The 72,089-nt window shown below is 37.3% G+C and overlaps 3 protein-coding genes and 1 non-coding gene across 12 annotated transcripts; 3 read left to right on the top strand and 1 right to left on the bottom strand.

Annotated features, from left to right (window-relative positions):
* Positions 1–1,004: 1,004 nt before the first annotated feature.
* On the bottom strand, positions 1,005–1,159 carry LOC149080191 (5.8S ribosomal RNA). The gene has a single exon (XR_016193621.1). It is a non-coding gene; the product is annotated as a 5.8S ribosomal RNA (ribosomal RNA).
* Positions 1,160–6,799: 5,640 nt separating this feature from the next.
* Positions 6,800–12,292, top strand: LOC149080190 (uncharacterized). The gene is made up of 7 exons (XM_089239234.1): positions 6,800–6,923; positions 8,296–9,633; positions 9,731–9,825; positions 9,905–9,996; positions 10,889–11,160; positions 11,834–11,982; positions 12,060–12,292. The coding sequence occupies exons 1-7, from the start codon at positions 6,845–6,847 to the stop codon at positions 12,240–12,242; spliced, it is 2,208 nt and encodes a 735-aa protein (XP_089095360.1). The 5' UTR covers positions 6,800–6,844; the 3' UTR covers positions 12,243–12,292.
* A 14,428-nt stretch (positions 12,293–26,720) lies between these two features.
* On the top strand, positions 26,721–40,328 carry LOC149080189 (uncharacterized). 4 transcript variants are annotated; one of them, XM_089239230.1, is made up of 5 exons: positions 26,721–26,924; positions 32,661–32,720; positions 36,452–36,693; positions 37,687–37,923; positions 40,183–40,328. In XM_089239230.1, the coding sequence occupies exons 1-5, from the start codon at positions 26,903–26,905 to the stop codon at positions 40,294–40,296; spliced, it is 675 nt and encodes a 224-aa protein (XP_089095356.1). In that variant the 5' UTR covers positions 26,721–26,902; the 3' UTR covers positions 40,297–40,328. The 4 variants fall into 4 exon arrangements, with proteins under 4 accessions (XP_089095356.1, XP_089095357.1, XP_089095359.1 ...); XM_089239231.1 differs by having other exon boundaries at positions 26,777–26,924; positions 32,664–32,720; XM_089239233.1 differs by lacking the exon at positions 36,452–36,693 and having other exon boundaries at positions 26,777–26,924; positions 32,664–32,725.
* A 10,988-nt stretch (positions 40,329–51,316) lies between these two features.
* Positions 51,317–71,691, top strand: LOC149080188 (uncharacterized). Of its 6 annotated transcripts, none has more exons than XR_016193544.1 (3): positions 51,317–51,404; positions 55,460–55,701; positions 69,981–71,691. XR_016193544.1 is itself a non-coding variant. In XM_089239227.1 (3 exons), exons 1-3 carry the CDS (start codon positions 51,416–51,418, stop codon positions 70,409–70,411), a joined length of 729 nt encoding a protein of 242 aa, XP_089095353.1. In that variant the 5' UTR covers positions 51,320–51,415; the 3' UTR covers positions 70,412–71,691. The 6 variants fall into 6 exon arrangements, 2 of the variants coding, with proteins under 2 accessions (XP_089095353.1, XP_089095354.1); XR_016193542.1 differs by having other exon boundaries at positions 51,320–51,720; XM_089239227.1 differs by having other exon boundaries at positions 51,320–51,471.
* Positions 71,692–72,089: the final 398 nt, after the last annotated feature.

Below are 72,089 nucleotides of genomic sequence, written 5' to 3'. Positions count from 1 at the left end.
GCAGGTTTCGGTTTATCGGAGAGTGATGCGATTGGCTGAGAACTAGCGGAGGGCTGGAAGAACATTCTAGAAGGTCCCGCCCCTCGAAACAGTAGTTCCAACACCTCCATACGGTGGCGCCGCTAACTTGGAACTGTAAAATAGAATTTTGTAGAACATTCTTTTTCTCGAAGTTTCCACCAGGGTTATAAATAGTGTGGCGCTGACAAGATGGCAGGCTCAAGGAGATTTTAGAAAGAATAAGAGAGAGAGACTGGATGAAAACTCAGTTGTGATTGAACTTTGCGAGAAAGTTGTTAGCTCTCTGACGGGGCAATGGAATCTCTGACAGCAGCAATGGAGATGAGGATATCTTCCTTTACTCCAGCGATGGATTTGTTCATCTCTTCGACGATGTCCGATTTCATCTGGCCCATAACTTTCATCAATTGGTTCAGCTGTTCTCGCATCTCGTCCATGTGCATTCTTCTTGTCTTCATGGAAGTCTTAAATTATCCCACTTCTGACACCAAATTGTTCCGGATAATTTTCCACAAGACTTCGAGGTTGCAAAAACAAGAAGCGATTCAACGGACAAACACAGATTTATTTACAGAACAGCTATTTATACACGTATTTACAACCTAATCAGAAAGCTAACAACTTTCTCGCAAAGTTTAAACACAACTGACTGTTCATCGAATCTCTCTCTATTCAGGAATCTCCTTGAGTCTGCCATCTTGTGAGCGGCACGCTATTTATAACCCGGATTCTTCAAGAAATAGAATGTTCTACAAAATTATATTTTACAGTTTCCTAGTCGGTGGCGTCACCGTATGGATTGTCTGGAGGGGGTGTTGAACCATTCTTTGGAGGGGCGGGACTTTCTAGAATGTTCTTCCCACCTTCCGCTAGTTCTCAGCCATTCGCATCTTTTTCCGATGGACCGAAACCGGTATCAATTCTCATTGCCAACGGAAGATTGCGATAAAGAATTGCGCCATCTATGCGTTCGTAACATTATCCGACCCTCAGACAGGCGAGGCCCCGTGCAGCAACCCGAGGCCGCTATGCACGTTCGAAAAGTCAATGCTCAATGTGTCCTGCAATTCACACTAAGTAACACAAATGGCTGCGTTCTTCATCGATTCGCGAGCCGAGTGATCCACTGCTCAGAGTCGTTAAACTGAAACGCGACCACCTCGCGGGGCGGAGGTCGCTGCAAGGAGGAGATGCCCCATGAAGTGTCTACAATATCTCGCAGCTGAGCGGCGGAGACCATGGAATGTACGTGGAAGGTGACATTGACGGATTTCCTTGCCGGATGGTCATCGACACCGGAACAATTTGGTGTCAGAAGTGTGATAATTCAAGATTTGCATGAAGAAGACAAGGATGGACATGGACGAGATGCGAGAACAGCTGAATCAACTGATGTCTGTTATGGGCCAGATGAAATTGGGCATTGTGAACGAGATAAACTCCTCCATCGCCGAAGTCAAAAATGATGTCAATACCTCCATCGTCGCCGTTAATGACAAGATAGAGGTCACGGGCGCAGCCGTTAAAGAGGATGTCACCAACTCTATTGCTGGAGTAAAGGAAGATGTCGCCGCCGTGAAGAATGACATCGCCAGCGCTATTGCCGGAGTGAAGGGGGATATCGCTGTCGTTGAAAGTAGAGGGGACAGTATGGCCGAGGAGATGAACTCTATCACAGAACAAGTGATTGCGATCGATGAGAAGCTCTCAAAGAGAATACAAGACCTGGAAAAGAAAATTCAGGAGCCTACTTTCTCCGCGGACGCTCACCAGGTCCCGCTAGCCATAACTGAAGTCAATCGGCCTCGACATATGACGGAAGGACATCGTGGTCGATCTACAGGACCCAATTTGAGTTGATCGCCTCAGCGAACGGATGGGACTGTGTACTCAAGGCCGTCCACCTAGCCGCCGCACTCCGAGGTGAAGCCGCCGAGGTGCTTCAGACACTCGCCGCCGAGAACCGATCCAGCTACGAGGCCCTAACAAACGTGTTTGAGCTGAGATTTGGAGAAAACTACTTCAAGGACTTCCACCGGCTGCAACTTAAGACCCCGCAGCAGAAGGCTGGGGAAACGTTGCAAGAACTGGCTATGGACATCGAAAGACTTTCGCAGTTGGCGTATTACAGAGATGGATTGACTCTGTAATGCTTCGTCGACTCCGTCAAGGACCCCGACATCCAGCAGGCTTTGCGTCTGGGGGAATACAAAGACGTGAAAAGTGTCCTCGTCTACGCCATGAAGCAGCCCATCAAGCTTCCAGACGCGAGCGACGAATGGTCCGCGGTGCTGTTGCGGAGGACGCTACGGCAGTCATCATCAGGGAATTGAAAGAATTCCTGAAAAGTGCCATTGATGACCGTGAAAAACGGAAAGACAAGCTCTTGGTGTGCTGGAGGTGCAACGAGGCTGGCCACCTGCGAAGATCCTGCCCCATGACAGTTCCCAAGAGAGGGGACACCTCCCGGAGCTCCGAGCCGTTAAACTGAAACGCGGCTCCCTCGCGGGGCGGAGGTCGCTGCAAGGAAGAGATGTCCCATCAAGTGTCTACCATATCTCGCAGCTGAGCGGCGGGGACCATGGAATGTACGTGGAAGGTGACATTGACGGATTTCCTTGCCGGATGGTCATCGACACCGGAACAATATATTCACTAGAAAATCAACATAAAGGACCCACTAAAAATCTAGTCCTAGGGGCCCCGATCTAGGATGTGGAGCCATAAATTGCACATTTCAATTTGAAAATTGAATAAAATATCAAATATAAAAAAAGTTGAAATGATGTGTTATTGCGTGTAGATTTCAATTCAAAAGTACAGCGTCAGCTTTTCAGTTTTTGTTCAATTTTCTCTACTATATTGGCAATTTTGATCTGCAAAAACCTAAAATCGAAAATATTAATAATTTTAAAAGTAAAATTATGGGCAGAAACCACAAGAAATTTCAGTATTTGCGGAGTTCAGTCTGCAATTGTAACATTGAATTCAATGACGATCATCTTGTGTTTGTCCCTCAGCCCCCATTGATAATTGTGATTATATATGATGCCTATTGGAAAAAAAAAGCCCCATTTTCTCATCTAAAATTGGATTAGCGAAGCCAATTGATACAAGTCATTTCCGAATTTTATTGCTCAATAGTTGTTATTTGATTTCTTTGGCATGACAGTCATTTTATGCACACGAAGCATTCGTGTCATTTTATGGCCAGAATCTACAGTTCAACCGGACTGTCTTAAGAGCATTGTAGGCCACCCCGTCAAAGTGATTTTTCTGAGGACCCACCTGGCTAAAAATACCAGCGTACCAATTTACATAGTACTTACTGTCGAAAATTATAACCAGATCTCATTATCATAAGCCCCCCCCCCCCCTCTATACTTGAGCGCCCGTGCCGGGGTTGCATGCGTTACGACGGCACCGCAGTTAAAGCCGATTCCTAATGGCAATGCATCTTTACTATTTAACGGGATTAAAATCCAAGTTGGTTGAACCAGAGGATGGTGACTAGCCATACGACCGCCAGGCGATGAATAGTAATAACTTGATCACTCCTAGAAGTTACTACTGAATGCACTGTAACATAATAACAATTTTGGGTCACATCAGTTATGAGTCGAAATGCTAAAGTACGACAAGAACTCGAATAACACTCAATTAAACAATCGCTGTTAAACGAAACTGTACGAAATAGATCTACGTGACATGTTTGTTTTCGTGGATATCAGATGCTGAATTGGATGAACGCAGGGCCTATTTTTCGCATGGGCAAACAGGGCACGTGCCCAGGGTCCACAATTTTTTAGGGCCCCGAAATTATCAGCATTTTTTATTTTAAGCATGGTCATGGCCCCCCCCCCACAAGGGCGGGGCTGACAAGTCTCTAGCCCTAGGGGCCGGAACAATTCTCATTACTTTTTGTTTTTCACTCTATAAATTTATAAATTAATTATAGAAGGGCCCATGCAAAGTCTGACCGGGGGGGGGGGGAGGCGTAAAAGATCCCAGCCTGGGAGTCGTGCTCCAGGATGTGGGGCCCATGGGCACGACCCATATGTCCTCTTCCCCCTGCGTATGCCTCCGCCTGAAAGGATACTATATACAAAGGGCCCGAACTTATGAGGAACAGGCTCGGGATGAAAGAAGGATTTGTGCAATTTTAAGGATTTAGATACACCGAAAATAGTATAGATTATTTCACTCCAAATGATTTATAACAACGTTTGCAGACGTGGACAAAGTTTTACGAAAAAAATGAATGACAACAAAGTAAATTACAATTTTTTTAAATGTACGAATATAAAAGGAAAATTTATAAAAAATACACTAATAAAAAGAAATGCGAATGTATCGAAATAAATAAAAATAATTTTGATTAAGCATAAGTCCTTATCAATCAATAAGGCAAGTGTGCGTAAACACAATACAAACGTGGTTACATCATTTTAATTTAAAATATCCATCTTAATCATGAAATTTATTTCGAACTGAAATAGGAGTAGAATTGAAAGCCGGGTATAGTATATACAGGGATCGGAATTTCCATCGAAATTTCGTGATAAACCAAATTGTTCTGCGGAAAAATTAATGATGTTTTTGAATTTTTATGTATGCACTCGTATATAAATTTTTTTAGCAAACTAAAATGGAATTATGTTAAAAATATATTGATGAAAAGACACGGGGGTGGGAGAGCATGTAGAATCGACCTTTTGAGGGGGCATACCGGGTTTGGGGGAGGCCACAAGTATTCCTTCTAAAGAAATTTTCGATTGCTAAAATTCAAAAAGAATTTTAAATTGACACAAATTAACAGATAGTACAGTCAAACTCGGTTGTAACGACACTTCAGCTATAACGTTAAAAATTGGCAGTCTGGCGGTCATAGGGAACAATGTTAATGAACCTTGTTTATAATGTCGATGACAAGCAACTATTTCGGATACAACGACAAATTTTTCGTCTTTGAATTCGTTCCAATGACGTTTTCCGAAGAAATATCTGAGAATATAGCTGATCACACTCAGGGAATGTTCTCTCGTCTGCTGTTCTATTTATACCTAACCTTGAAAAAAAAGACGTATTACATGTTTGGTGCTCCGACTTACTCATTGACACACACACACACACACACGAGGGGCCGTTCAAGTATTACGTCGTCATCGATGGGGGGGGGGTCTCCGATTTGCTGACTTTTGATGACAAGGGGGGAGCGGGGGATTTGGATAATGCTTACGTCAGCAACCACCCTTTATGAAAATATAAGTTAGAATTCAGAGGGGCAGAGCTGATGACTAAATTTTGCTGACAGGGGGGGGGGGGTCAAAAATGGCTAAAAATTTGCTTGCGTAATACTTGAACGGCCCCCGACCAATATACAAAACATTCCCGACTTTTTCTTGTAAAAATGCCCCGTTTTTTCAACGAAGATTACTTTAATTCCTAATCTTTACTAGAATCGGGGATGAAGATAATTCGCACATATAAACTGTGTCATAATGCTAATGACTATGAATATAAATTTCACATATTTGCCATGTTTCATTTTTTCCCGTGAAATTCATTTTAGCAAACTTACTGGAATTTTTTTTTGCCAAGCAGTGGCGTCAGAGCCGAGAGTGCTGTGAGTGTTCGAGCACCCACTCTTATAGAATGAGTCCGAGCACCCACAGAATTTATTCAGGAACCAAAATTTCCTACATGAAACTAGAGACAGGCACCCACAGGCAGGGCCGTCTTAAGAGCATCTTGGGACCCCGGGATAAGTGATTTTCCTGAGGCTCCATACCTGAAGAGACGAGTTCGATTTCGTAAATTTTAACCAGATCTAATTTGCATGAGGCCTCCCTCTGCACTCGAGGCCCCAGGGCAGGGCCGTGCTCGGGCTGGCCCATGCGTTGAGTCGGCACTGCCCACACGTTCGAAACACTTCCGACGCCCCTGTCGCCAGGGGTTACTTGTGAGCAATATTTGGCAATGCCGACAAATGGCAAACAACATGTTTGGCGAGAATTGGTGTTGTCACGTATTAATTATATCAATTTCTCGTATTTTTCTCAATCAAATATGGTCATCCTAATTATGACGAAATAAAAACTACATCCATAGTATTTGATTGCATCTGATTATATTTTTCGTCAAAAGAGTCTTCAAAATGTAAACTTCTGTTGTAGCGACAGCTCGGTTATAAAGATAAAAAATTGGTGGAATCTTCGATGTGCATAGAGCCCTGAATAATAAGACCAAGACCAAGAATCTTCGATGTCGTTATAACAGAGTTTGACTGTATATGAATGTATTTTGTTTCAATATTTTAATTTGTCTACAAAAATATTTTTAATTTGTGATCTTTTGGGGGGAACACGGGCCCCCATGCTCCTTCCTGCCTCTGAATAAAGAGCTTATTGTGCTGAAATCGACTGACTTTCCCTTTTTCTTATCGGGAATGGATCACTGTTTTTAACATATTAGATGCATAATTAGCGATTAGGAAACAACTACAGAGAAAGAATTAATTTTTATTACTGATGAAACATAATTCAAAATCCCCCCTTCCTATAACAGCTAAGAAATTATACAGAAAGAAACATGAATGCAACAGTTATTATATATGATATCAACGATTACGTTTTTGTAGTATATTGTTATATCGATAGAAATTCGAATTAGAGGATTCAAAAAAAATTTGCATGCAGCAATGGTGTATGCGCATGGGCAGTACAACCATCACATTTCTTTAAAACCCGTTGGGGGAAGTGGAAGTCACGGAGCTATAAGCTGTTGTGTCATATGAGTTTGAGGCCAGTGATAAGTTATCGCTATGTATTTGGGCGTTCTGTGGATTTTTGTGCATTTCTATGTATGTTGGTGCGCTGTATCGGGGCAAGGAGTAGATCATGGTAAGGTTTATACTATTATTTTAACTCTAATGCAAACATTAGTAAAATTTTATTTCGTAATGTAATCTGAGAGTAGGTACACTATACAGGCAATATCTACTACACTAACAAGAAAATTGTATAAGCAATTGAGGCTCATCCGCCTTGTTCTATAATCTCGGAAAATGTACTTATTTCTGTGTTCCCCAGTTCGTTTGATCTGATTTGTAGAGGAATACCGGATCAATTATCGAAGATTCCTTAACATGATCCGATCCACTGTTGGGGGCGAGCCCCTCCGAAAGCTTTAAGGGGGTTGGTGCACGCAAATTTTTCAAGTAATACTCGTTCCAATTTTAATTTTCAAATACTATGAAGTTTTCTGCGTGCAATGTTTTTGTTGTATTTATACTAAAAATATTTTAATAGCTATTGGCAGGCATTACATGTACTGTTATTCATTGATGTTCCTTTATCAAAACCAGGGGTGGGGAGTCATCACTTGTTCAATTGTTTTTAAACTGTTTCTGAAAACTATGGTGTATCGTACTGTACCCAAGGATATTTTTTATGGAAGTTAATTAAGGGTAAGTTTTTAATAAAATTGCTTAAGTTGAATGGGGGGGGGGGCGTTTCCCCTTTGAACTTTAACTTCAATCAACAATTGAAATCCTAAATGCGCTTGTTAAATTGTATAAGAAAATATCCATAGTATGTAAGGAAGAAAATAATGCCTCTCTAAAGTGAATAGAAATTTCCGGTGTTTCTTGACCGATTCTTTTCCCTTGAAGCTGTTTGGGGGAAGAGTTTAAAATTGTAAGCGTTATCTAAAGCTTATATTGTATGTTTCGTATTTTATCTTCGCAATCGGCTCCGATAATCAGTAATTCAGACTATTTGTGTAGTCGTGTCGATTAAAATTTCATTTGTGTAATAAGGCGATGAACCTTCCTACCTCACTTGAAGTAATCCCCATATATTTGTACGGTTGCATTCTGTAGTCACGCTGCTATAAATTATTTTCGATGTTTGTACGCAGGAACAAGAATACCAATCCCAGATTATAGCGCTAGATATCGAGATACTTAGGGAACTCCTTGAAGAGAATATTTAAGTATTGAAAACCGTTTGCATTATTTTCTTAAATGCTTTGGGGGGGGGGGAAGGGGGTTGCCATATTAAATGTTAACTTTTCATGGTATTTGTGATCCAAATTCTATATCGCAATAGCTGTTTCCCAGCTATTGATAGCAGATATCTCGCGACAGTGAAACGTAAGTGACATGCTCGATTAAGGGATAATTTTAATCTTGAACGAGTTTTGAAGTTTCCAATAATTTTCTAGATATATAATTGTGTGTGAGTTTCCTCATTTAGTTTTTTTTCCCTTCAGAACCTGTGCTTGCCATATGTCCCGGTACATGCGTTGCTCTAGAGATTGAATGTAATACTACGTTAGATGGCACCCATTGCGGTCTCGACGCAAAATGCTGCTTGGATAGCATGGAAGGAGTTACCGAAATGGGTTTTGATTTTTCTACCATCCCCTCAAGCGAATGGAAAGATTCTATGAATGGAGATGGTATAGTGGACGATACGAGTAACTTGGAATTGCAAGAGTTTGCTGATCCTGCTGTAAACATGGGAGATTTCTTTCTGGATTCTGCTCCTACTTTTTCTGCGGTAGATCAACTCGTCAGTTGCCCAGGCGCTTGTATTCCAAAAAAGCACGTAGGTTTGTGTCAGTTCATAATTACCATAGACGATTTATGCTCTCCTGATAAAAGTTGCTGCGCAACGAAAGAAGCTGCAAAAAAAATTCAGAGAGATTACCAAATAAGCGATAACTTGATTAAGCAAAATTTCAACAGCTTGAGCCAGTGTCCTGGGAAATGCGTACATCCCTCTTTAACAGTATTTTGTGACAAAGTCTTGTCTTCGTACTACTGTCCAGGTGAGTCAAAGTGTTGTAATAAGCAACTTGCTGATGCAGAGCCAATTCAATGTACGGGACACTGTTTGCCTAAACAGTCCACGTATTTCTGCCATCCTCCTCTTAAACTAGTTCCAGAAGCGATCAATTGCAAAGAATCTACAGTGTGCTGCATGGAAGTAAAAGAGGTGGAAGTCTCCGATTCTTCTGTAACTGAAGACTCCGTATTGAGTGAACTCGCGGCAGATGGAACCGGTCAACTGTATGTCGTGGATGAAGATGGAGAGTACAAAGCATTGTCAATGATCACTTCAGAAGAAAGCCTAAGCTCGGATTTTGCATACGTAACAGATGTTGATACAGAGTTAGGACTAGTTTCCGTATTCAGAGATTCGTATGGAAACTTGTATCAGCTGTCAAATACTGGAGAACAGGAAATTCCGACTGAAGTCGAACTTACTGAAAGTCCCGAACCTAATGAAGTTTCCGAAGAATCCATTGTTTCTATGCCAGATGATAGTGACGATATGGAAGAAAACATGCAGGACGTGGCGTTGGTAGAGGAAGGCGAGAAAATATTCCCACGTGATCCGATCCCTCCGGGAGAACGAACCATGATTAGACCTCAATGTCCTGGTACCTGCATATCTTCCTTCTTGAAGTTCACCTGTACTAGAAGTTCTGCTCCATACGATGGGTTTTCATGTCCAGGAAAGCTTGTGTGCTGCGCAAACCTTATAGACATAGAAGAGCACGAAGAATATCTGAAGTCTCTTTCTCCGTATTTTAGAGCTGCAGGTAATTTTTCTAAATGAGCAATACACGTTACGCACTATTAATAGTTATTAACTAGTTTAATAATTTTATTAACTAGGTTTTAACTTTTTATTTGCAGCGTCTGTGAGCCATCAACATCCAGAATGTGGCATAACTGGTTATAACGGGTCTCCATCTGAAAAACGCATACCTATTGAAAAATGGTGTTGGCAAGTAAGAATATTTTTTTTTTTCTTTTTTAAATTGGCTTGTATTAGTTGTGTGCCGCTTCACCTCATTTTTATTTCTGCAGGCAGCAGTTATCAATGAGCAAAATCAATACGTTTGTGGTGCCTCAATTATAGATAATTCTTGGATATTGACTCCTGCACACTGTGTAACTGGGTAAGTTTTTACTGATTATACGTAGTTTTTACTTTTATAATTCAGCCTGCTTTGAACTGCTATACAGATCTGGTAGCCGGACCAGTAGGTTTAACTTAACCTATCCTTAGTGCGCCCTGTAATGTTTAAACAGCGTGCTTGCCCCGGCTGAACAAGCATCTCGTTGCGGCCCTGTAGCAGTCATTCGTGGGGTTTATTAGTGTATAGAGTAGGCTTAGAAATAATTCAAAGTAGATTAATCTTTCGGGGTGTAGTCGGTATTTGAATGCTTCTAACCATCTTTTGAAAGAGCAAGCGACCGTTATTGATGCAATAGAACCTTCCCGTATTGTACCACTTAACGAAGGCGTAAAAGGGTATCGTTGGCTATTCTAACGACTCTTAAAATTTGTTTCGACTGCCTCGTCAGCTCTTAATGATTAGCCTTCGATATAAGGAAGGCCACCTTAGAGGCGCGCGACAGATGCGGCTGCACAAAGCCAACACTTTCTATAGCAGAAAGCCTGAAGCTTTGATTTCACTGAGGTCCTGAATATCGCCTGTAGCCATTCGATATAGCAATCAGACGTATGCGAAGTTTTGACCTTTTCGCAGTATATCCAACGGCTATAGGTGAATGCGGAAGCTTTGTTATAGGTGTTGACCAGGCCCGCGGGGTATTTGTTCACTTTTAGAAAACCAATAACTGATGCATTTGGGGTCAAAGTAACTGCGCCATCGACTATGTGAATAATCAGCTGTACAAACTAGTGAATAGTTCACCCCTGTTCTTTAGTAATTTTATCCAGTGAATTTTAGCACTAGCTCGGTGCTTGCATCTAAATGCATAATTATTTCGGCTACACATTTGAGATGCGTGGGACCGGACTAAACATTATTTATAACTTTTCAGAGCTCTGCGTCAGGACCAATCTGTATACATACGAGCGGGAGTATCCGATTTGACTAGTGCCGCTGACAACGCTCGGAGTCAAACACGTAAAGCTCAGTCAATCTACGTTCATCCTAGCCACAACAGTATGTCGTTGGATAACGATATTGCACTGATAAAGCTCTCTATTCCCTTCGAGTTAAACCGAAACGTGTGCGTGGTTTGTTTGCCAGTGGCTGAAGCTATGGACGAGAAAATGTGCACGGTCACTGGTTACGGATTTCTTACTAGAGGTAATTTTCAATATTTTCTTGAACGGCTCATGTACCCAACGGGGAACATTTTGAATTTCTTGTACTTTCATGTATAAACTGACGTAAACTAGCTTGTGCCATGAACTTAAAGATGGCCTTGTTTTCGCTCACACGAGGAGAATCTACGGGGCCGTAGCCATGGGCGGAGATACGCAGCGTCAAAGGTGGAGTCGACTGATCAATGTATATAAATCTTCCACCCCAGCAATAATGACCAGACTGCCAAGTCTATGGCCGTATCGTGCCTTTTCAAGACACTTGAGCATAACCCTTTCAAGGCCTACCTGGGGGGGGGGGGGAGAGACGACAGCCCCTTATTTCGCAGATTATTGAAAGTAGGATATCTAGAATAGTACTCTTGGGCAAAGCACTCTTGGTGCCCGGAGTGGGCCTATCAAAAACGAGATCTGGGTAAGATTTTCGAGAATTTGCTTGGTAGGGCCTGGGAAGTCATTTGGTCTCGATCCCATGATCTTGACTCATGGGACCTCAATAGTTACGGGCCTGATCTCTACCTTCTGTCCATAGAACGAACAGGAAGTACTTTTTAATTAACTGCAAAATTTTCCATTTTTCTTTGGCCCGAGTAAAGTAATTATACTTTTCAGCTAAAACCCCAACTCTTCTAATTTTTACTTTTTAACTTCCCCAGCTGGTACTTTATCTTTGAGGATACACGAGGCTCGAGTTCCAGTGATAGATGATATTGACTGCATAGCTAATGTTACTGATGCTTTGGCTTCGGTCTTCATCTTGCCAGCTAGTAGCTTTTGTGCAGGTGGAAACACGGAGTCTTGTCAGGTATGGTTCCCTCTTGTTCAAATTTGCCTCTCAATTCTTAATAGAACTCTTCGTAAATATTTGTTTTATTCCTACAGGGTGATGCAGGAGGCCCACTAGTCTGTGATAACGATGGAGTCTACGAGCTGTCTGGTATGGTTTCTTGGAGTTTGGGATGTAAACACGATTATGTTCCTAGTATATATGTTAAAATATCTGCCTTCATGGACTGGATAAATCAAATCATTAGTGCTAGTACATTCTTGAAAGCTTTAAGATGATTTCTTTCCCCCCCGGTTTTTTCTTTGAAATAAAAGCTCCAATTCAGTAAATTGTTTTGTCTCTTGTATGCTTATTCTTATTTCTGGGACTAGTTTGACACGTTTCGGTCGGTACTTTATCAAAAGTAAAACCTGTGGATTAATATGCAAAAGATGCGGCCCTGCCCTTAGGATTGCAAGAGTCTGAAGGGTAGGGCCGCCGCTAGAAACTAAAACTCCGTCACCCGGAAGCCAGTGTTCCTATAATTTTGAAAGTAAATGGTAAACCCAGGGCACCAGATCTCTACCTATTAGGAATATTACGTTGTCATGCCAGCTTGCGGTGCACTGTAGGATAAATTTACGTCGCCATCCCTAAAGGTTTGTTTCCATCGCGTTACGGAAACTGCCGCTCGCACGTAGGTTTTCGGTGAGGAGAGCCAAATTGGTAAAATGCAATTCATTGCGTTTTTAAACGATCTTTCAGAAACAATGTTAAATCAAACAGCACATAGATTTACTGTATCAACACAGCATAATTCAATCTTTCTATAACGAGATTTTCCTTTCAAACCTTGCTCGGGAATGCCTTTATTCTAATGTTTAACTTTATTGTGTGATAAGGATAATTTTGTAAATCTCTATCGCGATATATTTTAGACATTTTGAAATCGTTACAATGATTCTTTACATCTTTCAAAATCTGGAAAAGTTTAACATTAAACAAATCAAGAATATTGTATTGAAAGAATTTTTTGTAACCATTTTTATCACTTAATTAAAATTAAGTTGTGTGTATTGCTGCGTTGTCAGGAACTATGAATCCGTGGCCAGCGCATCCGTTGAAGGCAGGAATCCAGGTTGGCAGTAAAGCTAGTGATCCCTCTTTTTAAAGGGGCAGTGCAGTAGATCCCGAAAGCTCGAGTTTCCGGATAATCGGGCCGAATTTACTCCACTTCCCTCTAAGAAATTTTTCTAACAGTACGTATTGGACAGCAATTTCGGTTTGAAAGGAACTATGCAACGAGTGTGAATTATATTAAAATACTGGACACTCCCTTGAACGGATGTAGACCATTTTAACTTTTGGTGGGAAGGTCTGAGTTTGTCCCTAATAATGAACAATGGCACTGCCCTATAATTGCTTAGATAACTTAACTGCCCTTCCAATTATTTTATCTGTGTCTGACCCTCTATATAATCTAGAAACCTTGGTCTCGGCGTCATTTTTTTTTTTGAAACGTTCTCACGATGTACTGGTTTTTAAAGCATTTGTTTTTGGATAATCGAGGCTCTAAGCCCAAACAAACCGTAGATTGTAAAGGGGCGATGTAATTGTCTATTTCGTAAAGAAAATTGGGAATGCTTCAAATTTCACCTATTTTTAATGTTACAATTAGCAACTGGAGCTGCCAGTTTCATGTGAAGTGAAAGGCCGATTAATTAAAAGTGGGTAGGTGTGCACACGCTCTTGGCTTTCTTTTGAGAAAAATCCCTAGCTTTAAGGAACATTTTATAATTTTCTGTTCACTCTTGAACTTAGCGAAAAAAAATTAATTCTGTGTGGGTATATTTATACACGGGGCGTAGCCAGAAATTTCGTTCGGGGGGGGGGGAGACCAGTGACAGAACAATGGATTTGGCCATCTTTTCCCTTTTTCGGTCATTTTCTCACATTTCGGGGGGGGGGGGGGGAAACCAGACCCCCAAGTCCCCCCTGGCTACGCCCTTGTTTATACAATTTAACGAGATTTTTACAAGAGATTTTAATTTTTCGAATCTTAACTTCATGTAACATCAAAATTTTATATCTTGTGCCACAAAAATTTCTTTACATTTTAATAAAATCATCCGATTTAAGCATGCGACGCCGCAGTGCTTGAAGACAATATTTCAAGAGGTTCAATGTGACACAAGTGGCGTTTGAAAAAATGTTCATCTGACAAAACAAATTGAGAAAAAAGCATATAATGCTGTATCAGCTTTTTATATTAAAATATTGTAAAAATACTTCTAGTGCAGGTAGAACACAAAAACTCGAACGCAGACAATTTTATATTTAAAAATTGAACACTTCGAAAATGTTTGTCAAATTTGCGTACACCTACTCCTTTAAAAGCAAAGTAATATATAAAGTGCAGAGAAAAACCTATTTCCCCCTAAAAAAAAAAATCCCCCCCTAAAAAAAATACTAGTCCAGTGAGATTAGTAAAATTGAAATCTCGCGGTTTTTTTTTCGTAAAAATTTTTCCTCAATGTATACTATAGTGGCAGGTTAGGATGGGTGGCATACATATTTCAGTAATACCTGTTTAAGAATGAGACTGGAACGAAGGATGGTGAAATTTCTATAGCCGACAGGCAGCAAAACCATAAATACAGTGGTGGAAGACGCTCGAGCACTTAAATATTTTGTAGCACGGGGTCCGAGCACCCTTAGCATTAATCCTGAAATCGAAATATCTCTTACATAAAGGCAACGAAAGTTTGAGTTCAATTTTTTTTTAAATATAAAATTGTGTGCGTTCGAGTTTTTGTTCTACCTGCACTAGAAGTATTTTTACAATATTTTAATATAAACGGCTGAAAAGCATCGTATACGGTTTTTCCTCATAAAATTTTTTTTATGGTTTGAACTGTGTACGAAATTTTGATTTCTGAATTTATCCTGGGGTGATCGACGTGCACACCCCCCCCCCCCCCCAATTATGGAGCAAGATCTCTAGACTGGGATCTTGGCATGCTCCCCTCTATAATAAGTTTATGGCATGAAAAGGGAAAAAAAAAAAAATTGTCCTGTCAGCTCCCCCTCTGAAGGGTGGGCCTGGGACGATTCTCAATTTTTTGGGAGGCATATTTCAGTAGTAGGCCTACGTGTTTATTTTTTCACTCTAAGTTAACTTAAGAGGGCCCGTTAGCTATCTAACCTGGGGTTCCAGCCTTTGGATCATACTCCAGGATGTGGAGACGGGGTGCCGCCCTTTCAAGCCGAGCCCTCGCACGTTTGAAATGTCGAGAAATATTAAGTCTGTCAGAGTGGCGTCAGAACTGAAGGTGCTTGAGCACCGAATTGATCCAGAAAATTTTTTTTCCCACGTAAAGCTTAAGACGAGCACCCACAGGTCTGAAACATTTTCAAAATGTCACAGATCTATCATAATGAACGACAAAATAAACAGTTAAAAAAAGAAAATATGAAAATTGCACTTTTTATTGGAGCTTCATACTGTTTTAATTAATCGCATTCCCATAGATATTAATGGGATACATCGAATTTTTGAAATAAATTGAAGGTACTGAACTAAAAACTTATGACAACAGTGAAGTATGATCTTTCCCCTTTCAAAAAGAAATTAAAAATATAACCTTATAAAGGATAAACTTTTATCGTGCTCCATTATTGGATCATGTAGATTACCTGAAGACGCATTAAACAGTCATGGTGCTTAAATTTATTTAGTTATTTATATTTTAAAGTATTTGGTCCAACAAAACAAGTATAGGGAAAAGCGTGGTTTTTGTTTGGGCTTTGTTAGGCCATAGGGTTGTCACAACTTCAATTTTTCCTGTCATGTCATTGCCAGTAGTTTTTAACTTCCTTGACTTTCTGTGGAGTACACAGAAGTGTAATACAGTAAACACCCTTTCACACACACAGTATAATCTGCGCACTAAGTACACGACAAAAAGTCCAAGTAAATTTTATTAATCAACAAATACATTTTTTTTATTCTTTACTGCATTTTCTGCTTGGAGTATCAACGCCGATTTAAATGGGATGGCAACAGTGTAAATTTGGTGACACTTCCTTTTTATGTCGTGTGAAACAAGCAAACTAATTGTCTAATTAATGATGCAAATAAAAGATTACGTGTTCTTGATTTTGTCTTGATATCAAAACGATAGATAAATGTTGAAAATATGAGAATTTATAGTTTTTGCCAGTCGTTTTTAAAATTAATAGAATATCATTGTTTAAACGTAATGATTTAGAAAATTTCCCTATGCGAGTTTCATGTATGTGCATGGCCTACCTCTTTCTCAGCCATTCGATGAAAATAAAAAGAATCCGGATGAATTAAAAAATATATATATATATAGCTTATAAAAATTAAGGAAAACGCTCACAAAAAAAATATAATAGGAACGGGGGCGACCCCCCCCCCCCCCCGTTCCCCCGTCTCGCCACGTTCGCTGTTCGGGAACAACTCCCTAGCTCCGTGCGTCTGGTGATTGGTGGTGAAATATAATACATATAATGAATCAAATTTAATCTGTGCAACGGTTTAAAAAAATTAAATGTAATAAAAAAATTTTAAAATTATATTTATAAGTAAGTACATCTATTATTAAACGTCATCCGGAAATATGTTGGTGCCAACCAACAGTCACCAGAAAAACGCGCGCCAATCACGTGCATGCGCGTTCTGACGATGTTCAACATGTTCAACACTGCAGCGAGCCGCTTCTGAAAAGTGTTGCATTGCATTTTAATTTTTTTCAAAAAATTCTTTTGTTTGATGAACTCTCAAAATTCCCCACAAATGCCAAAACATTTCTCACGTAGACAAATTTTAGCCAATTTTTTCCACGAATATAGGAAATTGTCCGACATCACTATTGTGAACTTTGTCTGCTGCGTAATTTTACATGCAATCCTAACATGCGTCTCGCATGATTACTGTGAACATACGTCCAGTATTTCCCGGGAAAGTCCCAGTTTTTTTTGTTTTTCTGCAAAAATTTCCTGGTTTTCCCCGTTTTTTACACGAAGCTTACTAAATCTTCATTCGTTATTGAAGTCAAAGATTGAAATTATTTTTCAACTCAATTATATTCCGATAATTACAACTAAAAATTAAAATACTGATTTCACATATTTGTCATGAACGCTTTATTTCGTGGAATTCATTTTAATATACTGCAATTTGCAGTAATACTTCATTTTCCGCCATAGGTGATTCTTCCATGCTTTCAGCAATATTTTGCAATAGTTGGCGATATCCCGTATTTTCCCATATTTGGAATGCCAATATCTCGTATTTCTTTCGAGAAATATGGTCAGCTTACGTATGACACGAGTGTGTGGCAAGGAGAGCAGCATTACCGGTTTTCTATGTATTCTTTTCGGAAAATCCACCCGAATGATCTTGTGACCGTCTCTCGTTGAAATACAAAGTAAAATTACTGTTTTTGATTAATTTTTTTGCATAGTTCTAATTCACAAAACTTTATCATTTTTTCTGAGTAGATGCCGCAAATACTGCTGATTATCAAAAAATACTTTTTTCAAAATTCTTTTGAAGTTATTTTATTTTTGACAGATTTTTTTTCGATTTCCACATGGGGAAGTGAAGTGTTTGCCTAAAGTCGGGTTTTCCTAGGAGCAGGTTTCCACAGCGAGCGCAGTGTGAAAACGCTGATTGGTCAAAAAACCTGAATTTCAGCTTTTTAACCAATCAGCGTTTTCATGCTGCACACGGCGCAAAAGTTCTACTCCTAGGAAAATCCGGCTTAAGGCCAGGGCCGCGATATATGCTTGGTCAGCCGGGCAAGCACGAATTCTGGCGTCCTTGTAATACCGAAGTAAAGGTTAGAGGATAAAATATGCGCGGACCCACCTATTCCCTCCTAGTTGCGGCCCTGCTCGGGAGGAGAGGGGGGGGGCAACATTTAAACAATATGCGTTCACTGATTTACTAAACGTCTTCGATCCAGGTTACGGATACCCCCCACGATGTCTGATTCGGGGCCCGACATAGATGTTCAAACTTTTCGGTTTGCGGGCCGTAAGACAATCAAAACACAGGGATAAAATTAATTTGAAAATGTTCAATTGATGCTGGAATAATTTGTGCATAGTTACTACTGCACTACAATTAATAGTTCATTATTATATAATCCGATATCGTTTATATATATATATATACGTTTTAACCAGGCGTGCACTTTTTTCAGTCTGCGAGCTGGATATGAGAGATGGAAACAGCTTGCGAGCCATAAACTGATGCAATTATTGTGTTGTAAGCACTGGGAACTTTCTTAACATTTTTCAGCGAACCGGATGGACTCTCTTGGAGCCCACTCTTGGCCCCCTCTTGGAAGCTGAAAGTTTCTGGTTGCCCCGTATGTACGGAACTCTAGCCCTTATACAGGAGTGGAGAGTGGTGCGTTGCATTATGTTTATTGATTGGGGTGAGGGGCTTAAACACCCTCAACCCCAAGTTCCAGAGCTTATGGCCCGGGGGCCGGAAGTTGTGCACCCTTTGTTTAACCAAACGTCTTAAAACGTATTTGTAAATAATTTTTTTTTTCGAAATCGCACAGCGAACTGAATAAAATTATCGAATGGGTCAGATTGGCTTGCGGGCTGAAGTTTGTGCACCTATGCATTAAATTACAGTGAAACCTGTATATAACGATGCTCTGCGGACTAAGAAAGAATATTGTTGTTTGAAAAACTCGGCTTACTTACGGGCGCGGTAGCCAGGTCGATAAGATACTGGGGGTGAAAGTACCAAAGGATATTTTGAGGTGTCGCGAGTTCGATACCCGGTTCATTCTTGTCAGAAACTTTCCTGACAAGAGTGCAACAGATACGGCGATATGACCACAAAAAAAGATTGCTACCGCAGGGAGTCCCACACCGAGGGGTTAGCGCACCAACCTCCAGATGAGTTGCAGATTCCGAACAGCATAAAAAAAAGACTGCCGTTCGAAATTGGCAATAAATTGTAGGTCTAATTAGCCCTCCTGTGCAGAAAATGACCGTGGTGCGACAAAAATGATCAAATGAACATACTTACTATCGCAGATCATGAGCTCGGGCTATGTCGACATGGGTTAAGATGACCTTCATGGACAGTTCTGCTGGATTCTGAATGAATAGTCACATTTTTCCCAAACATATTTCACGTAAAAACTTTATTTCATCACAGCTCTCTCTGTGGCCCTCGTCACCACTTTTTATGACGTCCCTTTCACCTGATTTTCTCCCGTGGGTCCCCTTAACATACCCTAGGTAGAATACCCTAGGATAGCAAAGGACCAGGGCGGATATAGAGCTCGCTCTTGGGAAGGTTTTTTTTGCATTTCGGGTGACCATGCATCCCGTATTTTCTGGGACACTCCCCATTTTTTCTCCGTCCTGACTTTTCCCATTTTTGAGCCGAAGTTTTATTGAATTTGTTATTTAATCAAACACGTTGATACAGGTAATTTTCAACGGATTGATTGAATACAATATTATCATATAGAAGTTACGAAAATTTCATGAATTATCGCATTGAGGGCAATATTGCACATTTCGCTTGGGAAGGGGAGTTGTCAACCCCTCATAATAGAAACATCTCGTAGAAGAGGAAAGCTGCTTCCATTGACTTGACATTGCATATAAGATTTGAGAAAAACTAATCAAAAATCAAATAAATTTCTTAAAAATAAAAAAAATATTTTAACAATAAGCGGCTTTTGTGGAATCCGATCAGAAAAGTTTTGAACATGAACAATATGCGAAATAATTCATTAAAAACCAACAATTTTACATTATGCTCCCGTTCGAGTGGGTCACGTGCTGAATCGGGTGACGTCAAAACGAGTTTCATTCTGAAGCGCGCTTGCTAATGGCTAACCTTACACAAGGTGGGCAAAAAGTCCGTAGAAACTTTAAAAATGAATAAAAACCGGAAAAAAAAATCGAAATAAAAAGCGGTTTGCAGGCTTAGCATTGCTAGGTCATGGGAATTTTTTTAAGACGGGGGAAAAAAAACAATTCAAAAACCGCCGATAAGTGGCGCTGACGTACATAAGTCTAAGAAAAGATACGCAAATAACGAAATGAATGCCTCCAAATCGTTTATTACAGCAGTATGTGTTCCACATGACCACCACGACCACAGGGGATAACACATTGCAGGCGAGTCACAAATCCAGCAACGGCAGAGTGCAGCAGGTCCGGATGTATACATGACACCTCTCAGTGGATCGCATCTTTCAATTCCGACAGATTGGATAGACCGGATCAAATACATCCGGGATTTCAAATACCCCATAACCAGAAGTCTGCCGGTGTCAAATCTGAAGACCGAAAAGGCCATGAGAACCTGTGACGCCTGCTAATGATTTTGTCTTCCCCGAACGTCTGTATCAAAAATGCCTTGACCGGAGTAGCAGTGTGACTAGTTGTTTCATCTTGCATAAACGTGACGGTAGAAAGCGCAGCTCCCCAGCGCGACCCAACCCGCAAGGGTAAAAGGCTTATATCCCTGGAGGGACAGAGCCTGGGCCGTGAACTGTATGTCGGTAGAAAGCGCATTTCTTTCACGCAAACATGGCACGACCTTCTCACGCAAAAGCGTTAAATAACGCTGCGCATTCACTGTTGCCGTTTTCCACACATTTACTGGGCACTGCGTTTCAAAGAAGGGTCCTATGATAACACTGTAACTTTTGGGGAATGCAATTGTTTCTGCGTGTACTAATGGGGATTAGACGTCGCCCAGATAAGACAGTTATGGGTATTAACGTCGCCATGAAGCGAAAAATGAGCTCCATCTGTCCACAAGATGTTAAAGACCCAGTTGGGATTGTGTTCAATTTTGGAGAAAGCCCACCTCGCAAATGCTTCCCTCTGTACGGTATCTGCTGGTAAAAGTTCATGGCACGACTGCAATCTGTATGGGTACAGATCAAGGATTCCATGAAGAATATTGCGTATCGAGGATGGTGGTAAGCCCAAGCGTCTGGCAGCTTCACGAGCACTGCTGGTCCCTGCAACTGATTCTGACGCTAACGCTTCCATTTCGGCTGCAACATGCGGCGAACGTGCGTTCCTTAAACATGGTCGTCCGGCTCTCACGCGATCCTCCAACGTTCCAATTTCCTCAAACCGCTAAACAAGCTTTATGAGGCCTGTTGCTGTTAAAGGCCCTTTTCCTGTCCTCACATCTTCTGAACTCTGAATTTACGCAAGGCAATAGTCACTGATTCCTGGTTCACTTAAAACAACTTCACTAACAAAGCTTTATCCTTCGCACTCAGCATCCTTGTTCACGTACACGGTTTATGACGGTGAACTGATTGTGGATTAGGAGCGCAAGTTCTTGTAACCGTCTCATTTGCATATTTCCACCGAAGTAGCTCGTACCAACTCCACCTATCGGCTGTTTTGAGTTTTTTCCTGTCTTAAAAAAAATTATTCCCTTGACCTAAAGCGATGCTAACCCTGCAAACTGTTTTTTATTTCGGTTTTTTTCCAGTTTTTATTCATTTTTAAAGTTTCTACGGACTTTTTGCCCCCCCCCCCCTGTATATTCTAGAAACCTTGGTGTGTGGACCCCGGCGGTGTATTGAAAATTTTACCCAATAAAAAATTGCAAAACTTATTCTGGGAAACTTGAAAAATTCAAAATGTAGGTGTCTCGAGTGCATGACTTCTGGAATTTGTAATTAAAAAAACCCCCAGATTTTTATCCAGAGAAGAAAGAGAGAGAGAGAGAGAGAAAAGAGAGTTATTCGGAAATCCTCAATCGAAATATTTCTTTTATTAAAAAAAATTGTTCGATATAGAAATAGCGTATTTGCCTATTTGAAAGATGCAAATACAACCTCCCCCCCTCCCCTTCTGGAGTACGTTCAGTTTGAATTATGTATTTGATTACGTGATTGTTTGCTTTGTGGAAGTATCGTTTGTGATGCTTTCCCCTTTAATTAGTTTATGACTGTAATGGAGTAGAAGAGTTTGGTCGAAGGAAGCGGCACGTGTGTTTTTTGGGAAAGCGTGGAACTTTCAAGATTTTGATTTTTTTTTCTCATTTTCCTCGTCTTTCTTACACGTGTGTGTGTGCAGTGTCGCTTAACTAGTGTTAAGAAATTTTTTTTTTTTTAGTTTCTGCTCTTGGATATAAATTATTATAATTTTCAAGACTTGTGAATTCTCGTGGTTTTGGCACCAGGAATTCAAGGTGAAGCGAATAAAGGGTGATGGGAGGGGGGGGGAGCGCCCGAAAAAAAGGGCCTTGCCTCGCTCCGAGGCCTCGTACATCAGAAGCTCCTTTGAACTCGATGTCGTTCAAGAAACCAAAACTCTAATGTCGCCCACCCAGTCATCGGATGATTCCAAGGACTCAGTTACTCCCAAGACGAACACGCCTCCCTCGGGCCCTCAAGGTAAGGTGTCTAACTCTTTTCATAACTGGAGAGCATCGACGGATGACTCAATGATTTTAGACTTCATGTCAGCAAATAACATACCGTGTGTCCTTACTATGAAGTTGTCGGGCATCTCGACCATTCCGAGATCGAGGCCTGTTGAATTGAAACAAGAGTTCGTTAGAAAGGTCGTACATCATAAAAACGTTTCAGAGATTCGCTTCACTCGTTCTGGAGATCTGCTCGTGTCTACGGCTGACCTACATACCGCCCCAAAGAGAATTTTTTTTTTACTATCGCACTCGCATGTAACATCCCAGGGAAAAAGGCCAGAAAGCCCAGCCGGCCACATTGGAAAAGAGGCAGATTGGCCCACCGGCGCCCCATGTAAATTGCGCCCCCCATTTGGTGCTGTGGCACCAACTTTGGAATTTATATGTTATAAATTTTATATAAAATAATAAATATAATAAAATAATAATATGTATATAAATTCTAAATTTATATACATAAGTGGCGCACGATTTTGGATTGTTTCTACTGTCTGTGTGCACATGGTTTTTTTTAAATATATCTGTAGTATTTTTTGATGTGGCACACGTGCATTTCTCTGCACATGACTTTTGACAAATTGCATCTTTGACCGTCGCATCCGCAAGTGAAAAGAAGGACAGGATACCAGACAGAGTTCGGAGGTGCAGGAAATAACAAGGAGAATAAGATTGTATGTCCACAAATCAAGTAACTTCATACGTAGTCAAGAATAACGCGCCGATTGAGGCCTTGTCGCGAGGCGTTCCATGTTTTCCTTGATGAGGAGCGATGTTCCCGTCTTGTAACATATTGTTCTCTCATATCCACAATAGAGGTTCTTGGAGGTGGGGATGGTAGGGGTGGTCGGGTGGAGGGTCTCCCTTCGCGGGGTGTGGGGGAGGATGTTGGGGCGCTGCGGACCGCACCGGCGATTCCTTGTCGGGACGGAGCGGGAGTCGCACTCGCGGTGCTGCCCTGACTTTGTCGAGCGGTGATATGCCCGGAGATTGGGGGGTGGTGGTCCGAACCGGGTGTGCTTTCCCGGCCGGCTTGCTGGCTTGAGTTTTCTCCAGCACGCCCACGATCTCACGATCAATGAGCTTATATCGCAAAAGCGACAGAGTGTGGGCGTGCTCGGTTCTAAACGAAACTAAAATAAAACCGCCAAAGAGATTTTATACAGATCAATAGCATGTTGGACATTCCTGTCAATCCCACTCTGCTTACAAACTCGATCACGTCCAAATTTCTCCTTAGTTATATTCCAAGAGATATTGATGTCAAGCTAATCGCGGAAGAACTCGGTACTAATAATTTACATATACTATTGCTATTCGGAAGTTCATTAAGGGTGGTAGAACACGGTTCTGGTAACAAGTCTTGGGACGAGTATCCCAAGTAAAGTCAAATTATGGTTTATGATATATTACCCGGTCAGTTTATAGACCGCCCCAGTAATAGTGAGAGATGGAGCCTTTTCCATAAAACGAGATTCTGTAGGGTTCCTGTCAGATTTGTAAAGTGTGTGGTGAAAAGCATGAACCGGGAAGCTGTTCTAATATTCTCTCGTGCATAAACTGTAAATTGCCCCACGAAGCGACAGATCGTCGCTGTCCAGTTTATATTTTTGAAAGTGAAGTGCTTAAATATAAATCGGAACATCATGTCCCTGTGAACATAGCGCGTGCGAGATGTAAATCGAATGCTACGTGTTTTGCAGGTCGTGCTAGTATCTCCACATCGTCGGATATAAGTGCCCTCAAAATGGAGATTAAATCTCTGGTACATGCTGAGATTAATGCTAGCAAGGCGATTGCCCTCAGACTTGAGAATTAGTCTTCAGGAATCGATCAAGGACTCTCTAAACGCAATGAACCCTGAATTTATTAACTCAGTAAATGTTGCGCTTCAATCGACGAGTACATCAACAGCATTTAGTGAAAAATCTGATGCGGAAAAACTTTTACATGAAAATAGTTACATCTCTGCCAACACCTTCTAGAGCAAGCTTTAGAAGGTATTGTCTCTGCGGACTCTGAAATGGATTCCTCCATTATCTCACCTTTTGTAATGGACACGACTTTTACCTCGCCCGCTGAAAGGGCCAAGCTACGACATAGGACTGTAAAATCAAAAGAAAGGGGCTATATGTAAAAACCATCTTCCGAAAACCCTGATCGGATTTGTTCCGGATCAAACAAAAAAAATAAATAAAATTAAAAAAAATAAGCGAAAAAGAAAATTCTCTCTTCCCCCGCCTTCTAATACGATTAAAGAACCGAATTTTTTTTGTGATCAAATCGAGTTTGGTTTGAAGTTTTTTCCTGCCTTTCTGGTTGTTATTTTTTTCCGTCTTTTTATTTTCCTTTCCTTCTTCAAAGAGAAGTGGCATTGAAAACTGATTTTTTTCCCTCTCTGAGTGAAAGTATACTGAGGTACTGGTTTTTTTCCTTTCCAAAAAAAAAAAAAATTACAATAGTAGATAATAACAATTTTAAAATTCCTCAGTGGAATATTAAAGGCGTCAAGTCAAAAATCAACTTTCATAAAAAAATGTTTCATAAACTATGATATGTTATGTTTACAGGAAACTTTTCTTAAACCAGAAGATCACATTTTTCTCGCTGGTTTTCAGATTTTTAGAACGGATAGACCCTCTCCTGAGGGTGGTCTAATGACAGCAGTCAGGTCAGCTCTCTCTTCATCTTTAATTTGGAGTTTTTCTGATCCCTCTTTTGAAATCATGATTGTTCAAATTTTCGTAACTGATTTCTCTGTTTATTGTCAAATTTTATCGTCCTCCAGGCAACTTCAACATCACTCCGATAGATAATATCTTCTCGTATGTCTCAGGAAATTTTATCATAATAGGAGACTCCGATAGTCATCCGAATTGGTACATCACCTGCAGGTGATGTGTTATTTAATTGGTATCTCTTAATCGTAATCTGTGTCATGTGCCTCCGTTTTGTCCTACCTTTTACAGTAAGGATTTTCAATTCTATATTGATTTGTGTTTCTACAGTCCTGACTTATATAGATATATAACTTGATCATGTGACTCTTTATTCAACAGTGACCATTTACCGATTAATATTTCAATGGTTCTTAATAGACAAGCCATATCTCAAGAACACCGATGTATTAAATGGTCAATGGTCATGGCAGCTATCTCATCCATCCCTTTTTAAAATAATTTTGGGGATATTTACAACCATGTTCTTTCCATTGTCAACTCATCAAGCTACTCTGTTCGCCTAAGAAAACAGTCTTGGCTTTAATTGGATAAAGAGGGGCGTATGGCTCTTATCCAAAGAAAAACGTGCTTTCTGAGCATTTCGTCGTGCGCATTTTGCATGTGCATGCACGCATTTTGTGTACATTAATTTTGGTTTCAAGCCATTCGGGTAGCAGCATTAATGAGACAATAGATAAACATATTCGTGCTGTGGCTTCCTCTGTGGTCGATTTACTGCCTTCTAGTCTTTATATCGAAGACAGTCGTTCTCTCTACTCCCACTATTTCAAAGAAAATATTCGGAATGCGCTTTTTCCCCCATTCCAGAATTTCGACCCTTCTATAACTGCTGCAAGAACTTCTCTCTTTTTTCGAATAGAAAGTTGGAATGTATCTTTTACAAACTCCTTTGTAACAGAGCCCCCTTGAATGATTACCTCTATCGTATCAAAAAAGTTGCTAACCCTCTTTGTCTACAATGCAATGTACCTGAAACATCCTCTCATTTTTTATTCTCGTGCACCAGATTCTCTCATGCTCGTTTTTCAACCCTCAATACTCTTTTCCCTCCAGTTAGTTGTTGGTCTGAATTTTGTTCAGGCAAACCTGAGATTATTATCAGTTGTTTTGAGAAGTTTGTTATCCGAAATCAGCGTTTCTCTCGTGAGTTTTTCGTTTTGCCATTGTTCCTTTTTCATTCCTTTTCGTCGTAGCTTTTTCACTGATGGTCGGTAGATTCAGTTTCGTTTTTACACACACTCATGCAAGGACTTCATGTCATTATATCATGTAAACAGGGCCGCAACTAGATGTTTGGCCACCCGGGGCAAGTGCACATTTTGGCGCCCCCTTGTAATGTTGAAGGAGAGGTTTGAGAATAAAATTTGCGCCCTCTCTGGTCCAGCTCCCCCCCTCCTAGTTGTGGCCCTGCATGTAAAAGTGACTTGGCATTGTCTCTTAAGCCTGAAGGCTTTTTCATCTCTCATAACATCTCTATCTGCGTCTGGTGTCTTATTGTGGTTTTTTTTGGCTTTCTCAGGAAGAGGAGATAGGAGAATTTTGGATATCTATGTTTTCCTTGCATATGTTCGCTTTCTGCAACTATTTTTTTCTTTCTTAAACAGGGGATGGCCCTCAGGCGTAAAGCCCTGTATAATTGAAGAAAAAGAAGGATGTATGCATAAAATTCCTCTCAGTAATAGATCGTATTTGATTGTTTTACTGCATTTTATTGTGTTTGAATTTCCATTTTCAGTCAAAGATGGACGTAGAAGAAGACCCAGGTGAGTTTTCTTTGAGAATGTTCTGTAATTTTTCTTTGATATTCGGAAAGTTCGGCAAATGTAAAATCTGCATACCCTTCTCCACATGGTCCCTAGTTTGGGACCTTTGGCAGACCCCCTCTATACTTCATTTATAGCGTGAAAAAACAAAAAATTACGAGTTTCGTCCCTGGCTCCAGGGCTGGAGCCGTGCCAGCCCCACCCTTGGGAGGGGGGGGGATGCTTTCCCTTCATTTACTTTAACCCGTTAACATCCGCAACTTGATGCGCTTTGAATTCCATTTCGATATCGTGATATATCTATGAAATTGCGCCAATTAAGAATATTTCAAGAGATTTTATATACGTCAATAGTAAGTATGACACTGGACGAAGCAAGTGTCCTCAATTGAGGATAGCAAAATATATGTTTGAAAAAAGTTGAAGTGAAACAGAATTGAATGGTGTTATTCACATTAAACTGCCATCTAAATAATCAATTACAAAAGAATCACGGTACAGGTGTATACAGCACCTGTTCCAGAATCTCTTGCATGAAAATAACATTATAATGTAGGTAATATAGGGGTGGGGGGGGGGGAAGTAACCACAAGATAATAAAATACCCACACTTCAAGGGTTCATTTCTAAACCAGAAGTGGCTTTTCAAGAATTTTTTTCAATGCCGGCCTCTGAGTAGGAATGTCATCTACACATGTTAAAATATACAAATATCTAGCTGCAAAGTTAAAATGTTATATAAAGCCAAATCCTCATTGTCCTGGAGTGCAGGATGCTGGGTAGAAACAGGCTAACCTTTGGTCATGTTACATGACAAGGTCCTGTTATGTGGAAAATCCAAGGATATAAAATTTGTATGTCCCATTTTTACGGGACATGAAATTCTCTCTATCTCTGTGAAATATTGTTTGACTGAGAATATGTTTGTCACTCTTTTTAGTTCTCCATTGTTTTTGAATCATAATTGGATTATCACAATGCAGATTGTGTATATGTAAATTGGTATTAAAATTCATCTTACCTACACCATGTTGGACATAGATACTGGAACCTGAGGATTCAGGGTGCTTGGGTCCCCTTCCCAATAAACTTTGTAATAGGGCGTAACTCTCCCTCCAATTCATGGATATGCAATGTAAATTACATTATGCATGTCCCCCATGCAGGATGATCCTAAATCTTGGACACTGGACGTTCAGCAAGTATGCCCAAAGATAAAAACGAAATTAAAATGCATTGAATAGAAAGTTGTGGTGTAATTATTATTTCTAGAGTGCCTACCATACTAAACATAGATTTAGCAGCCTACGAGACCATCATTCATAAGAAAAGGATTGGTTAAAAGTAGGAGAGAATTTATTTTTGATTGACAAATTGAATAGAATTTCTTTGATTCTTTGAAAAGTATTCTGTGCCACTCCCGACACCATGGTGTGGCAATTATGGCACGTGCTGTTGGTTGGCCACGCCTGTCCCAGAACAAGCTGGGCCGTGGTTAGAATATAATATCTGACCTGCTTGGAGGCAACTTGGGTTCTTGTATTCTGGGAATTTTGACAGCAAATAGATCAAAGGATGTAAAAATGCTCTGAAGGAAAAAAACCAAGAGATATGTTTCAGAGAGAAAAAATTTCTCCAGGAAAAATAACATTCCTGAAACATGAAAAGGAAGACGAAAGAGCAAATTTTCTAAAACATAAGGATGCTTGAAATTACATCAAAAAAGAGGAATCTGGTAGCCCTATCTGATAGGCTCTCAGTTCTACATCTGGGCAGTGGGCATAGTCATATAATTCAGGCACAGCCAAGGGGGTCTTGGGGGAGGGTGCTCATGGTAATGTGATATGATGTACTATGATTTTCATGAGTTAGACATAGGTACATAGATACTTTTAGCCTGGCAGGGACCACAGAACCTTATGTAGCCCAAGGGCTCATGTTAAGATGACCCTGCAGCCCAAGGATGATGCCACTATCCATACGAAGGTTTTTAACAGCTGGCGAAGATTAAATTTAAGAAAGGGAGAAAATTCAACTGCCCTTGCGGGGAATTGAACCCACCTCCTTCCATTTTCCAGGTGAGCGCACTAAACTACAAAGGCTATGAATATCTCAATCTTTCCTTAGGGCTTGTGTTTCTGTTAAAAAAATTTTTATGGATAGCAGAGCATCGGATAAGTCACCGTCTGGTGGCAGCATCAGTATTTGTGAGCTTTGGCCTTAATTAGATCCAACCATCCATGTATGGTCCCGTTCAGTGTATAGAGCTATAAGGAAAGATTGATTGAAAGATTGAACTTTGCCTTTATAGTCTAGGGTGCTGCCCCGGAAAGTGAGAGGACGTGAGTTTGATTCCCCGCTAGGCAGTTGAATTTTCTCTTTTTAAAATTTAATATTCGCATGAGCCAGCTGTTAAAAACCTTCATAGCAATATAGGGGCTTCATATTTTTTGTCGTGAAAAGCATAACTCTGGTAGACATCGTGCCGTAGTGCATGCCTAGGCACCCATAGATAAGGGGTGTTTCCATGAGCTAAAATTCTAACCAAGGTGCCTATAGATAGAATATGCTTTACGATGAAGAGTTAGAAAAACTGTGGTATATAAGAGAAAATTCTTCTACCTTTTTCTCTTCTCTCATTAATAGCAGAAATCTTGTCAGGGTTTATTTATGTTTCTCTTGCAAAAAAAAATTACTTTTTTACTTTTCTAACTCAGGTGTTCATTCTTTTAGTCAATGAATGCAGAAAAAACTATTTAATATTTTTCTGGGTTTTTTTTTGTGGGATCCAAAGTCATTTAAGAGAATAGGCACCAATGTAGGAAAATTTTTGATTAGGGGAGCCATCACTCCCTCCTGGCTACGCCCCTGTCTACCATACAAGCCCTGTTCACATGGGAAATAGAAAAAGCTGGTTTTAAACCTGCTTCAAGAATTTCCACTAATGACTGCTCTCCATTTCTTTCCTTGTGAAGGAAAAAAGTCAAGCGGGTACCAATGCCACCACAATATTTGCACATGTGAACGGGGCTACAATGTTATTTTGACATAAGTGTATGCAGGGCCATAGACAGAAATTTTTTTCACATGGGTACTGAACTGGTATTTCAAGGAGGGACTAGATTGATATGACATTTACTTAATCACGTGACTTCATTTACAGTGGATTCCGCTTATAATGTTTTTAAAAAATCATCATAAAAAATGTAAGTGGGGAACAGGGTTGGGCATTTTGCCGGCAAGCAAAAACTGGTAAAAAAACCAGGGCAAAAATTGTTTTATGGAGTAAAAAATTTGCCTCAATGGGTATTATAGGTAACTGAGGCTTGAAATCGTTAAAACAATCAACTTTAGACTGTTGCACTGTGAAGTAATCTGGTGGGAAAATACATTTATACAAATAGATACCTTCAAAGCTTGTTATAATGCCCTCCCATCATCCAGGAAGATCGAGGGCATTATAACAGCATACAACATACAATTCTTTTGTATCTTTTTTTTTTAATGATTACTAGACATAAATAAATACAGGAGGAGAGAAAGTATCAATTTGTTTTATGCTTGGTAAAACCTATTGTCAGTACGCTTTTCACACTAGTTTTTTTCCAGCTATGGCAAAAACTTACAACCCTAAAAATGATTGATTATTAAACCAAAATTTGCATTCAAAACTATGTCATTTACATAATAAATTGAAAAATAAATGTATAACAATACTTTGCATGCATAGACAGAAGAGGGAAGAATCTGTTTTTTGCCTTTTTAAACTTTCCTAAAAACTTTTTTAAAAAATTAAAATTTCGAAAGAAAATACCTTTATATGTGTTATTATAATCAATTTATGTTAATGTCAATGCTATTTGAAGGGTAAGAACTCAAAATTTCTCTTGAAATTCATTGCAACCCATCCTTTAAGTCATAGGCTATATGATAAACACTTGACCCGCAGACCAAATGTGGCCCTGAAGGTTATCTGATGTGGCTTGTCCCCTCAAACCTAATTTTGTAAAAATGAACTGAGCAGCACATTTACAAATCTCTTAAATGACCCGTGGCACAATTCCAGAGCATTTAAGTAGCCCATGCCACATTTTCAGATCACTGAAGTAGGCCTCAAAGTTCACTTTCATATTCAAGATCACTTAAGTAATACGTGGCACAGTTCCAGAACACTTAAACGGTTCATGGCATCCCTTTAGTGACATGTGGCAGTTTCACAGCACTTAAGTGGTCCCCAGTGCAGTTCTACATCACTCAAGTTACCCGCGGAACATTTCCAGATTACTTAAGTGATCTGTGGCATAATTATGGATCACTTGAGTGGTACGTGGCACAGTTCCAGAGCACTTAAGCGGCCCAGACACATTTACAGAGCACTTGAAGGATTCGTGAAACATTTAGAGATCATTAAAGTGGCTCTGTAGGGGACTTATCAATAGGGAGAATGTTAGTTCAGGTGTGCCCAATAACTATCGAAAGGTTTTTTCGTTTTTGGCGCACCGAATAAGATGCCATTTGACCTTTATTTTCGTCAGAATTGTGTAGAAAAAAGTTAGTTAAATCAAGCGATTCATTGAATCTAGGTTTGTTATATCAGGGTCTGACTGCAATAAACATCTGTTCAATCCAAAGGTTTAAATTGAAATGAAGCATGTTGGCCTAAATATAAAATTGGCTAGCTCTCATCTTTGTGCAGATATTTTCTGGAAATGAAATTTATAGTATGTATTTGATGTCATTAGCCAACAGATCTTGAAAAGCTTATTTATATGATTCTTTCATACAAGGCCAGAGCGTGAGGGAGGGACCAATGGGTCCATATCTTCCCTCCTGAAATGTTAGAAAATGGCTGATTTTTATGTAATAAAAATCTTGTCGTTAAATCTATTCTATCATTTTGGTTCCCCAAAATACTGGTTAATCCCCTTTCCAAAATTTCTTGTTCTGCTTTCACGATTACTGAACAAATAAAGCAATTTTACCTTATATTTTTTGCATTCGAGTACTTGAGTGTTTTTTTTTTTTTTGACAGTAAGGAAGTGTGATGATCGATTTTTCCAACTCTTGATTATTTTCCAACACATTTCCTGTGTTGGGTCTGAATTTGATACATTGTTTAGTTTGGCTCATGTATATTTAATTTTGAGCACACACAGTTACCACAAGATTTATAATGTATTCTCTATTGCCTGTCATGTGAGAACATCATAACCATGAATTCAAATAGTTTTAGTTTGATTTTATTTTAGTTGTCAGTATAGGAGCAAACGGTAGTTAAATTATCCTTTGTGTTGTCATCTGGACTTCAAGGGTAGGCCACAGTTTGGGTTTCTGATATTGTTGAAAATAGTCTTTACTTTTAAAACACACCAAATGACACCAATGCCTACCATTTGATTCTATGTTGACAGACAGATTAAAAGTGATATTACAGCGATTTAAATCCATTGTTATTAATTTGGTATTTTTTTTAAAAAAATTAACTTTGATAATCCATCATCCAAGGAATCCCATATGATAGACAATACGGAATATTTTACATCAATGTGGTAATTGCTGTAAAGGAAGACATAGGCAAAACTAGACATTCACCTAAATTTATTTTATGTATCAATAACTTAATAATTGTAAAAAAAACTGCTATTAATTTTTCTTACTGGTGTTTGTAACTATTAATTTCTTAGCTTTTCTTATGCTGTAAGTACTGACTTAAATTTTCTTCTTGCTTTGGTTTAGCAGAGTGTTCTGATGATGCAAATTGCAGCATGTGTGAAAGTACATCTACTTTTATTGAAAGTAAGGTGATTTATTTTTATATTCATTTTATGAATGAAATTTTTTCCCTTTATAGATTTTAGATTATAGATCTTAAAATTCAAGTCACGTTGTTGCACTTTATGACAGGAATTGTAATTTTGCATTATGAGTCTTGTGATTTTTTTTTTTGTAATGGGTAAACCAGTTTATGTAACTTTTTTTATTCTATGATTAACCCTTCAAGCCGGTTTAAAAATCTAAATATTGACTCCTTATTCGCAGCATTTAAATTTTAAATACAGCGTTTTAAATAACTTTTTTCAGCTCTACTGAAAATAATTTATCTTTTTTCAATTTTAATTCCAAAATTTGTAAAAAAAGTGGTTATAGTAAAATGTCTACTCTATTCAATAAAAATTTTACTGTGATTAATTTTAAAAAATGATCAAAAATAAATTTACCATCTGACATGCCACATACTGAGATCTGTGCAGAGGGTTGGATTCCTTTACAAGTCTACCTACAATGCCTTCACTCCTTGCTATGGGCACCATGATGGTGTTACATTGGGAAAAGTCCAGATTTGATCTTAATATAGTGGAACCTCCCATTAACTGACACTTTTGAATTTTGTCAACAGGCTTCATTGTATTTTACTATTAACCCATTTACGCCTATCGTCCTAAATGTAGAACTGTTCATTATATGATTATAAAGTTCTGAGTTTAAGGCAGTAACAAGATGGCACTACCAGGGCTTCCTTGAACAAATGTTCTTGGCCATGGACGGACCAATTTGTGCTTTGTTTGAGTAGCACATGCCATTTGGACCATTATATCTTTGGATTGCCGGAAAAATATTGAAACTTACGATGGTGTCTACTTTCAGGTAAGATATTTTCTTTACAATAATAGTTGATATGAATGTTTTTGGTAATAATTGTTCTTAATACATAGAGAAGTAATGTGCAAATGTCAAATAGCTTGCATGTGTGTCATAGCGTTCACAATATTGTATACAAATATGGTGACCTAGATTTAGGATGCTAGGCATATAAGGTAGCTTTTGTTTATCTTTTTATCATGACTCAATTCAAATCTTGACAGGTGTATGCATCGGTTATAATTACTCTAAACAACTTATATGTGTATTTATTTTTATATATACTTGTATATTTATTTTATTTCTTTTTTTTTTTTTTTTTTTTTGCAGAGAAGTACCTCCAAGCAAATTTTTTGGGTCAAGTAAGATGTCAAAACGCCCATGTGATTCACTAACTGGTATTGAAGAATAGTGTTATGAAGTTGAAGCTGGCCTAAGTCATGCTGATATATACATTGAACCACCTGACACTGCAGCTGGACATATTACAGACGAGGATTCTGGTGATAAAGATGTCAGTGGCACCCTGAGTAATCTGCTAAGAAGCCTGCTTTGTGCACAAGCTGTACCAGATTTAGATTCCAGTGATGAGTCCTGCTGCGGCAGTAAAGAAGGCTCGAACTAACAAAAGTAACAGAAAATGGTGTGATCGTGACCTTGTCTCTGTGTTTGGTGAATGGAACAGATGAATCTCCTGGTTCAGATGAACTTCAATTGAAGAAATGAAATTCACTATTGGGATATTGCTTGTTAGCGGATACATTCAAGTTCCACGTAGGATGTACTGGGAAAACACTTCAGATTCACACTGTTGGTCCCATTGCAGGTGCTATGTGAAGGAACTGGTTTGATTGCATTTGTTCTAACATGCACTTTGCTGATAATAACTTGATAATAACTTAACTATTTATGGCATGCTCCTACAGAGGAATTTTGCAGCGTAGATGAATCCATGTGCAAATATTATGGACACCATGGGTGCGAGCAATGTCTCGGAGGCAAACCAATAAGATTTGGTTTTAAAATATGGTCTGGAGGTACAACTTTCGGATATTTCTTATGGTTTGAACCATATCAAGGGAAAAATAGCAAGAGGAATGATGCTGTTTTAGGAATGGGTGGAGGGAAATTTGCCAACATCATACGTCAGCGACACCCCCTAAATTATCACATTTGTTTTGACAACCTTTTCACGAGTCCCAAACTGATGGAGAAACTAAAAGCTATGGGTATAAAAGGCACAGGTACCATTACAGAAAATCGAATAGAGAAGTGTCCTATGGTGAGACAAAATGATTTGAAAAAAAAAAGCCAGAGGCGAATGTGACTACAAAGTGGATGAAACAGCCAAAATCATCCTTTGCAGTTGGAATGACAATGTTGTGACAATGTGTTCTAATGCTGTGGGTGTGGCCCCAATGTTGACTACTAGTAGATTTTCATCAGCAAAGAAAAGCTGTATCACTGTGCCAAGAATGGTGAAAGTTTGTAATGACTATATGAGTAGAGTTGATCGATTTGATTATAGAATGTGAACAAATATAGGGTGTTCGAGGAAAGAAATGGTACTTTTTTTTGTTTGGTTACATACTTTTTGGACCAGGCCATAAATAATGCCTGGCAACTACACATAATTTGTGCAGGATATAATCAGCTGGATTTGCTCAATTTTAGAAGAAGGGTTGCACACAATTCTATCTAGAATTCTGTGGAAAACATCGAGAACCAGGTCAACGCGGGAGGCAACCACATGGAATACCTCAAGCAAGATTTGATGCCCCAAAGCAGAATGTGCCAAAATCTGCGAAGTATGTCGCAAAACAGTTTGGAAGAATTTCAAGAGAAAGTGCAAAAAAACACTGTTACATGTATGGGGATTTTTACCGCATTTCTAGTCATCCGAGGGCTCATCGCAGAACAGTGCTAAACATTCTGCTTTGGGGATTTGATGGAATGAACCATTGAGTGATTCCTCAAGAGAAACAAACAAGATGTGTCATTCGAAAACAACTCGTGAAAAATGTGATGTTGCATATAAAATGCTTTATTAGGTTTTTCATAGCTTGGTGGCTTAAATGCCTAGTGGCATATGCCTATATATAGGTCGCTCAGTACTCGGAATCTGCTTTTCAAAAATTTTATGGAATTTTTTTTTTGTATTACTTTAGGTCAATAAAACACAAAATATTCACTTTTTGTTCAAAATTTTTAATTTTCATTACCTTCTTCGTAAATGGGCCAATGGACACTTCCCCATAAGCAGATGAAAATTTGTCCCAAGAGTGTCCATTATCGAGCGATTCCACTGTAGTGTCATGGTGGTAGTCTGCTGATGCTCATTTTCTGTAGTTCTTCAACTTTAATTCAAAAATCAGTTCATTCACAACACAAAAACTTAGCATTAAACATATGGGCCTACTAATTGCAAAAGAAATGACTAATTTCTCACTTTTAATTTAGAAGTTAAATGATAGAACTTATATGAACACAAAAGCACTAGGCAGATTGCGGCCCATCATTATAGTCCAGGTTACTTTCCAGCATCTCGTTCTAGGTGCTGCTGGAGCGCCCTTCGATTGATCTTTATTTAAATGTGGTAAATCTTTGAAATGAAGATCAATCTAAGGGCGTTATTTGGTTCTAAGATGTATATTCAGTCACTTGACACATGTTAAAATTTCAAAATAAAGATTACATGCTCAGAACATGTTCTATATCTGTGTTTTCTATATAGTACTTCATTTCTTCATGGTGGTGCAATTTTTCTGCCAGGTATTGTTCAATAAAATTTTAATTGTAGTAAGCAATCTAAACCAGGAATTTAATTCATATATATAAATTGTATCAACTGATTTAATGATATAATGCTGACTATACTGTGTATTTAGGTCACGAACAGTTCAAAGGGAAAAAACACTGGACTTGTCGTAGCAAAAGAAATGGGAGAAAAAGAATCAATATGATGTGCATTGTCAAAGAAATATGTCAATCTAAATTAACTTGTCTTCAGTGGATGCAAAACATGGATTTTATACCCAAAGTTATGTTTTGTCCAAACTGTGAAAAGAAAATGACTTTAGAAGCTAACGAATGTTGCCAAGATGGTTATTTATGGATTTGCCATGAGCAGGTATTACAAAATGTTTGGAACATTGAGGGTTTTTCTTACCAGAACTGCTATTGTATTGAGTTATTAAGGTAATACAGTTAAATACTGAACAATCAGAATGTGCATTTTTAAAGATGTATGCTTCATTTAAAAGTCATTACTGTGTATTATTTTCACACTCAATTCTTAAACACATTATTAAACAAAACGTGTCAAGAAGCAGTGGAGTCAATATGTTGAGTTTTGGTGTGTTCTGGCATGGGATGATATCAAGTCTTCTACTCAGGAAAAATAACGGAAAAAGTTTTATGATAACTTGTTACGGCCATTGCTAAAATTGAATCAGAAGAAAACCTCAAGGTTTTTTTTGCCCTTGACCATTTACTGTACTTGGCATTTTCACAGCTCTATGGAGATATTTATATCTAAAATTTTTTATATCCTAAATGGGTTCAGCCCTTCCCTATTTATTTCAGATGTGAAAAGTTCTTACTGTAATAAATTACTTGATTCATATGCAATTAACACAATTACAGATTAAGATTTTCTTGACCATCGTTGATTGAAAATGTGTCTCGTGACAGGATCTTCTTAGTATGAGTTTATTTTTCTCAACACCAGTAGTTGGCATCATCAAGAGGTGTCTAAGTTGTATTACTGGACACTGAATTAGATTTGTTTTTATCTAAAAGTCCCAGATGTTTCAATAGCTGCCTGACCAATGATTGCAATATTTTTCAGCTTGTTGGGTGCTGCTTTGCCCTGATTGATGATGCTCGTAAAATATCAGTTCTAGTCTGAAATAACCAACCCAGGCAAACACTGTATGTGCAACAGACTCCTTCCAGATTTTTATTAATTCCCACACTTTGTGTGAACTATTCTAAATTTAAGAGATTCATGCATGTTGGGAGTGCAAAAAAATAAGTTCACAAATGTTTACAGTTAGGTTTTCATAAATTTTGCAAATTACTTTTTAAAATTTTTTAATTATGCATTTTCATATTTGTTCAGGAATGCTCTAATGATCCCCCTAGTTATTCTACTCGTCATGGAACATGGTTGGAAACCAGGAATGAAAATCTCTTCCAGATAATTTCAATAGCGTATTTTTGGAGTAATGGCTTCAATGAAAAACAAATCATGAATGAAGTTAATATCTCAAAAGATGCTTATAAGGAATGGAACTTATTATTTTCTTCTATATGTGAAGCATCTCTTAAAAAGGAAGAAAACTATGCTTACCATAAAGTATGACTTTTTTTTTTACTGCTAGACTTATAAATTGGTAACTAGACTAAGATAATCTGCAATTGAATTTTGCATATTTGACAGTATAATTTGAAATAATAAAACTATAATATGTAGCCTAGCATTCTGCTTTAAAATATTTGATTGTTTTCCTTGCAACATGTGCAGATAATTTTTTGTTTATGTATGATCAATCACTTTCAATTCAATGCTGGATGTCTCCAAAATTTTTCTATTGAATGTAATTGATTTTTTTTTCTTTTGGATCTCTGGCTAGCTTTCTGATTTCATCTTTCCATCTTATTTTAAGGTGTCTCTTTATATTTTGGAGGAACCAATTCTCACAGAATTGTTGTCTAATCTTACAGTCCAGCCTATTTTCTTCAATATTCTGTTTATCCAAGTGATTAATTTTTTGTTTCGTGATCGCATAGCGTACATCTTCTGGAAATCTTTTGTGTTGTCTGTAGTCTTTTGCTTGTAAGTTTGCATGCTTCAACTCCCAAAAGTTAGGGCTGGTAGAATAAACTGGTTGAATTTTTTTCAGTCAGGCAAAATCACTAAACTTAACTTTTGTTCCTTCAGGTTCATTCCTAAACCTACTTGAATACTCGCCTTTGTCAGTTCTATCAGATATTTTAGTTCAGTTTGGTTATTACTGATATCAATATCATTAGCAAAATGGTGAAAGAAATTCTCCATTTATTCTGGTTCTTATTCCCTATCCAGCTACCTGAAGATGGGTAGAAGCATTGTTTTTATGTTTTACAAATTCCTCTGACACAACACCAGCATTGTTCAGACTTGGCTCTAACCGAAACTGGTGTTGTTAGAGGCAGGTTGTTTGCCCGTAAATGAGGTGACAAGTTCCAAGCTTTTGCCAACTTAAGCCGAGTATTGAGTTTGACAAATTCTAAAATCATCAAGCTGGGCCATAGTGTGCTTTCTCTGGGGCCCTCCCTGAAAGGGATATGTGAAATACCGTATATACTCGTGTATAAGCCGACTCGTATATAAGCCGACCCCCCTACTTCAGGACCACCGAAACCGCAATAAATTGAAAACCCGTGTATAAGCCGACCCCAAAAAATCCGTGCATTTCAGAGAAAAAAAAAAATCTTATATTCCCATGCAAAATGAATAGCTTACGGAAATTTACAACAGAAAACGATTCAAACCGTTTCTTCTGAGTCTCCAAGCTCATCGTGATCCATCAGATCATCATAGAAAGTGCGGCATCGCCCCTATGATGGGTACGCTGTCATCGCCATTGTCACTTTCAAAGAGGATATCATCTTCAGTTCCGTCCATCACATTGCTGATGCAACACTTTTTGAAGGATCGGATGATAATTTCGGAGGAAACAGAATTCCACGCCTCATGTACCCATTGGCACACTAGGCCAATGTCAGGTTTCTTCAAGGCCCCACTTTTTGTAGTTTTTTTATCATCGGAACTCATCCATTCGATTCACAAATTACTCAAATAGTCTTTGAAAGGCTTGTTGATGCTTACATAAGGCTTTACAATCTTCGTTAGCTCACCTGGTATCAAAGTCAATGATGTTTTCGATTTCTTTGCCTCGTCTTTGACATTTTCGGGGGTTTGAACATATCCCATACCAATAATGCCGGTTTCTCGAACACTGCTATAAAAATGACTGATTGTGCGGGGTCGATATTTTCTCATCAAAAACTGACCCGAGTATAAGCCGACCCCCCCACTTGAAGAACGAATTTTTCCACAAAAAAACTCGGCTTATACACGAGTATATACGGTAAGTGTTTTTTGGGGCCCGCATTTGGCTTGGGGAGGGGGCTCGGGACAGCACCCCGATTACCCCAGCTTAGTTACAGGCCTGCCATCAAGTACCAAAGTATGGCTGTATTGTCATCTAAAAATTTGTTGCAAACCTATGAACACTTTGTTGCAAGATTGATTTTATTTTATTGTAAATTGCGCTAATAACCATGATATGTTTTTAAACGTTTCAAATAACTTGCTGTTTTGATTTTAGGCTTTAATTGCAAAATTTAAACTTCATTCAAAATATGATTGCATAAATATGTTTGGGTTAAGTAGTAATTAAATAGTATTTTTCAATCAGCTCAGATATTTTTCTATTAGCGCAAAAAAAAATTATTTGTAAATTTTAATCTATTTCTGTAATTTTTTGTAAATATTGATTTGTTAAAGTAATATATCGCTGTTGTAATTATGTAGACAATTTTGAGTGTACAACTATATTTTATTGCACAGCGCAAGAACAGCAAAGAAAGTCATAGTTCCAGTAAGTATGTTGAATCGTGGCATCAGAAATATAAATCAAAAGATCCTCTTCTGCAGTTATTGAAAGATGCTGGTATGGTTTGAAACTATAAATAAAGCTGAGATAGTAAATTGCATATAGTCTGTTTTTTTGTTAAGGCACATTAACTTCCATTGTTAAAATTCCTTAGTTAAATTATTACTGGGGACAAATCGTCACTTAAAAAGGCATACAATAGGATACGAGCAAATCAAATAAAATTCGCAATATATGTATTGTAGCCTAATGCAGGAAATTGGATAATTAGGTAGCCCTGTAGAAAGCGAACTCAAAGATCAAGTTCAAAAGATCAGTTTTAAAGTTTGCTTCCTTATATTGTAGAACTTGACTTACAGGGAAAGGGGCCAAAGGTGTCGTCCTCAAAAAATTATGAACAAATTAAAGTACATGCATCTCACCCAGAAACACAAAAACAAAAAAATTTTTGGAGTTCACTTATTAAAGCCACAAAAAAATTATTAAAAATTGCAACAGTTGGCTACTCATCACCTCTCGCGCTTCTTAGCGATATCGCAATATCTATAAAATTTCTTTTCTCTGGCTCCCCTTTTTGTTTTATGTTGACTACTAAGCGAGGAAAAAAAAGAGTGGAAGGGGGGAATAACAAAAGAAAGCGATGGAGGACAAAATGGCATAAGCAAAAAAATAATCCTTTTTAAAATTTTGCGCTTTTGTGCACACATTTCCTTCCCTTTATCTCTTCTAGAAACCAGTTATTTCATCTCTTCCTTTGTGTATGCTGTACCTCGTGCTGTTTGAATGACGTCACTAACACTAGGGTTGTAGTATTTTTTGTCATTCTTGGCCTCTATTGGCGTTTAAAATATCAATATTTACATTTTTTTTGAGTGACCCATAATAATTCTGCCAGATATTTTTATATTTTTGTGCATACTTTAATGAGTAGAATTAGTGGTAGTTTTTTCGAAACTTTTTGAGGATGACACCTTTTGGACCCTTTCCTTGTTAGTGTATGGATTCTGTGAGAGTTTAATTCAACAACTTCATGTTTCATAGTGAATTCTAGTTCTTGTATCTTTGCAATATTTTTCCTGTTTTGTCTCTCTTTTGATAATGATCAACTATACAATTAAGTGCTCTTAAAATTTTCAGATGAGATTTCAATATTATTTCTGTGGCTATAACATGTGCCGCTCGCGGTAGGGAGACTATCTGGAAACCTGAAAATGAATGAGGACCAGTGCTAGAGCCAGAAACCCTGTTTGAACAGATTGTGATTGGGGCCACAGTGCCGTCTTAACACATGGACATGCTCGGGGCTTCATAACTATGAATTAGACTGACTCTATTTCTTCGGAAAAAATACACTAGACTCTCGCTAATCCAGCACATATCGTCCCACTCGTGCTAGAAGCACGAATATGTAAATTGTGATACCTTGTTTTGCCTGAAACGAATATCTCCCTATTGAAACACGTTACAAAACATTTTATAGCTAACATTAAGCTTCCATAGAGTAACATTGAAACACCATTTCCCACGTTCTTTTTTTCCCCCAAGGATATTGCACATTCGTGTTTCTAGCACGAGAGGGACGATATCAGACCAGGGTATTGGATCAGCACCACCTAGAGATAGAAGGCCCCCGCACGGGATGCCAAGTTCATTTGTAATGTCATTAAGTCTACCTAGCAAATTTGCCACATTTTGAACTACAGCATCCTATTGCGTTTCTTATTTTGGCGTAGAATCTTCCTGGTTGGCTCACAAATACTGCATGGTGATTGGATATGGGGCATAGAAATCGCCAGTTCTGAGCCAGATCATTTCTTTTTCTCATAACGGTGATACAGGCACGAACAGGGAATTTTTTCCCCCGAGTATGCTGAGGGAAAATGGACTACTTGCTGACGGCACGAGCAGCGTGCGGAGGCCGCCTATCACTAGGTGGTGCTGATTGGATCCGTGAATTTGGGATCGAAAATACGCGCGAATTTACCAATTGTTGCCGAAAATTGTTTAAGATAAGCGAAACTGCCAATCATGACTAAAATCACTAAAAAGTTGCTAAATGTCGGGAAATGAAACGCTACTGCAAATCGCAATGGATCGAAATGTAATTCATGAGGAGAAACGTTGAAAACGTGACAAATGTGCGAGGTGAATATATTTTTAGTCAATTATAATTGATAAGATCGGGAAAGTTTAATCCTATAAGTCCCATAAAAAATCAAGGAGAAATAAGATATATATATCACCTTTTGGGTGAGGTATAGAAAGGGAAAAGAACGTCGGTAAACCCAAAACACCAAGAGAACAGCATAACTATAAACTTTTCGAAACTATCAAGTTTCTTCAGTAGCATAGAAAGATAGCGAGCGGGAGTTACTCGCTGTTCAAGACAGTCGGGGAAAAAAAATGGGTGTACCAAAAATTTCGTTGCAAGTAAAGGTACATTCTCACATAAAAAATTGGAATGGCGGAAGGTCTGACGAAGTTGCCAACTCGTGCTAAAATCGCAGAAGTTTTGTCAGTCGCGGGAGATAAAGCGGTACTTCAAATTGCAGTGAATTGAAATAAAAAACATGACAAATACATGCGAGATGAATATTCTTATTTGTAGTCGTAATACAGGGTGATTCAGAAAGATGGGAAAACTTTTTAAGAGGTGATAGAGTATACACATCAATTCAAATGTCATCAAAGAATGCATGGACTAACATGAAACGGCATCTCCTGTTGAAATTTATCAGGAGAAAAAGAACATGCAAGCGAATGTAACCTGGGGAAGAAACCGTTTGCAAATTTGCATCACATTGAATAAAAGGCACGGACGCCAGCCCTGTGAAGTTATTCTAGCGTGCAACCGCGCGCTCTAAGGCAAAGCGCAAATTGAGCCGCGTGCAGCGTTCGCGACACGACGCAGGGCAGCATTCTGTTTTGCGGCCAACGGAAATCAAAGAGAGCGCAAATTGAGACACGAGGTGACACTACGCTAAGGCTAAGCGCAAATTGAGTCGCGTGCAGCGTTCGCGGGTGGGCGGGACCTGAGTGCGATGACGTCAACACGCCCCACGCGTAGCGAGGGGATGCGCATATTGGAACGCGTTCCCAGTGCACGAGCGTTTTAGAAAAGAAACAATTTCGGGAGAATGGAACCTTGTCATTTGGGAGGCTCCCGGAGCCTGGATTATTGGTAATTAAAGTCGACATTAATGAAGACAACATTAATTAAAAATAAAATACGGAAAAATGCGCTGAAAAATATATATTAAAATACCGTATATAAAAACGTGAACAGAAGAAATAATAAAAAAATTAGGATTGATGACACGTCAAAATTAGAGAATAATTAAAAAACTATTGAAAATTCAGATGTTTCTGATGACTTTTTCCCTAAAAAAACTAAAGGTACATAAATTAATGAAAACTTTACATTAATTAATCGAAATTGAAAATGGATAAAAATTAAGGTAAATTTAGGAGGGATAAAAATTTTAATGAAAATTAAGGGTTTATGAAAATTAATGAAATTATATAAAATTTAAGAAAATTCAAAATTTAGAATGAATCATACAATTAAAGATTATTATATAATTAACAGAAATTTGATTAATGAATATTCCGAAATTAATGGAATTTTTCCGAAATTAATCCCATAATGAATGAAAATTTGGAACTTATGAAAAGTTAAAACAAATGAAACGATTGATCACAATTCAAAATTAATAAATAATTCCAAAACTGCTGGCAATTCATATTTAATGGAAAAATAGATTAGTGAAACACCAGAATTAGTGAAATTAATAATTAAATTTCAAATTTAATGAAAAATTATTCCTCTATCGATCGATAAAATATAATTAATGAATATTCGGAATTAAAGCCGAATTCAGAAATTTAATGGAAAATACTTTGTAGGCTATTAAAAAAACAAAAGTAGATTTTTTTCTCTGAAAATTAATAAAAATTATGGATGCATAAAAATTAATAAAAATTCAGAATTAATGACAATTTTTTAAATTTGGAATCAAAAAATTAGTGAAAATCCCGAAATAAATGAATCCCATAATGAATTCCGAAAAATAACTCCATAATGGATTAAAATTTAGAGCTAGTGAAAGGTCAAAACCTTGGAAAGAACAATAATGTCTAATAAAAACTCAGGAAGAAAGAAAATAATTCAGGAATTAATTAAAGAAATAATTGATTATATATGTAAATAACGTTGATATTAAACAACAGTTTTCATAAGAGAATGCGAACTCTATCAAAATGGCGGTGGTTTAATTTTTAAAATACCCCTACCGAATACGAAGAATCGTGCGCGCGGGACACGAAAATCTGCGGCTCAACAGCAGCGCCAACGAGTGCGCGAGTACACGCGCTTAGCATAGTGTCACCTCGTGTCTCAATTTGCGCTGTCTTTCTGATTTCCGTTGGCGGCAAAACAGAGTGCTGCCCTGCTTCGTGTCGCGAACGCTGCACGCGGCTCAATTTGCGCTTTGCCTAAGAGCGTGGACGCGCGCACTCGTCGGCGCTGCTGTTGAGCCGCAGATTTTCGTGCCCCGCGCGCACGATTCTTCGTATTCGGTAGGGATTTTTTAAAAATTAAACCGTCATTTTGAGTTCGTATTCTCTTATGAAAAATGTTGTTTAATATCAACGTTATTTACATGTATAATCAATTATTTCTTAAATTAATTAAAGAAATCCTGAATTATTTTCTTTCTTTCTGAGTTTTTATTAAATAATATTGTTCTTTCCAAGGTTTTGACTTTTCATTAGCTCTAAATTTTAATTCATTATAGTTATTTTTCGGAATTCATTTTGGGATTCATTAATTTCGGGATTTTCACTAATTTGATTCCAAATTTAGAAAATTGTCATTAATTCTGAATTTTTATTAATTTTTAGAGAAAAAAATCCACTCTTGTTTTTTTAATAGCCTACGAAATATTTTCCATTAAATTTCTGAATTCGGCTTTAATTCCGAATATTCATTAATTATATTTTATCGATCGATAGAGGAATAATTTTTCATTAAATTTGAAATTTAATTATTAATTTCACCAATTCTGGTGTTTCACTAATCTATTTTTCCATTAAATATGAATTCCCAGCAGTTTTGGAATTATTTATTAATTTCAAATTGTGATCAATCGTTTCATTTGTTTTAACTTTTCAGAAGTTCCAAATTTTCATTCTTTATGGGATTAATTTCGGAAAAATTCCATTAATTTCGGAATATTCATTAATCCAATTTCTGTTAATTCTGTTAATAATCATACAATAATCTTTAAGTTTATTGTATGATTCATTCTAAATTTTGAATTTTATATATTTTCATTAATTTTCATAAACCTTTAATTTTCATTGAAATTTTTATCCCTCCTAAATTTACCTTAATTTTTATCCATTTTCAATTTCGATTAATTAATGTAAGGTTTTCATTAATTTATGTACCTTTAGTTTTTTTAAGGAAAAATTCATCAGAAACATTGAATTTTCAATAGTTTTTTAATTTTCTAATTTTGAATTGTCATCAATCCTAATTTTTTATTATTTGTGTTCACGTTTTTATATACGGTATTTTAATGTATATTTTTCAGCGCATTCCCGTATTTTATTTTTAATTAATGTTGTCTTCATTAATGTCAACTTTAATTACCAATAATCCCAGGCTCCGGGAGCCTCCCAAATGACAAGGTTCCAGTCCTCCGAAATTGTTTCCTTTCTAAAACGCTCGTGCACTGGGAACGCGTTCCAATATGCGCATCCCCTCGCTACGCGTGGGGCGTGTTGACGTCATCGCACTCAGGTCCAGCCCACCCGCGAACGCTGCACGCGACTCAATTTGCGCTTAGTTTAACAGTTGTAACGTACGGGATAATGGCCCATTTTAGTAATTCCGAGTCCGCGCCTTTTATTTACTAACGTAGATTTGCATGTGGTTTCTTCCTCAAGTTACATTTCATGCATGATGTTTTTTCCTCCCGATAAATTTCAACAGGAATGCCGATTTAACGTTTGCGGAGCGGTCGTTTCGAAACGCGCTAGCGCTTTTTGCGTTTCATGTTGGACCATGCATTCTTTGATGATAATTGTTCGCATTGGTGTGTACTATCACCTTTTAAAATTTTCTCCCATCTTTTCTGAATTGGGAAGATAATTTTATTCGTTGATTTGATGAAAATGAAAAGTCAAGTTGGCTTAGTTGAAAATACGCGAAAGATTGGAACATTTTTCCAAAAGTTCTGGAAAAAGAAACCCCCGTGAAATATATGGGACGTATGGCCACCCTAGTCATAGATGAATAATTTATATTCATACTAGTACGTCCCGTATTTTACGGGGTTTTTTTTTTCAGGACTTTTTTACAAAAATGTTCTTGTTTTTCCCGTTTTTTGGTCGGTGTTTTCTTGAATTAGTTATTTCCATGAAAAACGTCGACACAGGTAATTTTCAAAATCAATTACTATTTATTGACAGATTCAGAGAAATTTGTATATTCTCTGAATATTAGACGTATTGTGGAAACACCGAGTGTTGCTATCACTCCAGACCATTTAGCTTATATATTACGAGCTTAAATAACTTTCAGTAATATACGCTCGATGGTAAGTCGTACGAAGTTCAACAGCTGGCTGATGAGAAGATGAATTTATAAAAGGGAAAATTCAACTGCTCTCGTGAGAGGAACCGAACCCACGTTCTCTCACTGGGTGACCCATTACCAGGAATTTCGTGGCCCCCTCCAAAAAAAAAGTTTTATGTAGTCGCTCTCTGACTAATGAACTTTTATAGTTACGAACATAAATTTTGAAGGGGGGGGGGGATCTTTCAAAAAAAAAAACTCATTATTTCAGGAACGCGTTGATAGTTGAGATCGTAATCAATAGAGCTTGAAAGTTTTTTTGGCGCTAAAAATGGTCGAAATAGGCAAGCAAATAAAAGCACTAAGAATACCTAAAGCAGGCACTAAAAAGCATTTATAATTTTATAAAAGAAAATAAAACTAGCTGAAAAGTTTTTGTAGCACATAATCCGTCTACAGATTCAATTAGAGTTTATAATAACTGCACATTATTATCCGAGTTAAATTGATTTTAAACCAAAAAAAAAAAAAGTATTTGAGGTCCCTCAGGTCAATTCCAGGGCCATCATTAACAGACGCAGAGCCCGAAGAGAAAATGATCTATGGGGCTCCTCCGAATTGCGAATAATTCTCGTTTATTTGATGAATTATTTGGAACAATCACTATCGTTTCTATAGCTAAAACATAGCTAGCTTGTTCTATTTATTTATACAATATTGCTTGGTCCAGGCCTATACAGGGGAATGCGGTGGTGAAGTTTGACAGGGACGATTGATGTTACAAAGGAAATCAGAAACTGTTGTACAATCAATAATGTTTGAAGGGAGGTTATTCCAGTCGATTATTGTTCGAGGAAAGAAACTAAATTTGAAACAATCTGTTGGATATGCAAAGATGGGTTTCAATTTTTGTGAATTGTTAATTCTTTTTGAAAAGTATGAAGCTGGAGTTAGAAAATTGGAAGGGTCGATATGAAAATGGCCATGAAGGATTTTGAAAAGGAGAGAGATATATCTACGGGTGAAAAACGGTTGCATATTGAGTTGGCGCTTGAGTTCAGTGACGGAGGCAGAGGATGACCAACAACTAAGAATGAAGCGGGCGGATTTATTTTGAATAGATTCCAATTTGTCTATGCTTGAGAGTGTATGGGGGTCCCAGATTTCACAGGCATTTGAGAGTACAGGAAGGATGTAGGTTTGGAAGCAGAGATGTCTGAGGTGACGGGTGGAATTTTTGAGGTTCCGACGAAGAAAAAAGAGGTTTTGGAGACATTTATGAAAGACGTAATCAACATGGAGATTCCAACCAAGGTCGGCAGAAATAATTACACCCAGATATTCATAATTAGAAACTTCGGTGATTAAAGAGTGATTGATAGTGTAAGAAGAATCGAGGGGGTCTTTTATGAGAAATTTTCATAAAAACTGTTTTTGAAGAATTAAGGGGTAATTGCCAGGACGAGCATCACACACATTCCGATACAATGTCGAGGTTATTTTGGAGAGATGCTCATTCGCGGATTCGTTGTGCACTATTTGGTAGATGACGCAATCATCTGCAAAGAGTCTGATATGGCAATTGATGGAATTAGGAAGACCGTTTATATAAATCAAAAATAATAATGGCGAGAGGACCGAACCCTGGGGCTTGCCAGACTTAACTTGGAGAAATGGGGAGTTCTGGCCCTTGAAAAGGAGACAAACTGACTGCGGTTGGTAAGGAAGGCTTCCACCCATTTAAGCAGTTGAACACATAGGCCAAGGTTTTGGAGTTTATTGTAGAAGTTTATTGTGGTTCACGCTGTCAAAAGCGTTAGAGAAATCCAAGAAAATTATATCACTTTAGACGTTTTTGTCGATACTGCTTGATAAATCATGTATGAAAAGAGCTAATTGGGTAGTTATTGATAAAGACGATCGAAAGCCGTGTTTATTTGAGAAAAAAGTTTATTGAAATCATGGTGTGAGCGGATTTCCTTGGGAACTATGTGCTCAAAAAGCTTGCAGGTGATAGCGACTGGTCTGAAATTAAGGAGATCTGAAAGAGATCCTGATTGATATAATATATGAATTGGGATAATATATTTTTAATTTTCCAGTTTAATGAGACGTTGAAGATAATTAAAAGGTAATTAGAAATTTCATCAGCGCAAAATTTGAGAATATGATTTGGGATCCCACCGGGGCTTGTGGAATGGGGTTTCAGTTTTCTTAAAAGGTTCATAAGGCCTGCTTTAGTGAACAAGACAGGACTAGTGTTGAATAATGAATCGGAAAAGGAGTACTGAGATGGTCAGAGGAAAAAGCCCGACTAAACTCTGTGGCGATATCAAGGTGAGAAATAAAGGTCGATATTATCAGTTTTAAGGGAAGACGGTCTATCTGATTTAGGGCGAAGAAAATTCTATAATTTTGAGGGGTTAGTTTTAAGGTATTGAGGCAGTGGCATAGCCAGGTTTTGGTTCGTGGGGGAGCGAAATTGTGAAGGGCGCCATTTTTTTGTTTGTGTGCTTAATACGAAAACTTAAAATTATGCATTAGTGGAAGGAACTTTAAATTTCTCAATTTAAAAAAATCAAATTTATTTTATTTTCAGCTAATGTTTTTTTTTCAAATAAATAAATAAATATATATATATATATATATATATGTGTGTGTGTGTGTGTGTGTGTGTGTATATAGGGTGACCATACGTCCCGTATTTCCCGGGACAGTCCCGGTTTTTCCCATTTTTTTACATGACGCCTACTTGGATTTTTATTCTTTATTGAAGTCAAAGATTGAAATTATCTTTCAACTCATAAATTATATTATGATAATTACAATTACTAATAACAACATTAATCTCCCACATTTGCCTTGGTGAACGCTTTATTTCGTAGAATTCACTGCAATTTACAGTAATGCTTCGTTTCCCGCCATTGCGATTTTTTCGTAATTTATGCAATATTTGGCAACGTTGTTCATTTTTGGCATCGTTCTTGGCGATAATTGGCGATGTCCCGTATTTTAAAATTTTCTAGTCTTTGACACTGCCCCGTACACAGGACCGCAACTAGATGTTTGGTCACCCGGGACAAGTGCGCATTTTGGCACCCCCTTGTAATGTTGAAGGAGAGGTTTGAGAATAAAATTTGCGCCCCCTCTGGTCCAGCGCCCGGGGCACAAGATCCGCCTACTCCTCCGTAGTTGCCACCCTGCCTATACACAAGCTAGTAGCTCTTGCCAAGGCACCTGCAGATAACGTGGCATTTCTAGGCGCTATGAATCTAGCTAAGTCCCCTAATATATAAAGTTTTATTTCTAGGAGCTCAAGCTGTACCTAAGGCACCCAAAGAAAAGGCGATACTTCTCGGAACTTGAATCCTAGCCATTACTTCATAGGTTCAGTGTTCTGTCCACAATAGGTTCCCATGCCTAATCTAGGAGTTCTACTGAGAACGACCAATAGCAAGAGAAAAAAGTTACAGCTAGAAGCGGGCAAGATTCTGCCCTTTAATAAAGGTGGGGAACAGAGGCTGATCTGAACATGCTTCCAGATGAAGAGCTTGAGAACAATTGTCAAAAATGGCAATGAAAAAACCTCCACTTTCTTTTTTTCCTTCTTCTCTTAAGGATTAGTACCATGGCCCCACATCCAGGAGTAGGGCCCTAGGCTGGAATCCTTCGCGCTTCCCCTGATCAGACGTCTCACGGGCCCTTCTATAATTCATATATAGCGTGAAAAGCAAAAAAATTATGAGAAGTATCCCGGGCCCCAGGGCTAGAGCCCTGTCAGCCCCGGCCTTGCGGGGGCCATGATTAGTACAAACCCAATCACTGTGAAACTGCAAGAGGCGCAAATATGAATGTAGATTTTTTTTTTCTTACTCATGAAGGTAGAAAATGAAAAAGTCAATATTTTTCAAGTTTTTTTAAAGATCAAAAGTCATTTAGAAAAATAGGCGCCAATGTAGGCAAAATTTGGATTGGGGTGCTCCCCCCTGGTTACGCCGCTGGTAGTGTTGATTCAGCACTGCCAAGGTGGAGACGCTGACGTCACACACACATACTCCCTCCTGTAATATAAGCTCGATGGTAATCGCGGAATAGCGGTTTATTTGCGAAATATGCGGCTAAGAAAATAATTCCAACTCGTCAATTCATAGTTATTGAATCATGAAAATTACCTGTATCAATGTTTTAGATTAAAATAATAAATTCAATAAAACTCGGGTTCACATAGGCGAAGTCTGGGAGGGCACTGTCATTATTACTGGGGGGCACGATGATGATGATGTGTTAATTCATATATACATTGGATCAGTCGAATTTACCTTTGACGGCACCCCGTATCTCCGCCCATGTTCGGGTTAAAGAAAGGGAATATCCAAGGCATTTTTGCAAAACACTCAAGAAAAACAGAAAACCAGGACTGCCCCAAAAACTACAGGACGTATGGTCAGTCACATCAGTCTTGTCCCGTTAAATGAGAGGTATGGTCACGAGTCATAATTTTTGCCGTTAGGGTCGTACGCATAATGCTAATCAAAAAAAGTAATGCTGGTGCCGGCTGAAAATAGTTGGTCATTTTGTGGGACTACTAGTAACGTAGGCTATATATGAAACGTCCTTTGTTATCAGCTCTGAATTTTTTAGTACTGTTGTCTCTGGCAGTGTAAGATGGCCGTGATGTTTCATGTCTTAAGTAAAACTGTTTTGTTGTATATGTCTTTGAACTTGATTGAGATTTGGTCATATTCAGTGGCGTCGGAGCTGGCTGTGCTGTGGCACCCACAGTTACTTGTGCCATGGGTCCAAGCACCCCAGATTTCATTCAAAAATCAAAAATATATTACATCAAACCAGGGCCGTCTTAAGAGCATCATGGGCCCCGGGCCAAGTGGTTTTTCTGAGTCCCTACCAGGTAAATTCTAAGAAATTTTAACCAGATCTCATATTTTTGTGAGACCCCTCTTGTCATGGTGCCCCGGGCCTTGCCCGGGTGGGCCCATGCGTTAAGACGGCACTGCATCAAACAAAAGACGAGCACCTACATGTCTAAAGCCCTTCTGACACCCCAATCAAAAACTGCAGATTTAGATAGCAATTAAGACAGCTGAATATTTACAGCTAGGTAGATATATAGTGTAACTGATGTCAGCTTAAGCAGATGTCAAGCTAGCGAGGTTTAATATAATTTTACTTTTAACAATGTTTAAAAACAATTTATGTATGCATGTGTGTGTGTGTGCTCGTGCGTGCACCTGTATATTGTTGAATAATTTTATATTCCATTATCTACAAATTTAAAAAATGCTTTGATCTGCAATTTTCTGTGAAAAGTTTTTGTATTGAGAATAATTCTGAATTAGGTAGAAAGGCATATTTTTATTGAAAGAAGATCTGTTATTTGTGAATGAGTAGTGTAACTGTCCAAAATAACTTTCCTTCTCTCATTAAATAATTTAGATCTAGCTTCTCAACCATCACTCATCTATTTGTGCCATGGGCGGAGATACGGGGGGGGGGCATTGCCCTCCCACCGTCAAATGTGGAGTGGACGTGGACTGATCTAATGTATATATGTATATACAAATTGACATCATCATCTTGCCCCCCCCAGACTTCCAAGTCTATCTCCGCCTAAGATTTGTGCCTTCCGTAGTCCACTGGTTGAGTTTTCAGGTTCTAGAAAAGTAATGGAAAGTTAGCATACCCAGAGGTGAGGTGTGGGGAAGAATCGTTGACACACATCAATCAACAAACAAATGTCAGGCACAATAAAACAGTTTTTCAAAATATAGAAAAATATAAAATTTTTTGAATTGATCAACACATGGCCAAATTCATTTGTGACAGCACAGTATAAATTGTAGTCGACTTAAGCAGGATGTGGTCCTCATGTGTCAAGTTAGAGAGGAATCAGTATTGAATTTAGTATTGTGTCAACCATGGAAATAATTAATATGGAGTTACCTGGATAGTCCAGTTATCAAGGTTGCACTGTATTTAGTGATATCTCAATATAATGATAGGTTATAATGAACCAGGAAAGAAAAATCATTGTTAAGGGATTATCATTATATCGTGAAGCAACATTATATATCATCATGTGCCACCAAATGTATGCTATGGTTGACATCTCTTCAAAATTAGAAAAATTCTTACGAAAAGTAAACATTTGATGCAAAAAATTATAATGAATTTATTGATTAAAAAACTCAAGTGGGTGTTTCACCACTAAAGAAGTTTACAGCATTACACTTTTGTGTGCTATACAGAAAGCATCTTCACAGAAACTTGAATCAACCCCTTCAGTGGGCCAACAGTACCAAATACTTTTTTCTAAATGCCTTTGAAAGATAAAAAACAAGCAAGGCATTAGAACTGTATGGTCACTCAGCCCTAGAGCCACCCTGGGCCATTGCCTGATCTTGAATTCTGCGAATAATGTGGCCGCAAAGGTGCCAACTGAAAGGGGAAGATTTTTATGGCACTAACTGAAGAGGAGGAGCGATTTTTTTATCACCGAAATATTGTTAGCTTACACTTAAAAAATTCCCAGAACCGGCCCGGCTCAGGAAAAGGGGGGGGGGAATACCAGTCATAGTTTGCAATATAAAATAAAATGACTCTACAGGTATGATTTCGTCTCTTGTTTCATTGTGGAGGGGTTGCTAAGTGCATAAATTTGCATCCATGGTTCTGAAGAGCATGCTAGTACATGTCAAGACAAACAATTTTTGCAATGGTATCCAGGGTTGTAACCCATTTATTTGGTGAAATATGTGCATTACTTCATTTCAGAAGTTGTCAATATATTGCAACCTTACTCACATCATGAGGAGCGAGAGGAAAATTTTTCCTTCCATTCACAGGCAATTAAGGAGGAAAAAGATATGGTTCCTTCTTTTTCTCTGATGGTATTGTGTGTGTGTGTGTGAGGGAATTTTCCCTTTCTCTCTCAGGTTTACTTTAGGATTTTATTTTCTTTTTTTTGTCCCGTAGTGGTTTGAATTTCATTCAAACATTTTGTCATCCCATTCACAAATGTATGGTATTTAAAAATAAATATCATGTTTGAGAGAAAAGGTTTGAAAAGATATCACACAGGAGAGTAATATGAAACAGTCAGGTAATAGGGAATAAGGAGTTCAAATTGAAGAAAGTTGAATAAAATTGATAAAATAAGATTTAATGAGCCTATGGTAATAAATACTGTGCGAGATGGAAGTATTTAAACTGTGATTATATATATAAACTGAAGAGCCAAAAAAACTGGTACAGGCATGCGTATGCAAATAAAGAGATATGGAACGAATCAGAGTACGGCGCTGAGGTCGGCAACGCCAATATAACACAACAAGTGTCTTGCATAGTTGTTAGATCGGTTACTGCTGCTACAATGGCAGGTTATCGAGATTTAAGTGAGTTTGAACGTGGTGTTATAGTCGGCGCACGAGAGATGGGACATAGTATCTCCGAGGTAACGAGGAAATTTGGATTTTCACTTACGACCATTTCACGAGTGTACTGTTAATATCGGGAATCCGGTAAAAAATTAAATCTACAACATCGCTGCGGCCGGAAAAAGATCGTGCAAGAACGGGACCAACGACGACTGACGAGAATCATTAAATGTGCCAGACGTGCAACCCTTCCGCAAATTGCAATGCTGGCCATCAACAAGTGTCAGCGTGCGAACCATTCAACGAAACATCATCGATATGGGCTTTCTGAGCCGAAGGCCCACTCGTGTACCCTTGATGACGGCACGACACAAAGCTTTACGCCTCGCCTGGGCCCGACAACACAGACATTGGACTGTTGAGGACTGGAAACACGTTGCCTGGTCTGACGAGTCTCGGTTCCAATTGCTTCGAGCTGATGGATGTGTACGGGTATGGAGACAACCTCATGAATCCATGAACCCTACATGTCAACAGGGGACTGTTCAAGCTGGTGGAGGCTCTGTGATGGTATAGGGCGTGTGCAGTTGGCGTGATATGGGACCCCTGATACGACTCTGACAGGTGAAAGGTACGTAAGCATCCTGTCTGATCACCTGCACCCATTCATGTCCATTGTGCATTCCGACAGACTTGGACAATTTCAGCAGGACAATGCGACTCCCCACACATCCAGAATTGCTACAAAGTGGCTCCAGAAACACTCTTCTCACTTTAGACACTTCCGCTGGCCACCAAAATCCCCAGACATGAACATTATTGAACATATCTGGGATGCCTTGCAACGTGCTGTATAGAAGAGATCTCCACCCCCTCTTACTCCTACGGATTTATGGACAGCCCTGCAGGATTCATGGTGTCAATTACCTCTAGCACTATTTCAGACATTAGTCGAGTCCATGCCACGTCGTGTTGCGGCACTTCTGCGGGCTCTTGGGGGCCTTACACGATATTAGGCAGGTGTACCAGTTTTTTTGGCTCTTCAGTGTTTTTTTTTTTTGTGATTTTTTTTTTTTTTTTTGTGACATAATAACTCTGTTGCCTGATAGAAAACTGAGTCAAAATGTGTGAGAAATTCATTCCTTTTTCTTTGTTGTTTGCATCTATTTTTGGTTTATTTTGTATTGTGTAAAAACAATCTGTTAGAACTAATAAAGTTAACCAGCTTTAACATTTGTTTACTTTTTCTTTAAGGTTAAATGTTTCAGCAATGTCTCCCAGATCATTCCATTGGTCAACTATAGTTGCTAAATGTGTTCTGGCCTTGATAAGTGTTCATGCAATATGGAAGATTTACCATGTGTCATGCACTCACAACTGGTATGCTCATATACATTTGGCACCTGGATATTTGTCAATTCATAATATACCAATATTACCTGTGCTTGCCTTCTTCTTTCAGTTCCTAGCTTCAGTTTTTGGAATTGTTCAGTTGGGTAAGTAAATCTTTAGGGTGCTGAATACTTAACAATTTTTTAATAAATTTTGAACATAAATTTTTTTTCACTTTGTAAGATGAATGAATTCTCTTGCCAGCTGTAGGCAAGTTGCGAAGCATGCAATCTAATCAACAAATAAGGGAGGTTGTAAGCTTCTTTCTATTTACATAATACCTATGAAAATATTGCATTTGAGCCTCCCCCACATATATTTTTGAGCCCCCTCAATATTTCCAATAATTTTATGCTTATGTGACCACATGATGTTATATGGTTTCTGTGTGTCAGATTCTTATCCTAAAATAATACTTTCCACAGGGCTGGAACTGTAGGGAAAATACCCCCATGTAAACTTTTGGGGGCAGAAAATTTTAGGTAGAACAAAAAACATTAATTCTATTTTAAAATTGTCAAATATCACAGTAAAGTGGGTGGCAAAATCATGTTATCTGCCCCAAGGGCGTAGCCGGGGGGGGGGGGGGACCCCCCCCGAAATGTGAGAAAATGACCGAAAAAAGGGAAAAAGATGGCCAAATCTATTGTTCTGTCACTTTGGTCCCCCCCCCGAACGAAATTTCTGGCTACGCCCCTGATCTGCCCCCTCACAAAAATCCTAGGTACGGCCTTGCTTTCCAAGACAAAGCTCAGTATTGTCCACCAATATATTACAAAACAGATACTCTTCAATTTAGTGATAAAATTAAATTAGTTAAGCAGAACTTCATTGAACTATTCCTTGATCTAGCCATTACTTTCTTTGATTTAACAATTTCATTTAAAGATCTTGTTTTCCGCAACAACTTTTTGCGACATGGTTTTCCAGTGCCAGATTTTTTAAAGTGTTATTTCGGCCTTTCTGTTATATTATATGTCTATCAATTTTTAAACAAATAATAATACAAAGGGAATAAAGGAGATTGATAGTCCACCAATCACAAATCAAGTACCTATCATATTCTATCTTTATGAATTTTGTAGAAAAAAACCAGACCTGCAGGGGTTGTTTTATGAATATGCATCAAAGAAATGAAAATTACACTAAAAAATGTGGCACGTATCTTCAATGATGAGATGCTTTTAAGATCTCCAATCCTTTTGACAAACTGAGTAGATTTTAGCTTGGGCAATCCAAAACAGGATGCATGATATGTCAGATAATCTTCCTTGCAATTTTTTCTTTGTTCAAGCTGATCTCTTGATCTCATTCAATACAAAATATGAAAAGGTCATGATCTGTCACTATAATTGTATGATAAAAAGGAAGTTGATGAAAAGAAAGAAATGGCCTCAAGCTAGCGGAATCACAAATATGCTTACAGTGCTAATAAAATAGCCACCCGTAAAAAAAAAGTCTTTCTTATTGCATTTAAAAAATAGAGATATGGGGAGAATTGATGTGTGTGTGAAAATTTTTATGGTTTACCATTTTTTTTTATATTTGGTGGTTCAATATTCTTCAGTAAAATATAAATTTGTGGTAAATTTAAATTCTCTCTCTTTTAGCATTCTTGATTTAACAATGTCTTCAATTTAACAATAACTTTCAGCTGGTTCCTTGAACAATTAATCTTTATTAATTGATTACAGTGTTTGAGTAGTTCTCAGGGGCCAAAACTCTGCTACAAGCTGCTACAATTTCTGATGTTTGTTACATTTTGCTACAATCTCTGGCTTTTGCTACATGTTGCTACAAAAACACCATAATTCTTCAATTCTGCATCATCTTGCTCCAAAAACAAAATTTTCCCTTAAGAAACTTTGAAGTTGCATCACAATAGAAGCTGACTTTTCGATAACATCATTTGTCCTCCCCACAATTCCATTTCTTGGGGCCACAAATATTATTAGCTTCAGGCCCCCTCCCCAGAATTCGGTGCCCAGGCTTCAGACAACGTATAAAATAGGGTCAAACTATGCAAATTTCCATTCATCGGTAGAATAATGAAAAACCTTCAATCGTTGTTTCCAGCTATTTTTTACAAAAAAGTTGACTCCTTTGATATATTGCGTTCCTTATATTAATTACTTTTTAAATTGCATCGATTTTTCCTGACTGGCTGTATTTGACTAAATATTTGTGTATACTTTAACGAAATGGAGAAGTTCGTTAAAGAATGTATTATTGCACTGGAAAAACAGCAATGACACGAATCTGTCTTCACCATCAGGAGTTACGATGCAAAAGCTGTTGGTAAATTCAGGGTGTCTGCAACCATGGTAAAGTGATTAAATTCCGGAAAAGTAATGAAATGAGAAAAGGGTCATGAAATAAGTGAAAAATAGGGAGTGAAACAGATGTCCTCGGATTGAATTTTTTGTGAAAATAGAATTATTCTATTAAATTTCTAATAAATTAATCATTATTCTGTAGTTTTTATTTCTTTAGTTTGAATTAAAAATAATTTAAGTCTATAGTTTTTAATCACTGTATTAAATTTCTTAGAATTTCTAATAAATATTCTAAAAATGACCCAGCAAAAGAAGTTATCTCAAGGTATGTTGAATTAAACTGAGGTAATGATCAAGAGTGAACTCAAAAAGAAACACTTATCATTTTAAATATGAAATGGGTAAATTCTGGTAAAAGAAGCAAGATCAAACGTTCAAAAATGCTTGAAATTGAAGAGAACAAAAGCACAACTTAGACTTGCATCAGCGGAAAAACTAAGAAAAATGATTGCTTTTCTAATGAGTATTGTAAGTCTCTCCTGTAGTGGTTTTTTTTTATTAAATTAGTGATTACCAAGTTTACAAGGTAAATCTAAAAACACCCATTTTCAGATTATTTTTGTAATCTGAAATACCATATGTTAAAATGTCCCTATGTTAAAAGCTTCTCACATTTGTTGATATTATAGAGAATATAAAACAAATATCGAATTCTCTCAAAGTTTTTTGATTTAAAAATTAAAAAAACAAATTTTCTTCTAGAGGAAATCTCTATGCATTTTGTGCCTTGGGGGAGGGCACCCCCTTCTGCGCTGAGATAATGTTTTTTAAAGTGTACACTACTGCATATATATTGTATATAAAAACTATTTTATTTACTGCCAAAATGTTTGAGTTTTTGGAAGATTTGTAACACGGTGGACAAATTAGCCTAAATTATTATTTTTTCATAATAAGCTTGAATGATTGATTAATAAAATTTTATTATATTTTGAAGCATATCTCCATGTACTATTACTTGATGTCTATGTAAATGGGAAAAAATTGTTAATTATTTATGATAATGACATAACAGAGTGGGCATTCTACAGTGAATAATCTGATACTAAAGACATAACACAAATCTTAAGTTGTTTTACAAAAGTCAAATCCAAAAAAGTTGATCAAGTGAATCTGTCAGTGAGCTCAGAAGTGTTATCTGATTTAATCTGGTATGAAAATATATTTCCCAAATGGCCGTAACAGAGCGGACATTTTAAGATGGGGGAAAAAAAAAAATTAGTTTTTCATATGAAAAAACATTTTTTTTTCAGTTTTATTCATCTACAGCACATATATAAAACCTGATTTCAAGTTTTTATGTCAAAACTTCCAGATTTGCACCAAGTCTCTTTGTTTAACACTTTTTTCAAGGTGGGACAGCCAGATTTTGAGGTTTTGCTACAAACAATGATTTAAAAAAAAAATTAGATACCACTTCTTTCTCTTCTGAAACAAATTAAGAAATACCATATGACAGAGATTTAAATGAAGAGAACTGGAAAAAAAATTATAATTACTACCAGTGTGCTCTGAAATTTTATAAAAAAAATTAACAAGTCTTGGAGAGATTTGGTTTATACACTTTTTTTTTGGAATAACCCATATGATAATATTTAGCTACTGATGTAGATGCATGCACATAAACTATAGGCTATTTTGAGGAGCAGCTCTGCTTATTCAGCACAGTCCTTCCAAAGTATTTACATTGGGTGTAAAACAAAATGTGTCAAAAGACTGGCACTAAATATTTTAACAATTTGTTGTCGAAATCCCATTTTTTTTAGAAATGAAAAGAGAATCCCAATCACAAATGACAGATCACATTGAACAGATTTGACAACTGCTACGTATTGTCCGTAGTTTCTATGGGCGGCCGCAATGAAATATGGAGCTGCAGGAGGCACTCTCAATATTACAGAAATAGGTATAAAAAAATCTGGTCTTTGAGTTTCTTGTGGTGTTTTACTTATTTTTATTATTGTTTTTATAAAATTGCATTGATCTCTACCGTAATGATGAATTCGAGAGAAGACAAACTTGGAGCCGGTCTGTTTTGTCTGTGCGCGAAAGGCAATCTGTAAAGCTGTGTCTAAACCAGCCATTATACTTGATGCCCAAATGCACAAAAACATGTTTTCTGTCAAAACCACCCCACTCTGTGGGATAAAAACAGGGTTTTGAATGGCTTAAAAACCGGGGATCCGGATTCGGCTTCATTTGCATAGTGTATGGTCGAGCTTGTGGAACTTGTGTAAAAGAATTTTTTGTGATAGGTGCTATAGGAGCTCTGATACGAAAAAAAATAGGGATGGGTCTATGGTTGCTAGACATCCGTATATATGGCCCACAAGAGCATATGCAGGTTGGGATTGCATTGAATATTCATGAATTATTAAGGGACTCAGCAACCTCTGAACGTTTCTTCGGGAGGTGGGGGTGCTCATGTGGCCCGAGCCCTCTAAGTTCCAGTGCTACTGAGGTGCTGTATTTAATAAACGTTGAATTAAAATTTTAAAAATATTGAATCTTTGAGTGATTATTTTTTATTGTACTATAATTATGTTGTCTTAGGGGGTACCCTCCTCCATGGCAAAGCTGAACATTCATCACTACTGACAAGCTTTAAGCCAATGTTGGCATGTCTGCATTAAAACAAAATAAATGTTGTAGGCCTTATGTGTTGCAAAACCCACTTCTAGTTAATTGAAGTTCAAAAAAAGCCACATTTTCATAGTCCTATTAATGGCTACTGTTGAGAGATTTTACTGTAAAATACTTTGATATGTATGGATATTTTATTGGATTTTTCATGTTTGATAAAATCAGCATTTGGTGAACAGCAGACATGTTTTATAATTTTTCAGTCAAAATAAATAGATTTTTTTACCCTTTTGAAATGTAACATGTGCGAAGGAAAGATATTAAATGTCAAAGATCGTGAACAATCAAATGTAATATCTGTGGTGTTTGGTCAGAACATGATAACTCCAAAAAATGACTTTTTGAGCTAAAAGTACCACTCTATATAAAAAAAATAATTCCTCTTTCGTTTGGTATATTCATGATATTTCCAATATTATCACAGCCTTCTCTGTAGCAGTGATCTGAACCTGCTATCTGCCAACTTTTTGTATTAGATTTGGTCAGAACGTGACATGTGCACTTGTCATGTACTGACCAAACCATTTTCTATATAGTATTATCCGAGTGAAGACAATAATAGGGAGTTATCATGTTTGAACCATAAAAAACCTTTGTTTGATACATTGATGCAGTGCTACCTTCAAATGAAAATAATTCATGGCAACATTGACTCACACACTCACTTGCATTAAATTTATAAAGTTTAATGCCAATGTTGCCAGACTTGGTGTTGTTGAAGTCCTTGTGTGCTCCGCGCGAGCGTACTCATGTTTAAATAAACTGTTTTGTATTATTTTTAAACCGTACGTTCTCATTAAATAGCGACAGGTTCGTTGATCATAACAGTGGTTTTTTAGTGATAAATGTTGTAGTTGGTTCAACATCAGTAATGAGTTTCCTTTCTTGTGGTAAAAGAATGGTAGTAGCTGCATTGAAAGAAAACACAAAGCAACAATTGATAAGTTTCCGTTTTCTTTCACTACTAATATTAAAAATAACAAAACAGAATCACATTCCTTTTTCATATTAAAGATTACACATTTCTAAGTGGAAAAATGGGTTAATATTCTATTCTCAGTTAATAAGAAATAATGTTAAAAACCAAATTAATTACTACTAATAGTAATAATATTAATAATTATTATGTAATAATTTTAGACCAGTACTTTATTATTCTAATTGGCCTATAACATTAGAAACAGAGGAGAATGCTCTATTATTTATGTACTTTTTATTTTCCAAGAGTCCAGACAAAAACAGTTCTTGCAAAATGAAAAACATAGAGAAGTAAATAGAGCTGTTCCCTCTTGTTCAAACACAAGTAATGAAAAAATACTTCCGTCATTGTTCTTGGATTCAGATGGTGAAGTAAGTGACGATAATGACATAACATTTCAACCAAGTGCTGATGATACCTCTAAAGACTATTTTGAAATAACTAAAAAGTGCAAAAAGAAGATGCAAAAAGTCAGTAATGTATTGCCACAAGATTATGATACTGAGAATAGAGTCTATTGTATCACAACTCAAAAGACCATGGCAGAAATAGAGGGTGACAGAATTCTTGAATTAGCTGCCTCTAAGAAACGAAATAAAGGGTTTGGACCAATGCAAAGAAGAAAGTTGAGATACGAGAGCAGAAGAAGATTGGTTACACACAGGAAAAGAATTTACTACATCTGCTGGCAAGGTCCATCCAGCAAGGCCTATGAGAGAATTAGAAGGGTGCAAAAACAAATGCAAGGATAAAATTAATTTAAACATAAGAGAAGAAATTTATACAGAATACCGGAAACTCCTTTCTCGATATGAGCAAAGAAGCTATATTGGAGCCCTTCTAGAAATAAAGATGAAATCAAGAACAAAGACAAGTAACACATCCAAAAGGGAAATCACAGTTCAATATAATATAGAAGGAAATGGGTCCAAAATTGGAGTATGCGTATAAGAAATGTTGTCTTGCCATATTTGGAGAAACACAAGGTTTTCTGAATGAATTAGTGAAACAGAAGGCATCTTTCAGTGGAATCATACTTAATGATCAGCGTGGGAACCATCCCCCTGCTATTAAACGTTCTGAAGCAAATATCACTTAGGTGCGTCAGCATATCTTGAGTTTCTCGGTTTATGAGAGCCACTATTCTCGATGACACTCATCTAAACTCTACCTTGGCAATGATCTCAATTTGGAGAGAAATATATGATTTGTACAAGAACAAATTGGAAACTGAAGGCAAATCACCTCTAGTTAGTGAATCAGTTTATAGAAAGGTATTTTTGGAATGTAACCTCAAATTTAAGAAACCTCATATTGACACATGCAGAAAGTGTGACAGCCTTCACATACAAATCAAAGCATCACCTCAAGAAAACAAACCAAAATATGAAAAGGAACTTATTGATCATCAAGAAAAAGCAAACTTCCATTATGAATGTAAATATCTTGACAAAGAAAGTACAATGAAATCTGAAGGAAAACTAGTGGTAGCCATATGTGATCTGCAACAATGTCTGCCAACTCCAGACCTAATATCAAGTATTTCATTTTATAAGAGGAAGATGTGGACATACAATTTCACAGTCCAGAACTGTACTGCAGGAAAAACCTACTGTTACATGTGGCACGAGGGCGTCGCGCAACATGGGGCAAATGAGATTGCTTCATGTTGGATGAAATTTCCGATGGATCTCTCAGATTTACACTGCTCAAAACAATTAGGGGAGCAAGCAAAAAAGTGAAGAAAACCGTGCGAGACAGCCACGTATTGGCATACAATGGATAGTACACGCGTATCAATGCGCAATACAGAAAAAAGACGTAAAAAAATTTGGAATTAAGCTTTAATTCTTTGAAAATATGGAAAAAACATGAAAAGATGATTTAGGGCAACAATTTGGTTACATGTAAACGATAAAAAAAAGTACTGTTTAGACATGATGCATGAGTTTTAATAGGGCGTGTGGTCTCCTCGAACAGCTAAGACTGCTGCACACCTGTTTGCCATGGATGCGATGAGGTTATCGATCAGACTTTGGGGAATACTGTTCCACTCCTCAAGAAGTGCAATCTGCAAGTCTCGGACAGTAACAGGCGGCCTTGGTCACGCAGCAATGTGTCGTCCTAGCATGTCCCAAACATGCTCGATTGGATTCAGGTCAGGAGAGCACGCTGGCCATTCCGTACGATGTATTGTTTCAGCTTCAAGCATGTTCTCCACCAGACGAGCTCTATGCGGTCGGGCATTATCATCCTGGAAAACAAAGGAATCTCCAATGGCTCCAGCATAAGGGATGACATGAGGTCGGAGTATCTCGTCTGCATACCTTCGGGCCGTCAAAGTGCCATTCCAAATGATATGCAGGTCCGTACGTCCGCCTATGCTGATTCCACCCCATACCATCCAACCAGCTTGTCTGTATTGTGACCTTTCACGAATGAATGCGGAGTTATTTCGAGTGTCCCTGTCCCTCCATACCAGAACACGTCGGGTGTCACACTCCAGACTGAATCGGGACTCGTCTGTAAACAGCACTTGGCTCCAATCATGTTGCTCCCAATCTCGATGTTCAGCAGCCCATCTTCTTCGGGCCGCACGGTGGCGTGGGGTCCACAGAATGCAGACCATTGGCCTACGTGCATAGAGCCCTCCCTCATGAAGCCGATTACGTACTGTTTGGCTGGACACCCTTCGTCCTGTTGCCAAGAGCAACCGTCTTTGCAGCTGCGTAGCATTCTCTGTTCTGTTTCGACGGACTGTTAACCGTATATACCGGTCATCAGTTGCTGTAGTGGCACGTGGCCGACCTTGCCCTGGTCGACGTCTAACATTTTCTGTTTCTTGGAATCGATTCCACAGCCTTGCAACAACACTTCTGGCGACTCCAACAGCGTCCGCGACACTACGTTGTGTTTGCCCGGATTCCAGTCTGCCTATAACACGCCATGCCATGGATTCCGGTAAATCACGTTGTTGAGACATCCTCAAGTCACCTTGTCTCAAAAAAAATACTGCGCAATCGAATTTCACAGTTACGGCAGTAAAACAGACGTTTCTGCAACATCCCGATTTCTGCCCTTATCTCCTTTTTCTGGTTTTTGACGTCATGAACTTTGATTTGCATATGAAGTTTTCTTCTTCCGTTTCCTGCTAGGCTTTAAATTATGGATGATTCATTTTATGTTACTTATCAGTATACATCTTTGCGTAATTTTGTTAAAACCATGTGCTCCCCTAATTGTTTTGAGCAGTGTAGTTGAATATGTTACCATCTATTCTGACATGTGCTCAGGTCAGAACAGAAACATGTTTGTTCCTGTGATGTATAACTTGGTTCTACAGAAGAAAGAGAAGTTAAAAGAAATCCATCACAAATACTTAATTCCAGGTCATACGCTCCTAGAATGCGATTCGGATCATGCAAACATCAAAAGGACCAGAAAACGCTGTGATGGTACACTAGGTGTTCCTCAAGATTGGATGATGCTTTTCAGAATGTCAGCAAAGTATTTTGCAGTGATCCAAATGAAACACAATGATTTCTTTTCATTTTCGAGTCTTATGAAAGACCTTTTCATGAGAAGAACGGTGGACATAGAGAAACTACCAATTATTTGGCACAATATTGTCTGGTTGCATGTCACCAAGAATTTTGGGGAATTCCAATGTAAATGCTCACTAAAGGATGGGGGAACTTTTCAGAACTTGCAGTGTCAAGAGAAGAGGACGACTGTCTGCAAATAATTTATGTTTGCCTATTGCTTATGAGGAACCAGTAAAAATTCAAAAGAAGAAATACAACGACATTCTTTCTTTGTTGGAATTTGTTGATCCTCTATACCAGCGGTTCTCAACCTTTTTTCACTCGCGGAGCCCTATCCAGTATATAATTTCTATGGCGGAGCCCTGTGTGACTCAAAGAGCCCTTTTTTGTACATAATTTTTGTGGCAGAACCTTAAGGATCTCTTTTATTTATGTATCTATCAAATTTACTGATTTATATTATTTTACTCAAGTCAGCACGGAACCCTTGGGGCTCCATGGAGCACCGGTTGAGAACCCCCTGCTCTATACCATACATTGTACTAAAAACGTCATTCGTGTGAGGATGCCTCTGCTTATGTTAGTGACAGTGAAGAAGAATCTACATGATAAAGCAAAACACTTGTTATTTAGGAAAAAAGAGAAATTTAAAAAGTTTTGGCATAATAACCCTTTTTTAGAGGAATAAAAATAATTTAAATTTGAAATGTGTGTTTGTTGATGAATTGTCTTACTTTGATTTTTAATGTTTATTTGTTAGTTGTTAATATTGTGTTATTTAGTAATATAATAAGTTTATTTGTTAATATTGCGACTTAGAAAAAAGTATGAATCTAATAATAATTCTTGGAGTTATCTTCTGACCACATCACAGCATTTGATCAGAGCATGATATCTCCATTTCTTGCTAATTACAACTAATTAGAAGTGAGATAAATGCACAGATACGAGCATATGGCTAAACAACATGCTAATGTATGATATTTTCATTTGTATTTGTATGTATACTTGATTTCTGATTTTTAAAATGACAATGAAATTAAAAATGCTTATATCTCAAAACTGATTTTGGAGTTCTGACCAAACACCACAGATATAATGCAGGTATTATAGAATTTTTGTATTTGTGTGGCTATATTTTTGTGAGGAGAGAGGTTATTGTGAATTGTAGGAATTATCATTCCTATGAGAGCATTCATATCTCCCCTTTTTTTCTTTACTGTATGGTTCTGCTTAGTGATTCAATTACAATGAACAATAAACAAATTGTATAATAGGAAGAGTTAGTCACATGCATTCTGTTTTTGAATCCCCCTAGATGCCATGTTTTCAGTTTTTGTATTAAGGTTTCTGTGTTGTCAGTAGCAATCTCATCAGTTATTCAAAGTGATTGGTGATCTTAAAAGCATATCGAAAGTGCATTTTGTATTTGTTGTTGTTTTAAATGCACCCTGATTCTTGCTGCTTGAATGTATATTAGCAGATTCCTGCTGATTTTGCTTTTCTTGTACTGAGTTTGCAAAGATGGTGATGATTGAGTGCAGAATTTTTGATTGTTGAACTAATTATCATCTTTCACCCAAGCTTCCAGTATTTTTTAAACAATAGAACGAATGACCTAAAATGTAAAAATCAACTTTTAACATGTTTGATAAGCAAAATTTTAAAATTTTATTAAATCACAGAAATTTATCTGAATCTATTGTTAACTTAAGATAATAGACACCATAGATTTCAATGAACTCCTGTCTAGATCATATAAATTTAATTGCTAATCCAAGGTAGTTTGACTGCACTGAATTTTCAAGATCATTTAGAATAAAAACATTTAAAATTTAACATTAGTAGATGTAAACACATTTTTTTCTTGTACTCTCTGAAACATGAACAAAAGTTATCTTATATAAATGATATGACTTGATTCACATATCAAAAATCTGAGTTTCTCTAATTAGAAATTTGATTGTATCCCTTAGTAATTTTATTCTTCTAGGTAATATGTTGTCTTTCAATCCAATTCCTATAACTTATCTGTGACGAATTAATTACATTTTAAGATATCAAAGTTCAACTAAAAAAGTTGTGTGTTTGTGAAAACTTATAAATTTGCTAGCTATTATAAAGCAAAATAATTATTGAGGTTGAAATATAAAATATGTTAATACAGTAAAACCTTGTTAAGTTGTCACCCCAGTTAAGTCGTCATATTTCTTCAGGCCCTTCCACCTCTCATAGACAACAATGTTATTAAACCCTTGTTTACTCGTCGCTAATTTCGGTTAACTCATCACTATGAAAAAATTTGAGAAAGTGGAACAGACTATTTTTATGACTCCCATTAAAAAAGAGCTTGTTAACAGCATTGCTATATGCTTGAAAGTCACCATAAAATAATATATACCCAAACGGAACAATTTTTACGCTGGGGAAGTTCATTTGCCGACTAAGATTTTTGGAACGTTGGGGACTGTTCAAGCTAGATCTCATTTCTGCATGGGCTCTACTGGAGAAATCGCGAGACACCCACGCTCTGTCGCAAGAAGCAGCGTAAGCACTTTGGCCCCCCCAGGGCATCTTCGGCAAAACCAAAATTTATTGATACATCAAAGATTACACATACTGCAAAGAAATAAAAAATTATGTAAATCGAAGAATCAAATTAATCAAGTCAAAGTGCAACGCGGTCACAGATAATAAATAATCATAGAAGGCATGGACTCTACTAATTTAGGGCTTGAAATTTAAACAAAATATATTTGTTGAAAAATATTAGACATTCTTTCCCAAGTTGATGTCTTCTGTTTACTTTTCCCTGCCTAGGGCCACTCCACCAAGTCAAAAGTGTTCGAGATTGCTTTGTAGTTGTATCATGAACTACTGATGAAGAATTAAAATACTAAAATTAAATTTGATGCCTATGTAAAATTAATGTGCAATAGAGAGTTCTATTATGAAGAAAAGCTACTTATAGCTTTAGACTAATAGTTGCTCTGTTAGTCTAAATTAAAAATTACTAGTATAAATCATAGTGTACAGTACATTTTACCACAATAATTTAAGTAATAAGAGATAAGAAGGTAAAAAATTGTTATTTACTCTTTCGCGATTTATAAATTTTATTAATATTGTTAATTTGATTCATACTTTAATAAATTTCATATTACTTTAAATTCATACGATTTTCACAACATTGCACATTGAATCTTAAGCCGTCATAATTTTTTGATAACTTGAGGTGACGACTTATCGAGGTTTTACTGTAATTATGGAATTTTTATAATATACTTTATATATATATATATATATGCATACATAAATAAAAAGTTCATGACTAAAACTGAGCTTTAACCACTTGGTCAGTTGAGTGGTGAAAATTTGTTATGAATTTAATCATTTATTAATCTTATTATTTAATAACTTATTTAATATTTATTATAACTCATTGTAATTGTTGCGAAAAAATCTAATAAATGAAAATCTCATTACATTGTGGGTGCTGCAGTTAAGGGTAAAATAGGTAATTATAAATTAGAATTTTGATGCAAATTACCTCAATTTAGGAACATTTTTATCAATCATTCTTTTAAGTAAATAAGCTATAATGCCAGAGATTAATCAACATATCTTAGTTTGTGCTATCCAGCTATTACTGTAAGTCTCAGTTTTTGTATATTCAGTTTTTCTTAAATTTACTTAATTTTATACACTTTTAAGTGGTGTATTAAATATTAAAATAAATATTAAAACTGCTGTCACACATATACAGTAGGGCTGTCATATTTGTGGGTGATTAGTTCCAGTGTCTTCCATGGATGATTGAAACTGCAGATGGTAAGGAACCAGTTTTGTGAGAAAAACTGTGGTGAATATATAAAGAGATAGATGTAGGAGAGAAATAAAATTTACAATGGCAACAAAATTGAGCATTTTAGTTGTTTATAAAAGTTGTTTGTAAATTTTAATTGTTATTGTAATATGAACAAGACTTATAAAATTTTATTATATAAATAGTGTATTAATCTGTCTAGTTCTGAGTGTATATGAAAAACAAAATTTTTAAATGATTAGAACTAATGATTCAATAAACCAAATTAAAATACATCAAATTGAATAAATCTGTTTTCAAATGAATGAGCATAATAAAGGACTGATTCCATTAACTAGCGATTCTATTAAGCAGAATCTCAAACTCTCATGCATTTTTTTTTCAATAATTACATGTTGAGTTTCTGGCCACATCCTCAGGAGCTCACCACAGCTATTTTCCTTAAAGGGTATCACAGATAGGAACATGTGTTCCTCACTCACTTTGGCTAATATCGTCTGCAGGTATCTCATAATGTCCTAATTACAGGTCCTAGTATTCAACGGTACTAGTAATCATACCTCCCTTTCCCAATACTGTTTGAGAAACGTGTGTGGGAAATTTCTACAGAAGGACACTTCTTCATATTTTCATGGAGCATATTTCCATGTTCCTCTACTTGGTGTCAGAGTAACAAATGAGATGATGCAGAATCTAGCATATTTTCAATTCTAACCACAAAATGTTCAATCCCATGTTTATGACTGTTATCATATGTTCAATTGCATTTTTATGTCCATTACGATATGTTTATTATATCACTATATTTGTGATGTATTAAGTGCCAGACTATTTGAAGATTTTATAATATTTTGTGCCATCGCATTTGTACAAGTACTTCAACCACATAAATAATTTTACAAACTGCCAATAGTTAATTGGTAGATACGGCAGCTCTTCTGTATTTGTAGCTTTAAATTTCTATATTAAGTGCAAGTTAGCACCGCAAAATTTTGGTGGTAATCAAGTATTTACTGTACTAACATGCATTGTTTATGTTTTGTTTATCTTTCAGTCTTTTATTTCATTTTTGGGAAGCAAGTTCTATTGAATATGTGTCAAGGCTTTACTGAAAAATTTGCAGCAACTTTTGGTTTATGTTTTTTGGCAGGACATTTTTGTGTTGCATATCTTCATTATTCCTTGGCTTGGTTTCAGGGATTAATGCTTTTGATGGTGATTAGTTCTATGTGTGTTCTGCCAGCAAAATTGACTAAAATCATTAATATTTCTCAGCAAACAGTTGCTTTGATGTCGATAATGATAGTCAGTTTTGCATATCAGAATTGGCAAGGTGTACTTGGTGCACAATTTATTGCTCTTTCAGTTTTAAGTATTGGAACCAAAGGAAATTTGTTTAATTTTCCATCAGTTGATGGCTTTCATTACATGTTAGCATGTGCCACATATTTGCTTTACATAGCTGTTATTTCAATAGAGCAATGACAGTTTATATATATAGCTCTCAAAAATGATATTGAACTTCATAATTGTTATAGTTGCAATTCATTTGTACATTACATAAGTTATGTCAATTTTCTCTTTCATGCTATCAGTCCTTTTGTAAAACATTATGCATCATTTTTAGTCATTTAATTTTACTGAGTAAGGGGGTATGATCATGTTATCTCTAACATAAGACTGCTGTTTATTTCATGTGAATGTTCTTTAGTTTTTTTAAATAATATACTATTGTGCACGTAAAATGCAATTGTTTTTTGTATTAAATGTCATATAAAAATTGTTATTTTTTTGTCTTTTGAATTTTAAAAATTTTATTAAAGTATTTTGGAGTATTTTTGAGTTTGTCTTAGAAATTTCTACTTGTTTTTCTGTTGTGCAACAATACATTTCTTAATAGCAATCTTAAAACCAGATACTACTTTAAGACTCCCCAGTGACTTTTTAGAAAAATGTAGTGACGTGCTCTGGACAATTTAGTAATTTTTTTGTATACAATCTCCAGATTCTAATAAAAAACATCTAAACTTCTTAGTTCGGGCTATAGACCATTGTATCTGCAGCTTTTTTTTTCTGAGAGATTGAAAAAAATATTTAAAAAAATTGGAGGGATTGACATTTTTTGTAAAAAAAATTGACCAACAACCACTTCCATAATTGGTGAATAAAATTTGCATATGCAGATTATACGTAGGATATTGGGATATCACTAGTACTTTTTGTTATTGATTTTATGGACTTTATATACACTGAATCGTTATTGCTGTTGATCTTTATGATACCCATTATAATTATGATTTCAATACTTTCAAATTTAATACACTTCCATTTCTATTGTGATTCTTTGTTCTGCTCTAATTGCTGTGCACTAAATTCTTAGGTTCTTATCTCTTATCAAATTTGTGATAATGGTTGTGTGCAGTGTTCATCAATATGCACCTAGATGTGTGATTTGTACATCAAAATTAAATTTTACTCCGAAATTTTATTCCATATTTTGTTGAGCAGTGAAAATACTCCTTTAAATTTTAGATAATTTTTTTTAATATAGTTATTTCTCTTTCTCATTAAAAAACAAAAATACCCCTCTTTTTACAAAACTACTGCTTAAAATTTTGGAGAGGAGTGAAATTACTCTTCAAAATTATTTTTTCAGATAACACTGGTGGTGTGTGTTATTGTATTGTAAGTGCTGCAGATTTTTTTTTGTTGAAGCACATCTTTACACCTGAACCAAAACTGACTAGTAAAAAAGTTGTTTTTGATTGATTTGTATTTATTGTATGTTAAAATGTTTTTTTAAAAAAAAGAAAAAAAATTATAATTAATTAATTTGGATGGATATCTTTGGGGCCATTCAAGTATTACGTAAGCAGATTTTTAACCATTTTTGACCCCCCTCCTTGTCAGCAAAAGTCAGCAAAACACTGACCCCCCCTCCCCCCGTCAGCAAAATTTCGTCAGCAGCTTAGAATATTTCATATCTTCAAAAAGGGTGGTTGATGACGTAAGCAACCTTCAAACCCCCCTCCCCCCCTTGTCATCAAAAGTCAGCAAATCCGAAACCCCCCTCCCCCCTGATGCTGACGTAATACTTGAATGACCTCTTTACTGTCTGTGACTATTTGAGTTAGATACACATATACAAAGCCACAACAGGCAA

This window comes from Pholcus phalangioides, unplaced genomic scaffold (assembly GCF_987345545.1).
Source record: "Pholcus phalangioides strain wild (caught in Gottingen) unplaced genomic scaffold, Ppha-v1.0 ptg000011l_1, whole genome shotgun sequence".
In the NCBI taxonomy this organism is placed as follows: Eukaryota; Metazoa; Arthropoda; class Arachnida; order Araneae; family Pholcidae; genus Pholcus; species Pholcus phalangioides.
The sequence above is the reverse complement of the archived record's forward strand: the minus strand, read 5'-3'. Positions and strand labels throughout refer to the sequence as shown.

Bases quoted from the DNA above. Each gene is read 5' to 3' on its own strand.
- LOC149080190 (XM_089239234.1), top strand. From the start codon at position 6,845: ATGTATTTGGGCGTTCTGTGGATTTTTGTGCATTTCTATGTATGTTGG. The intron at 9,634-9,730 runs GTAATTTTTCTA...TTTTATTTGCAG, and splicing joins TCCGTATTTTAGAGCTGCAG to CGTCTGTGAGCCATCAACAT. The intron at 9,997-10,888 runs GTAAGTTTTTAC...ATAACTTTTCAG, and splicing joins CCTGCACACTGTGTAACTGG to AGCTCTGCGTCAGGACCAAT.
- LOC149080189 (XM_089239230.1), top strand. From the start codon at position 26,903: ATGGACGTAGAAGAAGACCCAG. The intron at 32,721-36,451 runs GTAAGGTGATTT...CTGTGTATTTAG, and splicing joins TACATCTACTTTTATTGAAA to GTCACGAACAGTTCAAAGGG. The intron at 36,694-37,686 runs GTATTACAAAAT...ATATTTGTTCAG, and splicing joins TATGGATTTGCCATGAGCAG to GAATGCTCTAATGATCCCCC.
- LOC149080188 (XM_089239227.1), top strand. From the start codon at position 51,416: ATGAAACGTCCTTTGTTATCAGCTCTGAATTTTTTAGTACTGTTGTCT. The intron at 51,472-55,459 runs GTAAGATGGCCG...TTTTTCTTTAAG, and splicing joins GTACTGTTGTCTCTGGCAGT to GTTAAATGTTTCAGCAATGT. The intron at 55,702-69,980 runs GTAAGTAAATCT...TTTATCTTTCAG, and splicing joins TTTTGGAATTGTTCAGTTGG to TCTTTTATTTCATTTTTGGG.